The 72,089-nt window shown below is 35.8% G+C and overlaps 3 protein-coding genes across 3 annotated transcripts; 1 reads left to right on the forward strand and 2 right to left on the reverse strand.

The window, feature by feature from the left end:
* Positions 1-419: 419 nt before the first annotated feature.
* Positions 420-26,895, reverse strand: LOC134657510 (uncharacterized). Its single transcript, XM_063513085.1, has 3 exons — positions 26,170-26,895; positions 19,629-19,756; positions 420-590 (listed from the first exon to the last, which is right to left on the reverse strand). Exons 1-3 carry the CDS (start codon positions 26,627-26,629, stop codon positions 420-422), a joined length of 759 nt encoding a protein of 252 aa, XP_063369155.1. The 5' UTR covers positions 26,630-26,895.
* Positions 26,896-48,833: 21,938 nt separating this feature from the next.
* LOC134657654 (uncharacterized) lies at positions 48,834-50,755 on the forward strand. The gene has a single exon (XM_063513216.1). The coding sequence runs from the start codon at positions 49,181-49,183 to the stop codon at positions 49,940-49,942; it is 762 nt and encodes a 253-aa protein (XP_063369286.1). The 5' UTR covers positions 48,834-49,180; the 3' UTR covers positions 49,943-50,755.
* A 6,039-nt stretch (positions 50,756-56,794) lies between these two features.
* Positions 56,795-62,835, reverse strand: LOC134657572 (uncharacterized). Its single transcript, XM_063513148.1, has 4 exons — positions 62,116-62,835; positions 61,414-61,601; positions 58,095-58,379; positions 56,795-57,077 (listed from the first exon to the last, which is right to left on the reverse strand). Exons 1-4 carry the CDS (start codon positions 62,421-62,423, stop codon positions 56,875-56,877), a joined length of 984 nt encoding a protein of 327 aa, XP_063369218.1. The 5' UTR covers positions 62,424-62,835; the 3' UTR covers positions 56,795-56,874.
* Positions 62,836-72,089: the final 9,254 nt, after the last annotated feature.

Genomic DNA, 72,089 nt, shown 5'->3' on the forward strand with positions numbered 1-72,089 from the left:
AATATCACGAACTTAAAAAAGATGAACCATATGACTTGCAAAATTAAAAAAAAAAGTAAAACTCAGGTTTGCTTACAGATCGCTTTACCCACTTGAAATTAAAAATTAAAACTAAATAAAAATGAGGTGACATTAGAAATTAGACTTAGATGTGATAGTAATAACATTTTATCTTTCCTGGCAATAGGCAAGTTCTGAGACGTACGGATTAAACCACTCGAAATTCAAAAGTTAAAACTAAACAAAAATGAGGTAACATTAGAAATTAGACTTAGATGTGACAGTGATAAGATTTAATCTTTCCTGGCAATAGGCAAGTTCTGAGACGTACGGATTTATCCACTCGAAATTCAAAAATTACAACTAAACATAAATGAGGTGACATTAGAAATTAGACTTAGGTGTAATAATAATAAGGTTTAGTCTTTCTTGTAGGCCGAATAGGCGAGCTCTGAGACGTCGTTGTACGAACGACGGTCCCAGCCACCGCTGCTGCCGCCCGAAGACCAGCCGCTGTCATGGCCGCCACCGCTGTTCTTCTGTGCTATGATCTTCTTGAGAGCTATGATGCCTGAGAGGAGAAGAGCAATCTGGAAAGAAAAATACAGTGGTTAGATATTTGTTGTTTATTCAGAAACTTAGCTGAAACAGCCACCAAGCTGAAGTGGGACTGGGCGGGACACGTTTGCCGTATGCCGGAGGATTTGTGCCAAAATAACAACCAATTGAGTCCCATCAAACCCGGGGACGCGGCAAACCTCGACGGCTTTGGCGGGATGACCTCGACGCCTTTGACAGGAACTGCTGGGAGACTGGTCAAGACCGGGATACGTGGAAAGGGAGGAGGGAGGCCTTTGCCCAGCAGTGGGACACTCTAGGCTCATATAAATAAATAAAAAAATCAGAAACTTGGAAGAGGAGACATGGAGAACAGCAAACGTTATTGGTTATGTTTCGTATCATGTCAAAAATCATAAGGGTTTAATGTACATTTTTATTGGCATCATCTTTGCCATCGTATTTTCTCGGAAACATTCGTATTTGTCATGCTACTTCAGTCAACCTCAGTACTGAGACTTAAATAGCACACCTAACACGTTCGTGCGTTTCCGTGAAAATACGATGGTAAAAGATTATGCACTACATTTGAGGGTACCGCGAATAGCAACGTTCGCAAATTTTGGGCATCTTTCTCTTTTACTCCAACTAAGCTTTCAGTAGTGTTAGTGAAAGATGCCCGCAATAAATTCGGTGTTCGCGGTAGGCCTTCTAATCTGTAGTATCTGGAATGGGATTTAAAATCCACAGATTATAAATGATTTCGACTGTCTTGAAAACAAACAAAAGTCTTTAGTCTACGGTTTCAATTTCAACTTGTTTGGATTTGGAATAGGTACCTAAAGACATGTTTTTTTTAAAGATTGCAGCACCATCTGCGTCAAGCTTTGCACGTATATCTTCATTACAAACTACCGTAGGTATCTACGTAAGCTACGGTATCCGTTTACGATTATATTTTCGCACGATTTCGCACACGCTCACCAACATAAAAAACAGTTGAAAATTCAGTAGTTAGGTCACAATCTTAAAACTTGAACAAAAACAAATCACGTATCAATTCCGAAACACCGTATCAACCCAAACTCATTTAAGAAAACTATGTTGATCTTTTTACCATCTACATAAATAAATCTCTTAAGGCTTTGATGAAAACAAATGCCGCACGAGATTTACTTGAATAGACAATAAAACTTATTATATTTCACTACTGCATCACCTCGTTTATAGAATCAAACTGAACTATAAAATCCTACAAACTCATATTGCAACACTCAAATTTCACATAAAACTATGGCTTAATATTTATTTACTAATAAGTTCAGTGTGAACACTACATATTTAAAGAGACTGGGACGTGTTACAACAAACAAAAGACTGTGGCTCGAATTTAAAAGCAGTGTTGCCAACGCTGTGACGAGAATCGCCTAGTTTATTTTTTTGCAGCAGTTTTAATGAAATATTGGTTTGAAACTGCCAAAAGGATAGTTCTATGCCTTGTGTATTGTGTAATAATTAATATTTGTTTCTTAATGTTATTAATTCTAGTAAATTTCTATAAATCATTATTTAAAAATGACTGAGCCATGTTGCGGATATCATCATTGGTTTGTTTGGGATATACCTATTTTTTTTTTAATAGAATTGGAATTTGTATTTGTAGCCTGCGATGCGGATTACTTACGTAATTTAAAATGGATTATTTTTGGTATATAAAGATTTGGTAACATTTTTAACTACTCCTTCAAATACGAGTGTGTAGGGTATTAGAGATAGACAATATTTAACAAAACTATGCTAAGTGTTATGACAAAGGGGTTATTTTAAAATGATAACAATCGTATTCATTTTAAAATGCCTTAACCTAACAAGGTTAGGTTAGGGTTGTTCTAAGCCGTAACTTTGATCCAAAAATATCTTAAAATAAGTTTTTTTCCTACAGTAGCAACACATTTTGTTATAAGAACGTAAGCGAAACCAATTGAGCAAAAATCGACCATCGAAGGTCAATAGATAAACATACCAGTAAAATTAACAATTCTAAACCTTAAGTCTAAGGTATAAGGATTAATGGAACGCATTATTTGGTCATGATTTGGATTTCGTAATTATGTATACCCATGGGAGTAAGCCACTGTTTGCGACAGGAATAAAAAAGCTTATATACTCACATATTTATATAAAATGACATGCAACGCAATACGTACTATCTAACAATTTGATCCTGACCCACTGTGAAACCTTTTCGCATTTAGGTAATTTCCCGTAATAGGTACTACTAGGTTTAATACAATCAGAATTTTTATAATGTACACTGACATTAGAATGATATTTGTATCATATTATTTAGTTATCAACAAGTACAGTCGCCATCAGATATATCGGAGCGGCTAAGGCGCTCACAAATATCTGAACACGCTTCTATTGTCAGGGCGTTAGAGTGACGTATGACGTAGGTAGTCATCAAATCATTTTTTGACAATAATTTTATAGGACCTTCAAGGTCACAATAGAAATTCTCCTAATAATCCACACGAAGGCCTCGTGGGATGTGACCTCACACGACCCCATACAAGGCTGAGGTCTAGAAAGCGCGCCTGGATCACGATGCGCGGGTTAGAAGGTCACAGGGAAAGTGATACTTATCGTACCAATGAGAATACTTGTTAGGTCTTGAATCTAACAATAATTTCATAATCCCTGATTTTTTAAGAATAAAAAAAATGCGCTTAGCTGTACAAAATAGGGAACTCTATCTATTACCTAACTAAATTTTATCGAAATCTGACGAAGAAAAACAGCTATTATCAGCGCTTCTGATATTATGTATGTATGTATGTAGGTATGTATAAACTCTTTATTGTACAAAACACAGAACACAAATAGATGGCACAGGATAGACTGCAAAGGCGAACTTATCCCTTTAAGGTTTAAGGGGTTTGTTATTTAAAGATCTGTTTGAAGTCCATGTTGGGCAAGCCTGAGAGTAAAAACCCAAACTTTCTTGAGCAAAGGAGACTAGGCTCCAGTCTAACCTAGATGCCCTAACATAACCTAACCTGCTGGCAGTGGGACCTAGGTTAGTGTTGACCAACTCATCCAGTTTATTTTAAGTTCCATCGCCACACGAGTTTGCTCTAATATTTCAGTAGGCGAAGAAACAAAGCTACCTATATTCAAGTCTAATCTATATTTGTGACGTTATCTATGAAAAGGGACCTTATTGTCGATGGCGCCTACTCCATTATTAAAGATGCTACGATATAAATATAATGCCGCGCGACGCTGTGCGGCGTAAGCGCCATCGACAATAAGGTCCCTTTTCATAGATAATGCCCCATTTACTGACATCAAGGATTAAGAAGCGTGGAAGAGAAAAACCGGCCAAGTGCGAGTCGGACTCGCGCACGGAGGGTTCCGCACCATCAACAAAAAATAGAGCAAAACAAGCAAAAAAACGGTCACCCATCCAAGTACTGACCCCGCCCGACGTTGCTTAACTTCGGTCAAAAATCACGTTTGTTGTATGGGAGCCCCACTTAAATCTTTATTTTATTCTGTTTTTAGTATTTGTTGTTATAGCGGCAACAGAAATACATCATCTGTGAAAATTTCAACTGTCTAGCTATCACGGTTCGTGAGATACAGCCTGGTGACAGACGGACGGACGGACGGACGGACGGACAGCGGAGTCTTAGTAATAGGGCTCCGTTTTTACTATCTACAACTTTTCATTCATTCTTTTAAAATTACAGCTTCCAGTAGGACTATTTCGCCAGTATCAAACTATATTAGGAGCTAAATCCGACTAAAATTGTACGGTTAGTAGTTATAAGAAAGTGCTGTGTACGGTGATTTAACTATAACAAATGCCAAGCGTCAAATTCATCTTAGAAACTCATTAAATCGAAACACGTACCGCTTTACTTAGTATAGTGAAAAGTTACATAGTAGGTAGCAAGTATGTAAACGCCCTACTGTTATAATTGAAACCATTACCCATATATCCTAAAACCTTGGTAGAAAGTTAAACAGCGCCATTACTTAGACAAGTACACATAGTTAGATATAATGGCGACGACCTACAAAAGGACTGGGTCCACATTTCTACCTCGGAATGATTGTGCTAGCGACTATGGGCCCGATTCGGATTTTGTAATAGACATCTATTAGATATCTTTTAGATATCGCCAAGATACGATAACGATATGTTTAAGATCTAACCTGTCAAATTTGACATTTCCGCGATTCTGGAGATACTCTTGAACGATTTCCACAAGATATTACTTAGAGATCTAATTCACATCTAATAGATATCTAACACGATCTATCGTAAAAGTGACATTGGTTGCCCGAATTGCGCTGCAAAAGAGAACTAGTTGAAATCTAAACTATAACGTATCTAGAATGGATCTAGTATGTGTCGTCTCTTGTAAATATCTTGAAGTTCGAATACGGCAGTATGCTGTGATAGTATCTATTTCTATTTCCGAGTTTGTAGTGAGGAGAAAATGAGACATGGTATTTGTCTATTTTCATCTTGTTTTTTTTTTATAACCTGGTTAGACCTAAAAACATGGTTATGTTTCAATCCTTTTGTAAATGTAATAATAAAAAGGTAATCTGACAAACGAAGATCGTCAACCCTATCATGTTAAATTTCTTGATAGTTCAAAATTAATTAATTTTAATTTAATTTCTAACAAAAGCTGTCAAAAAGTGACATCCGCTTGTATTACAAGTTACAAGCTTTTGATTTAATGATGTGATGTGAAATCGTGATGTCATAATTTTGTGCTTCTTGAAGTACATTGAGTACCGAAGTAATTTTTGGTCGTCCAGCCCTAGTAGCACGGTCGCATTTTTATCGTTTATCACCATGCCTGTCACGTTCTAACAAGTATGTAAGTGCGAAAGTGACGGGCATAGTGATAGTCGATAAAAATGGAACCGTGCTGAGCCCGCAGTAGTTGACTACACTTAGATATTGATTCATGTTTTCAGTAATAGAAAGTAACATTTGTTTCAAATAATATAAAAAGTAAGAGTACCTATATTAATAATATAATAATGTATAAGTAGGCATTGAAAGCGTCGCGTCGACACATAGATTTTTATAACAAGTTCAAAGAGTTAGCTTACAAAGAACCTAAACCAAAACATTTTCAAAGCTCCCGGTCAAAATACGCTCAATAATCGCATTACGGCGAAAGTATAGGTCAACACCCCGATGACAGCTCTTGACCAGACATTGATAGATGCCTAAAATGTAAGAATAACAATAACTCACGTCAATCATCCGTAATTATTTGTATTATTATAACTTTCACTCGAAGTTTCTTAATTGAATAAAAGTGCGTTGTGGGTGTTAAGGGCCAAACAATACAGTTAAATGACCATTATGTAGACTATCAATGCAAAAAAATATGAATAGGTAGTTAGTTAATATGTTTTAGTATGTAAAGTCTATTTTTTAATTCGGTAGACTGAAATGACAGTTCATAGTATGAAATGACATTTTATGTTCGTACTAAGAACTGTCATTTCAGTCTACCGAATTGAAAAATAGACTTTAGTATGTTTGCTGAATTCATTCTAAGTATAATTTGCCTTTAAAACATACTTTTTACACGACTGCCCCAAAAAAAGAGTGTATTGTTTTCAGGGTTCATGTTTGTATGTGGGTATGTAAGTTTCTTTGTTACACCGTAACAGCTAAGTGCCTGAACCGATTTAGGTGTTTGAGATATCATTGGAATCCTTACGTCATCCCGAGTAACATAGGCTATGTGACGTCATCACAAAACCAATATGGCGGATTATGCATTGCAAATTGTGCAACCGAAACAAAAATAAAACTTATAAACCTATCGAGTTGGGTATTAAAATAAAGGATTTTGAAAGACGATTCTAAAACTGTACACAAAATATGGTTTAAACTATTCATTTGGTAGGACAAGATTTTACAAAATATAAGTATAACGCAAAGATAAATGAATTGTCTAAATCTATTGAATGGGATATTAAAAGAAAGGATTTTTTAAGGCGATCATATGAATATATATAAGTTATATGTTTAATTGTATCGTTGGAGAGAAAATACGAAATGTTCTACATCGCGCTAATGACATTTCTCTTTGCAGCTATATACGACAACGTCATACGTTATTTTCAATTGCGAAAGTGTCAAATACGAAAGGAACGGTTTGAACGATTGACTAGGTGAGCATTTCTCAAACAATTTGTACATTTCGATCACATCTTAGATTTCTATAAAAATTGGTATGCTGGTAAAGTACCTACATGAACATTTTTTCTGGTAACCAGATTTCCTTACACATTTGGTAACAAAAAAGGAATGTTTCATACAAAACTTTCTTGGACATTTTGGGAAATATGGTGGAAATTGTTCAGCTTCATGTAGGTACTTTACCAGCATACCAATTTTTATAGAAATCTAAGATGTGATCGAAATGTACAAATTATTTGAGAAATGCTCAGGTACTCTGAATAAACATAATATTGTGCTGTTTATTATAAGATTTAACTTGAGACTTTGAATAGAAGACACTATTATCATGACTGTAGAAGGCAGGTCTTTGATGATGATTTTAATTTCGCACGACAAATTTTGCAAATCCCGGAGCACACGTGCTACTGTTGTGAAACAATATTTTACGAGAAGCAAAGACTGGGAGCTTAAGACAGATGGGCTCTTCCTGTGACTTCCACGAATATTTTAATAACGAAAGCCGAAGGCCGAGCTCCGCGTAGGGCCGAAGGCCCGAAGCGTAAGAAAGGTGCACGCTTTTTGCAGTTTCCCCAAGTTTCTTAATTGTAAATACCGAAGGCCGAGCTCCGCGTAGGGCCGGAGTCTCGGAGCGTAAGAGAGGTACATGCCTTCTGCAGCTTCCCCAAGTATTAATTGCGAAGGCCGAAGGTTCGCGTAGGGCCGAAGGCCCGGAGCGTAAGAAAGGTGCACGTTTTTTGCAGCTTCCCCAAGAATCTTAATTGCGAAGGCCGAAGGCAGAGCTTCGCGTAGGGCCGAAGGCCCGGAGCGTAAGAAAGGTGCACGCTTTCTGCAGCTTTTCCAAGTTTCTTAATTGCGAAGGCCGAAGGCCGACCTTCGCGTAGGGCAGAAGGCCCAGAGCGTAAGAAAGATGCACGTTTTCTGTAGCTTCCCCAAGATTCTTAATTGCAAAGGCCGAAGGCCGAGCTTCGCGTAGGACCGAAGGGCCGGAACGTAAGAAAGGTGCATGTTTTCTGCAGCTTCCCTAAGTATCTTAATTGCGAAGCCCGAAAGCCAACTAATGGGAAATAATTATGTAGTTGCAGAGATATTAAGCCATATCACTTTTCAATACGTCCGGTTTTTGGGTCCGACCTATTTAGGTTTTTAAGCACGTTTTATGCTAACATATCAAATATCAACATGATGAAAGCTCCTTGAAGCAACTTAAGTGCCTTAAATCATATAAAAAATGTGGTTGGTTTGTATGGTCACTAAAATGTATAAAATAAAATAAATTAATTAAAAATTAAAAAGCACGACTGCAGTTTAAGAGCGAACTGAAAAGCTAAAAATAATTTTTAGTTGTGTTAGGTACTCAACTTAATGAATTTAAAATATAATATATAGGTAAGTGTTCTTTCAGGGTCGTAAACAGCAAACGGAAAAGTTTAGGCTCATTTAGGGTCGTGACTGTACCTGTATATTTTATATCGATGCAGTCGGGGACCTGTGAATGGGAAAAATTCAATATATCAAGGTCCCCGACTGCAATCGAAATAAAATATGCAGGTACAGTCACGATCCTAAATGAGCCTAAACTTTTCCGTTTTCTGTTTACGACCCTGAAAGAACACTTACCTATATATTATATTTTAAATTCATTAAGTTGAGTACCTAACACAACTAAAAATTATTTTTAGCTTTTCAGTTCGCTCTTAAACTGCAGTCGTGCTTTTTAATTTTTAATTAATTTATTTTATTTACCTTATAGATATATTTATACCAATGTTAAATCATTTTCAGTTATATATATATTTGTTCTGACTAAAATAAATACATTTTCTGACTAATGTTTTTGTAAAATACTTGTGTGTAACATATAGTCTGTAACTAGGATTATATGTAAGCGGTTTTATTTTTAACAGCAGTAATGTGGAATAGAAAAAAATGTTCGCACTTCGTTCGCAAAATGTTCGTGTTGCGCACTTCACAGAAAACTATTAAAATTCAGACAGGACTAGTATTTAAAAGCAAAATATTATAAACTAAGTATCTACTTTATTCTTTAATTGAACAGTTATATGAGATTGCACAGATATTTCGCTAATTGACTGTACTTTCAACTTGACCTTCGGCAGGGTCACGATTATTATTATGTCAGTCGTCAAGTTTTTATCTACAGCCGCTATGATTGCTTTAACGTTAGATTTTTTCGATGATGCTATACCTAAATCTTTGACTTTCGTTCACAATAATTTTCTATTATGAAAATTGTCCTCTGGCCATGTGGTCCTAGTCTTTTTTGACATGTCGGACGACAAGGATTTTTAGGATTCCGTACCCAAAGGGTAAAAACGGGACCCTATTACTAAGACTCCGCTGTCCGTCCGTCCGTTCGTCCGTCCGTCCGTCCGTCCGTCCGTCCGTCCGTCCGTCCGTCCGTCCGTCTGTCACCAGGCTCTGTCTGTCTCAGGCCTGTATCTCAAGAACCGTGATAGCTAGACAGTTGAAATTTTCACAGATGATGTATTTCTGTTGCCGCTATATCAACAAATAAGTACTAAAAACAGAATAAAATAAAGATTTAAGTGGGGCTCCCATACAACAAACGTGATTTTTGACCGAAGTTAAGCAACGTCGGGCGGGTCAGTACTTGGATGGGTGACCGTTTTTTTGCTTGTTTTGCTCTATTTTTTGTTGATGGTGCGGAACCCTCCGTGCGCGAGTCCGACTCGCACTTGGCCGGTTTTTATACCTACATCCATATTCGTACTTTAAAATAGGTCAAATACAAGATATTGAAACGATATGGATTGGATATGTCAGTGTCAAACAAGTGTCAATAGTGACGTTTCTTCAAACAAACACGTCACTTTTGACACTTGTTTGACACTAACATATCTTGGTGATGTCTAATAGATATCTAGTTCAAAATCGGAATCGGGCCCCTAGTCTGTTCGGAAAGAGAAGAGTCGTGGAATGTATTGGGCTCCATACATTCCACGACTCTTCTCTTTCCGTACAGAGTCTACTGTATGACTACTCGGACTGTAAGGAACTCTAAACAAAAACAGTTTAGCTCTTATACCGATTTTGCTTTTGTATCGTTAAAATAATCTAAAAATGCAAAAAAACTGTCAACTTGATTTGTGTTATCCAAACTGTAATATGTATAGATCATACAATTACAAAAGCACAATGTACATAGGTATGAATAGTAATGATAAATCAAAATAATTATTTATTCTGCAAGATCTTGAGCTGCTTATTCAACAAAGTATAGATAATAATATAACTTCACATCATTATAGGAATTTAAATATTTATGTACTCATCATTAAAATGCCAAGATAGTGTATTTAACAGGGCGTATATTATCTGTATAGTCTATTTAATTCAGTAATTATAGTGAAATATTATGTTTCACTTGGTTTCTCTTATTAGACACAATTTACTACTAGGTATCCAGCACTTTTTACTGTAGACCAGTTAATAAATTTCATCTTACCGCTACGAGTATGCTCAAGAATATCTTGCCGTATGAATTCTTATATTTTTATGTGCCTCGTAAATGAACGTAGTTTTACAAGATTAAATGGCCTAGATATATTATTAAGTATTTTGAGGAATTAAATAATTCTCTAACCTTAGAAGACATTAAGAGCTTTACTTTCAATTATGCTTGTTCTTATTAGAAATAATGCAATATTAAACAATCGGATTGAAGCACACCGTAATAAACTACTTCTAATCCCTTCCCAGAAACAAGTTATAACATACTTATATTTTATATTTTAAGGCTGTAGTATTTTTACTACCTACTACATCACCTGGCCTACTCGTACACTACATAGCCTCCTCCATCCTCCAACGCTGACACAGACAACTCATCATTCCTGATGAGAATTTACAAATAGTAAGTATATATATGATAACAAACGCTTATCATCGATATTAAACTTTCGTGAGACATATTTTAAACTGTTTATACGACAACGGTTTTCACGGCGCGGCGATCAGCGCACGAGTTGCAGTCGCCGCGAGCACTCGAGCCTGAGGAAGGACCCCCGAAGGGCCCGAAACATGTCGCCAATAGCGACTAAAAATTCAAGTGAGTGAAAACCGTTGTCGTATAAACAGTTTAAACGCTTATCAGATTTATTTAAGCCTATTTAACCTTTGTAAATTGACTCGGCACGGTTAAAATGCATTACCTCAACGTCTATCCTAGCGCGATTCATAAGGAGCAATTACTCGTAAAAGAGCCTAGTTAAAGTTTGTAGACGATATGCTAGCAATACCTATTTATAATGTACCTACTAGCGACCCGCCCGGCTTCGCACGGGTTGTAAAATTGTACATAAACCTTCCTCTTGAATCACTCTATCTATTAAAATAACTGCATTAAAATCCGTTGCGTAGTTTTAAAGATCTAAGCATACATAGGGACAGACAGCGGGAAGCGACTTTGTTTTATACTATGTAGTGATGATTCATAATAATATACATATTCTAACCAAAATACGTTCAGTTCATATCGCTTCGTTATATATTATTGTCTTAATTATCCATATCAACAATCTATATACAACTTCATACAATTATTAATTTCCTTAAGCATTCTCCCACAATCCGGTATAAATCAAAACCAGACTTATGGCACACTGATGACAATGACCTTGGCTCGATGAGTAAAAACTCTTCTCACCGACGATTACATTCTCATTATTGTCAGTTTTTGCATCGTGTAAACTGTTGCAGTGCCGAGATCATTGGGAACACGTTTCTGTAAGATCTGAGTGGACGCTCGACGCGGAGCGTTCGGCGGGGCGTGCAGCGTGGCGTCGGGCTCACAAGTGATTTGAGCAGCGTGCACTAAGGCCGCTCCTAAACGCTTGCATTTGTTTAACATGCACGCCGCGCGCCGCAGACCCCGCCCCGCTGCACGCCCAACTCGAGCGTCCACTCAGGCCTTACACATACTTTTGCAGAGGGGCTACCGCGAAAACCGAATTTCGCAAATAGCGGGCATTTTTCTCTGTCACTCTAATTTACGCCTTCATTGGAGTAAAAGAGAAAGATCCCCGAAATTTGAGAAATTCGGTTCGGTAGCACCTCAGGATTGAGCCAAGGAAGTAGCGGAGCGGTTGAAGTAATAAGTGGAGTGCAAACATCGCCCATACCTAATCTTAGCAAGACAAATGCGATTTTGATTCATCAAAATAAAGATTTAAAATACAATGGAATGACAGACCTATACAAAGGTCTCTTGGCGGCTAGAGATTATAATACCTAATTAAGTTAATATTATTATATTAGTTATTTGGTGTGGATAATGAATATGAAGAAGAAAGATTAAGTGTCAAATTAAAAAATAGCTCGGAATTTTTAATGTTTAGCTCTCTGATGTATTGGTAAAAGTAATGAGTGTGCGTTAAAAGCGCAACGCAAATTTTAAAAACAAATAAGTATGTAATTTCAGAATTGTATCTAGAAAATAACATGAAGTATCTTTCTCATAATTGCTTGTGAATGATAATGTTATATCCTATAATTGTATGCATAATGTCGGTATTATGTTGGAATAAAGTCTTGCCTCCATCATTAGCATAGACTGTTAGTTGTATACACAATTACCCGATATATCGTACGTTGCGTTTAGGTAATATCTAAAATACTTTCATATTTAAAAAGTATTTAACCTTAATACCGTTTATCGCCATCTAGATTTCCGCTACCCGCTACGCTCGTGCTCGAATGCACCATAATTCAATACTATCAATGCATCAAATGCACTCCGGATCTAGGTTATCTAGATAAACTCAAATGAAAATGGTAGCACAAGCGGTATTTAGTCGGCTTACTTCAAAATGTGTGGCAGAAAACGGTAGAATTTGATATGAAATGTAATTAGTTCGCTTTAGGATAAGTTTATGTTTTCCATATTAATTGGTAAGGTATTATATTCTGCTTCGGTGGTTGGAATAAACATTACATTACGTATATGCTAAAGTAAATTGTATATTCGATGTACATTTTTTGTTGGTCTGCAAAAATGATTTCAAAATATTTTTAGGGATGATTTTTTAGGTTTCAAGATTATAACATTTTTATGATTTTTTAGTCTGTTAACAATATCTATGGACCTAAAAGATATTTTGATCTGATTAGAAAAGTATATTATATTTTTAATTTATGCAACATTTCAATAAGATTTTACTTTCTCCCTCATTTAATTCAGTTTCCTAGAACATTTCCAAGCAGGCTGAGCCGTGTCGTGACTTTAGCGTTCCAGAATTAAACCAGAAAGCCGGCTGTACCTGTAATGAGATATTTCTAACAATCGTAGCGTCAGAATAACAGATATTTAATCCTTTATAACCAACAAATAATTATATTTTTTCTACTCGCGACTTTACTTAACCTGTCGAATCCCACGATATGACGTCACCATAAGCGTTCTGGCTCATATATGAACCGTGGGAGCTGACAGATTAATGGTTGAATTAAACTGCATATACCAAAGTGTCTTTATAGTGACTTTTACGAAACGCTTTAGTCATTTGTAATTAATTCGACCAATCACGTATCGCCAACGGATAGAAAAAGAGACATCAACGCGCTACTATTTCATGAATATGAAGTGCGTTGATATCTTTTGTACCATACTTTTATCTTCTGATTACTTAACTATTTTTTGTTTAATTGTTTAGGTTATAAAAATATTTTTGGCAATTTTTTTAAATATTTTTTTCTACTAACTGTACTGATCATTGACTTAAACCACAGTTTATGAGGTATAATACAAAACTCGCTGCAACGGCACTGTCATTGTCATCTGTGTCAAGTGCACCTAAACTTGTACTTACCTGGCAAGTACTGGCTACATTGTTGAGAAGCGAAGTATGTCGAACAGTTTATTTATAAGAAAGACAAAATGTAAACACTAACATCGAATATGAGCATTAAATCTAATTTAAGGTACTATAATCTTATGTAAGTTCATAACGGTAAGTAAAATACCGTAATAGTTATTTTCGATACAAGTGCGAAAAAGAGGAAATTCGAAACGAGAGATTTAAATCGACACGAGTTGCGAATTACCTATTCGCACGTGTATCGAACAACGTTTTACAGTACATATGGCACTTTAAAGTTTCGACATACGCACGAAAAGTCCTATTTTACGCACTAGTGCGGAAACGTAGCCCCATATGTACTGTAAAAAAGTTTTTTGGCAATACCTAAGTATATTGAACTTCATTTTGGCTTGTATATTATCAGTTATATAATGATGTAAATATATAATTGATTAGATTTTTTGTACAAAACTTCTGCACAAAAAGATAATTATGAAAACGTGATTATTTTTTATTAACATCTAGTAAAACTATTCACGGGTTTGATATCCCCGTCTTTCAATTAAATACTCGTAATCTAAGATTCTAAAAGATAGTATTTAGTAACGTAGAGAATGAAAACTGTGTCAAACGTAATAAAACCAAGAGTAATCATAAAATAATGACGGCTAATTATAAAAATAAAAGGGGAAAGGAAATTTCTATGGCTAAGATGGAAATTGCTACGATAACATGGAACCCTAATTATTTATTATCTCACACAACATACATAAATGACCATTAAATACGCTATTATTCGTTGTAAAAGTTTAAATTAGACCTTTCTTTTAAGATCGTGCCTTACTTGTATAGGGTTATAGAAAGTTATAATAACATTTAAAGTTTATGAAATTCAAAAACTATTTTTTTAATATTTGGCACGACAAGTGTCAGTCATATTTGAATACTTTAACGGTTGCTTTCAAGTTTGAGTTTGATAAATATGGGAAAGGTGATATAGGTTAGTTAATAATTTAAACAAAAGTGTCCGCGAATTATTTAGGTAAGTACTCAGATTTATTCCGTACGTACGTATTTATCATTCGGTCATTCTGAACGCGTAAAAAACAAATGAAGAACGTTTAACAAGAAGGTACATTTAAAATGGAACACAATTCCGATTCAACACTTGAAAGTTAAAACATAGATCCTCAGTTTGAAAAAAATACATGCGTCGGATTAGCTTTTGTTTTTCGTCGGTTAAAAGGGCCGATTTCACTCGTGCGCAGTTTACTATCGTGACATTAATCAAGAGATCTCATAGCAGACCTAATGATATGATTCCCACGCCAACTTTGTGAACCATACCACACAATAGGTGAAGGCTAGGAAAATGTATTAACAATGAAATTAGAGGCCAATTATGCTTTTTTCTAATGGTCTCGTTTTCTCCGTGATGAATATGTTATCAAGATATTATTGAAATTTTAGTTGCAGGTTAGTGGTACTACGTTTTTTGAAAAAACAAGAAAAATATACCATATCCACATAGCTACTATTGCTGATATAAATTAACTTATCTACTGGTAAACTTATTTCTAAAGCGTATTATACCACACAAGACTACATGAATGATAAAACAACGTGGGATTAATTGTTATTCGAAATGATTATTTATTTATTAAGTATAGGTATATTTGATTAATGATGAGGAAATTGATATTCCGATGTATGTACTTCTTTTGTGTTTTTTATTTATTTATTTGACATTTAGATTCTATTCTAGAAACATTCTAGACTAGTATTTTTTATACATTTTTTTTTATGTTTGACGATCCTTTTGTAAAATTCTTAAATTTGTGTTAAATTTGATTTGTATAATAATCCAATATTCTTATGGAATAATAACATCAATAAATTGCTCTGATAATTAGCTTAAGATAATTTATAAGTATGTTACGATTCATAAGTGCTTGTTGCTAGGCCTACATGAATAAAGTATATTTTGACTGTTCACTATTGACTACTGTATTTAATATCATAACCACTTCCTAATTAGTTTGTTGATAAATAACACTTTATTTTATGACTACTCAGGAATTCCGCAATTATGACGAGGTAAACAGTATATTTCATTAAATAAGGAGAAATCTAATAAAAATATTCAAAAATATATCCTTGGCATAAAATAAATGCATTACCGAATGCAATAGACGACTCTGAATATCCTTATATAGGTACATATCGTATCAATGAAATAAAAATACAACTAACAGCCATATTGGAACTTTAAGATACGTCAAGTATAAGATATTGAAACGATATGGATCGGTTATGTCAGTGTCAAACAAGTTTATTGTAAGTTTATATTATTATTCTCTGAATCTGTTGGACATTATGTCCACTAAAATTACAGGGGTAAATTGCGATGTTCACAAAATAGAAAGTCAAAATTTCATCGCGTCAGTGTCATCTTTGACCATGAGAACTCATGCATTGTCAATTATGTGAAAGCCGGTAATAGCAGGGTTATGGAAACATCGCCATTAACAATTGCTTAAATTACTCAAAAACGCTGACTATTGCGTCTTAATTGCTATATACCGCTCAGTTTGCAAGTTACTTGCAATTTAAATGATGTTTTATATGTAAAATAGTGGTTAAGCGTTGTTAACTTTGAATAAACTACAGAGTTACAATTTGAATAAACTAAGAAATAGTATTTATTCAAATATTACTACCATTATTTGCGATATTTGCATTGTGATAGGCAGATGCGCGTATCTACACGTAGCTCACGTAGTACACGTAAACCACGTAGTAGATGCTAAGCGAATTAATAAACAGATAAAACACCTCTCCATCCGATAAGGGATTTCCTCTTCAAGACACGTAGGTTAACAATATATATAGTTGATTATTAGAATTACTGGAGAGATTGGTGGTGACTTGTATAGTGACAGGATATAAACTATAATACAGGAACCCGGGTTTAGTGTTTACTCCCCTCCCGGCACTCTGCCTATTTCATGGCGACCGTGGACATGAATTCTGCGTGAGGATACTGCGAGTATAAAATCATCATGGACGACGACAGTGAAGAGGACTTTGAGGACGAGTCGGCGGCGTCGAGCTTACCCAGTGATTTATTGTTTTGTTAATGTGGGTAATCAACGTACCAAGATGAGTGGTCTAAAACGGAGAATGAGATTATAATGATAAACGAAGGACAATGTTATGGTGACCGCGGCCAGTATCAACATCGGTTTATTGGCTTCGGCGGGTTTGGATTGGTCGGAGGTCCGGGATGTCGTCGGCTACGCGTCGAGGTACGCATTGCTGCCGGGTGCTGGGAGTGGAGCGTCGCGTCGCGTCGAGCGAGGTGAAAATTATTAAGGGTATTTTGAGTGATTATTTTTATTTTTAATGTGTGTGGATTATTTTTCTACTTAGTTAACTTTAAGGAATTATTAGAAGCATTGCGTGTTTAAAAGTAGAAATAAGTTATTGGCAGGAGATAATGTTTTTGTGTATTTATTAGTTAAAAATAATTGTAAAAAAGAAGTTGCAGCTGTGGATTTTAAAAGTCGCGTTTAAAACGGTAGAAAGATTTACTTTTGGAGATTCAGGGTAATAGTATGGTCGGATAATTACCGATTTTTATTTAAAGACGCTTATTTCTTTGCATTCTAAAAATGATTGTAATGAATTTATTTATGCACACTCAAACTATAATCGCGGTGCGATTGGTGCGAGTCAGCAAGGTCGAGGACGGGTGTTTTCGCGAGTAGGCAGAAATCATGTAGTTTCTGTAGGTCAGACGGATAGTGTAATGTCAATGTTATTCAGCACGTGATTTAGGTAGATGACATACGTAGTAATGAATTTGTTGTTTTTCGTGTCTAACGAAGATTAGGTAATTATTTGATCTTATAATACTAGTTATCACGTACATAGATATAACTTGTTTAGAAAGGAAGTTATCAAGTTTAGTTTTCTGTACGGATTGTAAATAAATAAATAATATATGTTAAAGGATTTAGGATTACTGGTTGAGGATTCTGACGGATTATACTTAAACAAATAAACTGGACATGACACTCTGATACTACGTCTTTGGAGCTTGACCAGCCTAGAGTAGTAGATATCATGAAAAGGAAACAGGAATATACGGGATTAATAGTTTGTTGAAGTAAATAATTTAGGACACTGACGAGATTGATGGGAGATCCGAAGCGAACCGGTAAAAATGATACGGATGATATTGATTATGTGAACTCTGCAATTTGCATGAACCAAGATTCTCTATTAACGAAGGCACGCTTAAGACGTATCGTTACGAGACTTGGGTATACTGTGCAGAAGTTTAAAAAAAAATGATACTGATAATGTTGTTGTGTGAACTCTACAATTTATATGAATCAAGATTCTCCATGAACGAAGGCACGCTTAGACGTATCGTTACGAGACTTGATTATGGTATGGGAAGATCCCAAAGTAGACATTAGGATTACTTATGGCTCTTTGTGGAAAAGTTTAAATATAGTAGAGTTGTTATATATTGAAATGAGCTCAAGTAAAAAGTATGTTACAATGTTAACTAATTAATGTCTTTCGCGCGGGACATGATGAATTACCTAGGTTATGTAGGAACTATTTAGTTTTTACTTATAAACGGACTTACCGATCGGGAAATGATTTAAAGGATTATGACTGTTACTAATTAGTGGATATGCTGGTAGAACTAGAATGATTAACGGTATCCAGAAGAGGTACGAGTATTGTTGGGAAAACTGGATTATGTAAAACGATGTAAAGATTGTCAGGAGCAGAAGTTTAGCAGTAGTGATTATGGTTAATAATAACATAATTATGGTTATAATTTACGACTACTTATCACAGCTACAGCATCTTTTGAGGAGGAATTTTTAGATTAGTTGGACTTGGATAAAACACGATATAAGTATATTATAACTTTGAAATTGTTTCTTAATTTGTTTATTACTTGTGAAGTGCAATGGTGTGTTAAAAATAATTTAATTCTAAAATGAAATTGTAAATCAAGCATTGTTAATTTTAAGATAGGAGATTTAGTGTTAATTAAGGACGAATGTACCTACACGAAAATAGAAAAAATTGTATAGAGTCATTTTCAGAGGGAGGGAACCCCTTACCTTTTCAGGGGAGGTGTGATAGGCAGATGCGCGTATCTACACGTAGCTCACGTAGTACACGTAAACCACGTAGTAGATGCTAAGCGAATTAATAAACAGATAAAACACCTCTCCATCCGATAAGGGATTTCCTCTTCAAGACACGTAGGTTAACAATATATATAGTTGATTATTAGAATTACTGGAGAGATTGGTGGTGACTTGTATAGTGACAGGATATAAACTATAATACAGGAACCCGGGTTTAGTGTTTACTCCCCTCCCGGCACTCTGCCTATTTCAGCATGTATAATTTTGTAGATTCAGTCATTACAACTGTTTAATTTTTTTAAAGTATACTCAGCCAAAATAATAATATTTTTACTGCTTTTCTTCTTTCTATCTCCAATCCCTAATAACTGTGAATGGTTCATGGTTCACATGGTCGTCACACAAGTTAATCTACAGGATTCAGTTATCAACTGAATTTCAAACGATAAGTTATTATTTACTAACTTACCAAAATTTCGGGTGAAATTAGTAATCAATGACTGAAAATGCTCCAAAACTCGATTATAAATTTGCTTAAGGTGGCAACATTAAAAAAAGTGGCAGAAGACCAGTAGATTCCGTATATAAGTAAGGGACAAGTGTCAATGTTTATTTCAGTAATATAAATACGTACAAAACTTAAGAACTAAAAGCCGTTCTAGCCATGTCGGGTCCAAAGGTCCCCATCACACTAGCAGCGTTACCTCGCTGTACAGCGATGGAGACCTGTTGGACAAGCCATGACTCAGAACGGGATGGATTATAACTATCCACGCTTTGCTAAAACATTCATACCTTTGAGACTATGAGGGCCTTGCCAGCCAGTATGAAGAGTCCAGCAATAGCCAGAGGGACCATGGCAGCCATCTTCATCGCGAAACCCATCGCCATCATTCCCATCATCTTCTTCATCTTGCCTCGTCCTGAAAAATACATGATATCATGTTAGACATCGGATGCTCGTAGTTGTTACGTTGATAAGATGTTGTCTCTTTCCATCGCGCAATGTTAAAAAAGTGACGGGTATTTTATCAGATGGACAACGCGACATCCATCATGTAACGCCTGCTGGTCTACATAGCTTGGAACAGTTGGTTGAGGGCAGCGTACGTCTGAAGATCCCTAACTCCCTAGAGGAGACTTTTTTCCAGGACGTCTTGTAGTTGATCAAATAAACATATAAGCAAGTCACTGTGAGGATTTTGCGTGTGTAACATATTATGCAAGTTAAGCTACGGTCAAACAATGGATGGGTGACCGCGAGAGTGATTATCAAGGGTCTGAGTGTTTTATAAGGAACGTTTTTTTTGCAATTTCATTGTTATTATCAATAGATAGCGCTGATGACTAGTGAATATATAACTTTCAAGCTTTTTTACTAATCAAAGAGTAAATTAAGACTAGTTCCATAGTTAAATCCCTTAGTTGTTGGTCATATGACGGTTAGAAGGTATAGTTTGTCCATGTTATTTGTTTAGACTAAGAGATGACCAAGTGTTCCACAGGTTTCCTTAGAATACAAATAACACAATCTTATCATCTTTTGTTGTTACCTATTTTTATTCTATTTCCTAATTTAGTTTATCATTGATAAGACAAGGAGGAGTATATCTTAGAAACGCAAACCACCTCCTTAAGTATACGTAGATTTCGATTTCTCTATAGGATATTCATTACATCCTAATGACATGAAATGAAAGTGCAAATTAACTCAACGAGGTAATAAGAACCCCTTGGTCGGTCTTCCGGATGTTATTGACTATTCCAAAAACTCAGAGAAAAAGTATGCTTCAATGGAAAACGGCATTAATTTTACAGTAAGATATTTTTCTCAAAAATGGACGGCAAAGTCGACGTTGCTGGTTAAAAAATAGGTCGCGAAGTGCGTAGTTTATGGTCAGTCAAAAAATTAAAAAGTTAAAAACATTGCAGTCTCGATTTCGGGACTGCAATGTTGCATACAAATTCCATTATTTAACGAGTTCCAAACTTTTTAAAACTTTTTTCTACTCCCGTACCTTTATTTGTCATTTAAAAGGTCGTACACACACCTTTAAACCCCTATGTTATAGTTGTCAAGACAAGTCTTTAGTCTATTCCCTAAAAAAGTATTTGTGCATACACGCAGTATCTTTTTGGTACTTTTACGATACTTCGTGTAATCACCACTTAAAAAATATTGTATGAAATACATTGTTGCCAACCTAATTTTAATTGTCATCTCTGACAGATGAGTACTAAGTGCATTGCTGCCAATTTACAAAATATTCATTAGGTTCTATAGTAGAAACAATAAAATTGCTTCAGAAACGCGCATGTGACACCCGTAATATAGCAAGATCCATAGACTACGAACACCGCTTAGCGTTGCTTGTTAGTCTCCATAGGCTACTGTGGCCAAAATCGAGAAAAAAACTATCCAAAATTGAAATTTAACTAAGAGCCAGTACCAGGGCCTCATGAGTTACAAGAAGGTGTCGCTGACCAACCGGCCGTGGGGCGCGGGGCGCGGTTGGCCAAAATCGAGAAAAAAAACTATCCAAAATTATAATTTATAGTTGGTCAAACCAATTTCTCAGTAAATAGGAACAAAAAAAACTATTTTTATTTTATCCTTTTCTTTTGGGTGCTAGTACTAGTGTAAGACAAAGATAGTATGATTATCTCTGTCTATGTTTGAAATAAGACAGTCCTTTGACACACTATAACTAAGAGCAAGTACCAGGGCCTCATGAGTTACAAGGTGTCGCTGACCAACCGGCCGTGGGGCGCGGTGGCCGGGTTTGGTTTGTTTACCTACATATATGTCCTATATGATTCCACTTGTTAAGTATTATTTTATTTTTGATGAATGAAAAATATTTGTTAAATTTACAATTTTTTATCAAAGTAAGTGCTTGGTCGTAGAAAAAGTATTGTATGCAACGTTGTTTAACTGAGTCAAAAAATACTCGTGGCGTCTTTATTAACAATTTTCGGCTTCGCCTCAAATTGTTACTCACGCCACTCGCCTTTTTTAACCCCTCTTAAACAACGGTTGCATAAAATACTATAAATGGCCATATCAAATGAAGGCATTAGGTCCATTAAACAGCCAAACAGATAATCAACTCTTATTATTATAAGTAATGTTGGTACCGCGACTATTTAGGTGTCTCAAATACGTTGGCGTATTTTCGGCAGAAAAATACACTTCTTTTTTTTTAAAGCGGCAAGCAAATTTTTTTAATGGTTTTACTTTTTTCTGTGAAAATTAGAACGTTGCTTCTGTAAAATATTTCTATTTCTTGCACCATTTTTGAGAAAAGCACTATATATGACTCAGCTGGAAGGCTACTTGCTGGCTTCGGATTCAATTAAACGGACTCCCAAGGTCGTCCGTTTAAAACGAATCCTCAGCCTGCAAGTAGCTACTTCCGAACCTCGACAATAATGTACTATTTTCTACTCGTCGACTGCAATGCTTGAATTAAGACTTCGTATACCAAAGTGAAATCGCATACTTTTTTCACTATGGGACCCCAACTCAACTATAATATTCATTTCGATACAGTTTAGTCAACTGTAATGAAATTGACCAATCGAAAGCGCGGAGCAAGTACCAGGGCCTCATGAATTACGAGAAGGTGTCGTTGACCAACCGGCCAGGGGGCGCGGGGCGCGGGGCTGGGTCGCGTACTAGTATGAAGGTATCGCGGCTGCTCGCGCATCTTAGCTGTACTTAAGCTTTTGGTTTTTTTACCTACATATATGATTCTTCTACTAGTTTTAAGTATTTTTTTTGTTGACTCGTAGAAAAAGTATTGTATACAATAGTGATATAATCAAGCTTTTCAATCTCGTACCTTACTTAGGCAACTCAGCAAGCTTCGTTGCCTAAACACGGTACTCGATTGAAAAGCTCTCCATTATATCACGATTGTATAAAATACTATTTAGTGCTTATTTTTTCAATATAATTATGTCTAATATATGTAGGTAAAAATGTCGTAATGTCAGAACTCCTCCGAGTCAACACCAAAGCAGATGTATGATCGCACACTAAACAAAATATTGTACTCGTAAGTGTGAAAATAAGTGCTACATTATTTAATTATCGTTTCGTGTTCTACTAATATTACATAATTATAACAAATGCCAACTGTCAGACAAACAAATTATGTCGTTAAACAAATAAACAGTTTTCATTAAATTTACTAGCACTTATTACAGGTAAATTATCGTATGCTATCACACTAGGGAAACCCCAAATCGGTAAATACCGTTAGTATTTATTAGCAATTGGAAAGTTTTCCTTCCTTATTATACAATAATTAGAAGCCGGATATATTGATAAATTTACTTAATTATAGTGTTACTTATGTCTTATGTTTTTAGGTTTAAATATACGGACGATGTTACTAATAGTCGTATTCCGATTTCCTTATTTTGCTTTACCATGACAATGGCAAATAAATATAGGTACAAGTCTGCTTGGCGGTAGATTAAATTGATAGGTTATATGCAATTGTAATGATGTCACGTATGTAGTATGGGTTTCCGATCTTTCATTTATAGTTCGTTTTTTTTAGCATTAGAAAGAACTTGCAAGAAGGTAAGCGATCTTGACATGTCTTTTAATTGAAAAACGCTTTTTAAAAATCAAAAACTATTACTTATGAAAGAAGAAGAATATAAATGATCGTATTAGATTAATAATTGTTACATATTTGCCGTAACTTATTTTTAAAATGTGTTTTTCAATTAAAAGACACATCAAGGTTGTTTACCTTATTTCTAATGCTAAAAAAAACGAACTATAATAGAAATATGAATACCTATTTAATTTAATCACGGGCTGGTAAAGACATACAATTTATTAGATACCATCACACAAGTAATGACAGGTGAAAAGTGAATCTGGAATATAAAGATATCATAAAACGAACATTAAAGCACAAGAAGGGAAGATATTAAAATTTGTATTCATGAATGAAAACAATCAAATAAATTTTACTATGCACTATAGATGGCACGATTTCGTGATCTTCATTGTAAGTACTTTATGTGAATATCACAAACTTTCCCCCAGTTTCGGCTCATTGATAATTTTTAATAGACTGTTGTCTTGAAATTATTGCGTGATTGAGTGATTCTGAATTGAATTTTATGTAACCTTTTCACGGTATGTAATAAAACACTTTGCGTGGGAAAAGTGATGGAGATCGTTTTTTTGCATTGATAATGTCAGTAATGTTTTATCGACCTATCGTAGTATGAATAGTGGATTTATACACTATCATTCTATCGGTAGAGTGAAATACATGAACTCTAGCTTTAACCTTTTGGACGCCAATGACCGATATATCCGCACCGTAGGTTCAACGCCAAAGATCGATTAATCGGTCACAGACCACAGAGCAACATCGACCTACGTGCATATACATAAAGTTCAACTTCAGTTTTGACACTTCAATGATGTGGCGTCTGAGTGACAGCTTTTGTGTTTGACACGGCGTGGAAAAGGTTAACCATTACTGTTTACAAATATGTTATTCAGCCTAACAAAAGACTGTAATTAAATTAAAGTGTTTTTATTTACAGACAAGTATGACTTTTAAGAAGTTTTATTTGTCTCTGAAGTAAAAATTACAAAACCAATCAACTTTCTGACAAACTCTTTATATAAAATGCTAGAAAGTAAGTTCATTTACCTTTCATATCCTCGTTTTTGTGGTTTATTGCGATTAATAAATACATTATGTCGAAAAATTACTGCAGTTTATTGTAATAATTATTTAGTGCTTGAGCTGAAATAGAGTCCTTTTTTTCCGAGTAAGGTACTAAAATTTCCTGCTGTCAAAAGAATATTTTTTTTTTGATTCGCTGAAGTTCCCGCTGTCAAGTGTCATTTATGTATTTTATGACTGTCATTAGACACGTTAGAGCGACATAAACAGCCACAATAGCCCCAAATTGACGCTCTGACCACGCCACTTTTCCATCATGTCATTTGAGGTTTCCATTTGACATTTATTTAAGTAGGCCTATTATTTAGATGACAGTGCGTTGGAAAAGTGATTTTCTTTTGAATTTAAATAACAGTGCGATACTTGGCCACATGTAGATATTATTAGTCTTATACATATATAATATAATGACGTCAAAGTTGTGGACCTGACTGCAGTTATATGAGTGCTAAAGTTATGAAAACTTTACGCGTCATTGTGTAAACAAAGATTTTACGATTGATGTTACGTATTTAAAGTTTTGTTTTTCGAGTTCGAGACTTGAAATACTGGTACGGAAATTTTCTTAAAAATATTCTGGCTTTATGACCTTGAAGGTCGATTAGTTATTTATATTAAAGTGTTTGACAAGATAATAAGTTAGCTATATTTATGATAAGAAATTGTACTCCCATCTCCATAATACTAGTCCAACTTAAAGTCGTTGTTGTTTATTTAAGTATAGCAATAAGTTCAGGTCGTTCAACTTCTAAAGTATGTAAATATATTCAATACGATTGTAAGTAAAGATATAGAAATTTTATTGAGTTAATAGTGAATAATTATGGTAGATCTGATCATTACCTATCCATTGTTTACATGCAAAACATAGGTTATCATTAAAACGTTAACTAAATATTTGCCATATGTCAATCACGTAACATATGATAATTGAAATAATGTTATCACTCATTACAATCATTACACGATTGGATGAGTTTGGTTATCTCATGGTTTATTGATGATGATTAGGTACACACTTTTTTAACATGATATACGTATAATATTGTCTTCGGTTACCGCGGTAGTTACTCATTAAATAAAACTATTAAAACGGATTATATCGCGTATACTGAATAATGGAGTATGGGATGTAGACGATGTAGTATAAATTTAATATTTATTAGGTACGCGATATAATCCGTTTTAATAGTTTTATTTCATGAAATACGTATGTTCATTAATTATGTTGCTCACATAATATAGATTGAATTCATATGAAGCTGTTAAGTATTGATTGTTTTAGTGGGTAATGCGATAAATGCCCATATTATGATAGTTAAAATAAATATGGAGGTACCTAAATAAAAAAAGAATAAAGCAGATTTGTTAAATGCAAAAAGCGACATATATTGTATACTATACAAAAATAACAAGAATATAACAATTTTGACTGTTTACGAAAGTCAAGGACCATGAATCATAATGTCTGGTTGTGAAATGCATTGTTGTTCGATAGTTGTTGATGTTTAAGGGAAAAATATTAAGGATATTAAAGATACTCGTGTCCTTGGTTATCAAGAACGGCAGACGACCCATTTAAGTATCAAAATAATATAATTATTTACCTTCTTCGACGCCCCTATTCAGCTCCTGTCCTGTCATTTTGGGAAGGGACAGCTGAATGGTCCTTGAATTGGCGAAGGACGCAATCCTGTCCCACAGCATCTCTGAAAGAGTCTCATCCTTATCCTGAAGATTCCTCGGCAGCGTTGCTTCAATGTCCTTTTCACTTATAGGCGCTACTTCAGGCTCCGAAGCTTTGATAACCTCAATCCCATCTATAACTGGAATAGCTTCCATCCTCGCCACTCGATCGAAGAAAAGTATAGCCTTCTTTTTCAAGCAAGGAACGATCCCGTCAGTCCGTTGGCATTCTTCATATATCCTCAGCATACTTTTCAATCCCATGTCTTCTCTTGGTGCTGATCGTGCCACCGCGAGGACCACCGCAACAACAACCACTTTTGCAAACATTGTGTTAGATCCACGCGGTGCGGTTGGTAAAAAAAGACTGTTTACGAACATAATGCGCCTCGCGTATTTATAGGCTGTATGGCAAAAAGAACTGTGCCTCTAAGATCGAGGGTTAGGGTGAGTGCACGACGGTGGAACTACGAATGGGACGCTTGGAGTTTGTATGCCACTTTAGAGCGATGCCGCCGCTCACCGCCGGTGTGTTCGCACCGTTAGTCTATGCCGATGTGCGAGTGTGTAGCGAAATGGAAAATTGTTTGTAAGTGTTAGTCTGTAGAAGGGAGCACTTAGGGATGGAGGTGGCAAGTTTGATAATGACCCTTACAAAAGCGTTGAGATTCACATTTGACACGGTTATTGAGAGGCATTCAAAAAGCTTCTTTAATGTTTGAATGTTCACACGCTTACCATATATTTATTTTATAGTAAACAGGAAATTAATTCGAATAATTTATATTCAATTTCTATTTTGCTATATCTCAATAGGTAGGTACCATTTATTTTTGGTTTTTAAAATTCAGATAAAAAAATATACTTAGGTTATTTAACACAAATCTGAAAAAAATATTTTTCATTTCTTTTTAATGTCGATTTTGGATATTTTTTTTTAATTATATCCTAAGAAAATGAAATGTATTTCAAAGATCAATTATCGGTGTATTAGTAGGTGGTTTTTGAATATCCTTAGATTTTATTTTTAAAGTTATTATAACATAGTGCATATTTAAGCATAGTGATATATTGTACACTAGCGACCCGCCCCAGCTTTGCACGGGTTAACGAATTATACATGAACCTTCCTCTTAAATCAATCTATCTAGGTATTTAAAAAAACCGCATCAAAACAAAATCCGTTGCGTAATTTTAAAGATCTAAGCATACATACAGACAGACAGACAGACAGCGGGAAGCGACTTTGTTTTTTACCATTTAAATTATTTATTGACTTGTAAAATTATTGCCTTTTATCAATAAAACATCTGAATCTGAATCTGAACTTTAATATGAAAATATTTCGATAATTACTACCTATACTAAAAACCGTTTAATTGTTAAACCACTAAAATAGGTGATTACATACGATGTTTATATCAGTCACCTAACAAAACTATTTTTCAAGGTTCAATGGCCTTACATAGTTGGTATTTACCTACCGAAATTCTTTGCCATATATACCTACATACATATATTAATATATAAGAAAATTCCTAATGACATTAAATTTACAGGAAGCGATTCAAAATTAGCTACAAAACTAAAATGTTAACTTTTAGAACAAGCATATTATATTATTCTGTTGACTTTATGAAGGAGATTATTTCAAATTTTATTGTAATAACAACTATTGTACGATTATTATTTAAAGAAACGTAAACTTTGACAATTGCATCTGTGTGACCTGTAATAGAACATTACATACCGAGGGAGGTGAATTCGTGAATGCTCCAGATCGCAGGTGTTTGTGGCCCGAACCGAAGGTGAGGAGGTAAATAAATATGCGATCTGGGGCTTTACGAATTACCGCCCGTGGTCTGTCTAAAGTTTTACGTCTTGCCTTGGCCAGGAAGTGAGATTTTCTCCTCGCGAAGCGGGGACGGTGACGTAAAATATTTTTTACCAATAAACTAAACTACTATTAAAAACAAGATCAAGCCACTCACCGCTAAGATAGGTACTTAATTATTTTTTCCACCCGTAATTTAAGTATAAAATTGTACAGGTAAGTGAGAGTTAATCCACTACATTAACCTTTCAAAATGTGACCTTTGGTTTTTTGGACAATAGTGAGTGAGTGATAGTTTAGCCTCCAGCTACGATAAAGCAGAGCAAGTGCATAGAACTGTACACGCTTCGACCTGCGGCTCTAACTTCACTTTGATTGAAGAGTACTGTCGCGACGAACGCGATCCTCAACAAAATAGCAGGTAAGTGTATGCCTTGGACAGTTTTAATTGTTTACACTGGCAGCACTGACAGAATGTTTTTAAAACGGTTAACGAATCTTTGACAGTAGGAGGAAGAAGACGTTTTTTCCCAACGGGACAATGTTCGCGTGGCGGGAAGTAAGTTGCATAGAAAGAAAGAAGACCTGCGGGTTTAAATCGGTGAGTGTTAGAAATGTAGTTCACCAGTAATTGGATTAGAGAGATGAAGGGATAATTAAGAATGAAGAATGAGAATTAGAATAGAAACAGCCAAGAATAAGCCAAATGGTTGTGAGTGGACAGGGTCGGGCTATACGGGGAGTTGTGGAGGCCCGCGGCGGAGACAGAATCTCCGCCAAACAATCAGAATAGAAAGTACATTGTATTAGAATCTGAATCAGAGTATAAATCTTGAAATCACTTCATCTCTCACTCTGTAGTATTGTGTTGTGTACTTTCAGAGATATCTTGTCGTTATGTCTCGTTAGAACTCGGGCACGGTTTGATATTAAGGTAATAAATAATATTACTTTGGTTGTCAACCTTGCATATGTATAGACGTCACGACAAAATGGTGGAGATGCTGTGCGAGCATATTATTAGTAAGCGAAGCATGTTTAGTAGAACCTATACCTTTTCGTTTGGCTCGGGAGGCTCCGAGGTAGAACGGAAAGGTGTTAGAAGAGGACGGTGGAGACCTAGAAACTCATAGAACGGTGGAGACCTAGAAACTCATAGGACGGTGGAGACCTAGAAACTCACAGGACGGTGGAGACCTAGAAACTCACAGAACGGTGGAGACCTAGAAACTCACAGGACGGTGGAGACCTAGAAACTCACAGGACGGTGGAGACCTAGAAACTCACAGGATGGTGGAGACCTAGAAACTCACAGGACGGTGGAGACCTAGAAACTCACAGGACGGTGGAGACCTAGAAACTCATAGGATGGTGGAGACCTAGAAACTCATAGAAAGACTCAGAAGTTAGATGTACGTTTCACAGTTAGACATACATGAGGTACAGAGTCCATAGCCTAGGAATCCTAGTTTGGTCTCACAGGAATAGAACGTATTTTCTTTTTTTTGTCATTCAGAAGAACCCTATGCTAGGAATCCTAGCTCGGGCTCATTAATATAATATACAAAAGAAAACAATAATTTGATACTAATAAATGTGTTTTATTTAATTGTGAATTTATTTGATGTATTTACCAGCTATTTATTGTATTTTGAATTGGTACGATACGTAACATAGATGTACAAGCGTAAATGTCACAGGTGTTGGAGAGTGTGAAGTCGATATAACAAATCGATAAGAGTTGTAGGCGAAAAAACGCCTCATACTCGTTAGGTTGGCAGCAGTGTGATGGTTTGTTCTTGTTACCATAAATTTATCCTAACTAGGTCTAATCGTTTGTTATTGGCCAATTTAGAAATTAAGGTTATGTTATTGGTTATTAAGGCCGATTATCAGATGACATATGGATTTGTAAATGGAAACGCACTTGTCAACTACGGCGCTCTTTTAATCTAAGAATAACTTCAGACGGATGTTTTGTATGAAAATATTTGGTCTGAAGTTGGGTATGAATGTTCAATGTTCGCAATCGTAACAAAAGTATCGAAAAAGAAAAAACATGGCTTGGCTTTACTTGCTTGGCTAAGATTGTTATTGTTTGCAAGCGTTACTTAGATCAGTGGTTATTGCAAGTAATCCTATCGCGAAAGCGTAATTATAGTTAACCACGGAAGAAACACTGTGCTGTTGGTATATTGTGGAATTTGTGGATAATCAAAGGAAGCAAGGATATAAACGTAAGTTTTTCCTTAAGTTTCTTATAAGAATCTAGTACTGCGCCAGTTTGGCAAACGTTATGCAAATGAAACAAGAATTATAAACTAGGCGTAGGATTGTAAGGAATTGTTTACTTTCAGTACGGTCAAAATGGACGACGCCATGTTAGTTCGTCTGGAGCTCATCCATGAGCGTCTAGTCAACTTGATGAAACAAAGCGCCGCCATGGAAGCTGTCACTGAGGATGATCTAAACAAACAGATCCAAAAGGTAGAGGAGTGCAACTCCAAACTGACGGATGAAATTCATTTTTATTTGCAGAAAAGTAGTCGAACATCAAGCGAAAGTTTAAAAATGTTTACCCAGACACAGTTTCAAGCAGAAGAATGGAAAGTAGAGATGAAAAGTCTTATAAAAAGTCAGTCTTCGGTCACACAAAGCACAGCAAAACTGCCGAAACTTACACTACCAAAATTCAAAGGAGATACTCTACGGTGGGCAGAGTTTTGGGATAGATATAAAAGTAATGTCCACGACAAGGCCTTGCCGGATTCCGAAAAGATGGCATATCTTCTCGGCTGCCTTGAAGGGGAGGCTCTTCAGGCAGTGGAGGGTCTTGGTATAACTGACCGGAATTACGACATAACAGTAGGAATACTAAAAGAAAGGTTTGGGAACCAGCAGAAGGTTATTGATGCACACTATGATGCCGTCAATAATCTTCAAAGGGCAGCTCAAAATGCCACGGATTGCAGGGCAAATTTTAACACAATAGAGAGACACCTAAGAGTTCTTCAAAGTTTAGGAGAAACCATAAATGGAAATAACTTACGGTCTGCCATATTATCCAAATTCCCTGAAAAGGTGGTGTATGAGCTACACTTGTTAACGCTGACGGACAATATAGATAATATACGAAGCGGTCTTCAAAAGATCATAACCGCAATGGAGAGTGCGAAAGAAAGCCCCGTCCCAAGTACTAGCGACACAATCTCTACAGCAGCGTTACATATAACTACCCACCATAAAAAGGGAAAGCAAGATAATAAAAGGATATCCATTAAAAGGGGGTCTCTTAAACGGAAACAACTACCGGAGAATTCTGAGAAGATGACAAAAAATAAGAAACCTAAGATGGCTTGCATTTTTTGCCAAGGTGCGCACTACAATGCATCTTGCACAGTGGTTCGGGATATAAATGATAGGAAAAAGAAACTCGGCAAAAGATGTTACACTTGCTTCAAGGAAGGGCATAGAACAACGACATGCCACAATAGGAAGCCGTGCTACTTCTGCAAAGGAAGTCATAATCAAGCTCTATGTCCACAAAAGCCAGGTAGGAGTAATAATAATATAGAGTTATCTATGGCATCTATGTCTAAAAATAAAGACATCAATATTAAACATAATTATTGTTCTTACCCACAGACGGCAATAGTGGAGGTGGGGCAGAAGAACTCAAACAAGACTAAGACACGAAGACTGATGCTTGACAATGGCAGTGGTCGCAGCTATATTACCAGGAAGCTTGCAAAAGAACTTGACTTAGCAGCAGATCAGGAAGATGAATTGATGGTATTTGTCTTCGGTGCTGATAACCCCGTTAACATTTCCAGCCCATCCGCTGACATCCAAATCATAACAAGAAGAGGTATCAGAAGAGATATTCGAGTAAACATTGTGCGCCGTATAGCGAATTATCTTGGTCCTCCCATGAGTATGGATGGAATTCATGGAGTAGATGTTATAGCTGATGATGGGTCTGCTAGTGAAGAGCCACAACTTTTGATAGGTGGTGACTATTGTTATTCATTTTACAGAAAAGAAATGTTATTGCTGAAGGAGCACTTATATTTAATTAACACAGATTTTGGCTGGATAATTGCCGGCAAGGTGCTACAAGAAGAGAATAACAATACACTATCTGTCATCATGTACTGCCAGTGCCAAGAATCAGTAATACCCTATTTTGTAACACCAGACTTGCCACTCCGGGAACCGGACATCAGGTTTCTTTGGGCCTTAGAAAGTATTGGGATTGTAGACTCTCCTAAGATAACTAGAGAGGAAGAGGCAATCAAACATTTTAACGAAACAGTCAAATATGAGGATAAGAGATATCAGGTAAAGTGGCCCTGGATAACATACCCACCTGACTTACCCACTAATTATGGTCTTGCTTATGGGAGACTGTCAAGCTTAATCAGAAGATTAGAACAAGATGCCATGGAATAGTATGATAGCATTCTGAAAGAACAACTAGCCGCAGGGGTTATAGAAGTAATAGATCCTTCGGAAATTGATTCCAAGACACATCCTGTTCACTATCTTGCCCATCATATTATTCTTCCGAAGGGGAAGAAAGGGCGTGTGGTGTACGATGGCTCAGCTAAACTTAAGAATAGTAAGAGCCTCAATGAATGCATGTACAGAGGACCTTCGATGCTTGAAGACTTGACCGCTCTCCTTTTGAGATTCAGAGTCAACAAGATTGGAATAACAGCAGATGTTGAAAAGGCCTTTCTTCAAGTAGGATTGCAACAGGAGGATAGAGATGTGACCAGGTTTTTATGGCTTAAAGACTCTAAACAAGGAGTGACTGAGGAAAACCTTCTCCATCTGCGCTTCTGTCGTGTCCCATTTGGGGTAATATCTAGCCCATTTTTGTTGACGGCTACGATTCGACATCATTTGTCAAAGGGTGACCAGAACCTTATGTCAAAAATAGCAGAAAGAACCTACGTGGACAACCTAGTCACTGGAACCGACACGTTAGAGGAAGCTCGTGATCTTGTAAACAAGACTAGGGCGACGTTCACAGAATTGTCGATGAATATAAGAGAATGGACATCCAACAACAAACTATTGTTGAAGAGTATACCAAAACAGTTTCGATCAAAAGACACTGAATCAACAAAGGTATTGGGACTCACCTGGCACATGGGAAAGGATACACTGAAGCTAAGGTTGGGTGATGTGCTCTCAGACACAAAGCAAGACAAGACAACTACAACAAAACGAGGAATATTGCGAACTCTTGCTTCATTATATGATCCTTGTGGATTCGCGGCACCCTTAATTTTGCCTGCGAAGCTCCTCCTTCAAGAACTATGGAAAAGGAAAGAAAAATGGGATTCTCAATTGCCGGAGGACTTAGAGGAAGAATGGCAGAAGGCAGTAAGTGCTATAAAGACTGCTGCTGAAATAGAAATTCCTAGACATGTTGGCCTGTCACCAAATGAAGACACAGAATGTGAACTTCATTGCTTCACTGACGCATCTAAAAGAGCCTACTCAGCTGTAGTATATCTGAGGTTAGTAAATAAGAAAGAAAGGAGCACTAAAGTCATGCTCATTATGGCTAAATCCCGGGTTACCCCTATAAACCACACGGAAGACCTCAAAATACCAAAATTAGAATTACTTGGATTCGTCATCGGAAAGCGACTCTTAACTTATGTAAAGGACACACTTAGAATAGAATTGAAACGACTATGCCTTTGGTCCGACAGTGAGATAGTTTTATACTGGATGAAATCAGAAAAGTTATTGCCTCCATTCGTTTGCAGAAGAATAAACGAAATTAAACAAAACAAAGATATAGAGCCTAGATATGTCAATACAGAATTGAACCCTGCAGATCTGGCAACACGACCGGAACTTTGGCACACGAAGAAGGAACTGTGGTTCAATGGACCTCAATTTCTTTTGCTGAGTGAGGAGGGCTGGCCGAAGTTGCAAGACCACAGCCAGTCAGCTCTTTTCGCAGGGACGGACTCGAGAATGGATACCATGGAGATGGACCTATCATCTCAAGTAGAAGAATCAATCAGAGGAACCATAGAACAGGAAAATACGGAAGGAATGACAATAGATATAGAGAATATAGAAGACAATGGCCAGATGCAGGTTTCGGCTACCGCGGTTGATACAAATTGCACAATTGAGATAAAGAATTTACAAAAATTATACTTTCCACAAGAGGCAGCAGGCAAGGAAACAAGCCTATCAAGGAATTTAGGACTATTTGTGGATATGGATGGATTATTAAGATGTAAAGGTCGCCTTATGAACACAATGTGTTCATATGACACCAAATATCCGATACTGATACCTAAGAACTCAGAATTTACAGACAGACTGATCCTGGAGACTCATCAGAGATACTACCATGTGGGAGCCCCACATACACTGAGCATTATTCGCCAGAAATACTGGATCCCTCAAGGAAGAGCGAAGGTTCAGCGAATAATTAGAAAATGCCAGCAGTGTATTAAACATGGAGGTGGTCCCTACAAACTTCCGCCCACACCAGCACTGCCAGCAGAACGTGCTAATTATAGTGCCCCTTTCACATATACCGGAATCGACTATTTCGGGCCAATCTTTGTCACGGAGGACGGACACAAGAGAAAAAGGTGGATTTGTCTATATACATGCCTGGCTGTACGCGCAATTCACATGGAAGTAGTTAAGGATGTAACTGCGGAGGAATGTTTACTTGCAATGAGAAGATTCATATCTACACGAGGAAAACCAGAACTCATAGTCTCGGATAATGCATTACAGTTTAAATTAACTGCAGAATTATTGTCGAACACATACTTCGTGGACAATAAAATAAGGTGGAAGTTTATCCCTCAGCTCAGTCCATGGCATGGAGGTTTTTATGAAAGGCTGGTCGGCATTGTGAAGAATTGCATGAAGAGAACTTTAGAAAAGAGAGTTCTAAATGACTCACAGCTAAGTACAGTCGTCAAAGAAATCGAAGCCGTGGCGAATTCACGTCCACTTACTTGTGTTGGTTCTGATATAGAATATGTTTTAAGGCCGACAGACTTTCTTACCTACGGGAAATGTATAGCGATTGAGCCTTCTATACAAAATCCGTATCCAGGTGGTTCAGTCACAAAAGAAAATCTAATAGAAGGATGGAAGAAGGGTAGAGTGATACTAGAAGAATTTAAAAGGATGTTTCTGGGACAATATCTTTGCAGTCTACGTGAAAGGTACCAACATTCACACAAGGAACCCCGAGTTAAAACTAACCAAAGCCCTCATATTGGTGACATAGTCCAAATTAAGGGTGATTCTAAAAACAGAGAGAACTGGAAGGTGGGAAAGATCATTAGTTTGGAACGAGGAGCCGATGGAGAGTGCAGAGTTGCAAAGGTCAATATTGAAGGAAAGGAATTTATAAGGTCGATAGGTCACTTATATCCATTAGAGGTGGAAGAAGCTACAGTAGAAGTTCCAGGAACAGAAGAAAGAATTCAAGTAAATCCAGACGTACGGGAGACAGAGGAATCTTCACTACAGGGAATCACAGAGATATCTGAAATAGAAACCAGATATCCTGAAAGGGAATCAACAGAACAGATGCCACAAGAAATTGCAGTAGAGGACGATGTTAGAATGGAGACCAATGGTTCAGACAGAATGCTCACCCCCGTAGAATGGGTGCAGAGAAATGGCAGTGCTGAGCGTGCTAAAGTGGTGACTGAAGGTGACGAAGAGGTAGAGAGAGTAGAAACTGTGTCAAATGCCAATCAAGAAAGAAGTAGGAGAGCAGCTGCTGTCCGGGCGAGAGAAAAGATTGCCCAATGGACTAGCCAGCTGATAGCCCTGCTATAGAAACTCGCGCCGTTGGGGAGTGTCGCGACGAACGCGATCCTCAACAAAATAGCAGGTAAGTGTATGCCTTGGACAGTTTTAATTGTTTACACTGGCAGCACTGACAGAATGTTTTTAAAACGGTTAACGAATCTTTGACAGTAGGAGGAAGAAGACGTTTTTTCCCAACGGGACAATGTTCGCGTGGCGGGAAGTAAGTTGCATAGAAAGAAAGAAGACCTGCGGGTTTAAATCGGTGAGTGTTAGAAATGTAGTTCACAAGTAATTGGATTAGAGAGATGAAGGGATAATTAAGAATGAAGAATGAGAATTAGAATAGAAACAGCCAAGAATAAGCCAAATGGTTGTGAGTGGACAGGGTCGGGCTATACGGGGAGTTGTGGAGGCCCGCGGCGGAGACAGAATCTCCGCCAAACAATCAGAATAGAAAGTACATTGTATTAGAATCTGAATCAGAGTATAAATCTTGAAATCACTTCATCTCTCACTCTGTAGTATTGTGTTGTGTACTTTCAGAGATATCTTGTCGTTATGTCTGGTTAGAACTCGGGCACGGTTTGATATTAAGGTAATAAATAATATTACTTTGGTTGTCAACCTTGCATATGTATAGACGTCACGACAAGTACCTTAGTAAAAAAAAACAAATGCGAGTCGGACTCGCGCACGCAGGGTTCCGTACCATTACCCAAAAAAAGCGGCCAAGTGCGAGTCGGACTCGCCCATGAAGGGTTCCGTATTTAGGCAATTTAAGACGTTTAAAAAAAACTACTTACTAGATCTCGTTCAAACCAATTTTCGGTGGAAGTTTACATGGTAATGTACATCATATATTTTTTTTAGTTTTATCATTCTCTTTTTTTGAAGTTACAGGGGGGGGGTTAGGTTACACACATTTTACCACTTTGGAAGTGTCTCTCGCGCAAACTATTCAGTTTAGAAAAAAATGATATTAGAAACCTCAATATCATTTTTGAAGACCTATCCATAGATACACCACACGTATGGGTTTGATGAAAAAAAAATTTTTGAGTTTCAGTTCGAAGTATGGGGAACCCCAAAAATTTATTGTTTTTTTTCTATTTTTGTGTGAAAATCTTAATGCGGTTCACAGAATACATCTACTTACCAAGTTTCAACAGTATAGTTCTTATAGTTTCGGAGAAAAGTGGCTGTGACATACGGACGGACAGACAGACGGACAGACGGACAGACAGACAGACATGACGAATCTATAAGGGTTCCGTTTTTTGCCATTAACAACAATCGACAGTAACAGCGACGCGTTCAGTACCAGTAGTGCAGCTGCGGTCAAAAATGGAATGTTACCCTTAATGACTATATTGTGAGCATTTCGCTGTCCCAAATTGTTTTCTTGTAGTGGTCTAAGTGCATGCTACGTACAGTGCAAAAAAAACATTATTTTGAATAGAGCATAAATACAGTGTGCAAATCTAACAGGGGCGATAAATTAAACCATAAAGAGGTATTCATGTAGATAATCATTAATTAAGAAGTTTTTTTAAGTTACACGTAATTATAACTCCGGAATATTTTTAAGGGTAAAAACGGGACACTATTACTAAGATTCCGCTGTCCGTCTGTCTGTCTGTCTGACCGTCTGTCTGTCCGTATGTCTGTCACCAGGTTGTAACTCATGAAGCGTGATAGCGTGACAGTTTACATTTTCACAGATGATGAATTTCTGTTGCCGCTATTTTATCAAGAAATACTTAAAACAAAATAAAATAAATATTTACGTGGGGCTCCAATACAACAAACGTGATTTTTGTTATGCTATGCAGCCCATCGACATCCCATACTATGATAACTTAGGAACGTAGTTGTTACCAACGTTGAGGCATAGTAAATAATCTTATCGAATTAAAATGACTGCTGTTGCATTTTGGTAGCACATACCATACTTACTTTCAAACATAGACGTATTATACCTACTTTTCTTTAGGTTGGTATGATCGGTAAAACGTCTACCGTCATTCTAAATTGTCGTGAAAGCGGTTATGTTACGTGTTTATTTTTGTGTTTAGACTAAATAACTTTAGCTTTTATTTAAATGGGGGGCAAATCTTTAAGAAAATGTGAAGTTTGTGGGGTCAGGCGTGTAAGGAAACTTACTTCTGATATATTTTTGGCAAGATTTCCCCTTGATTCGAACAGGTCGGTAAACTGATGTTTTTGTGCGATATTTTCATTTTGAGTCGTTACCAGATACTAATTTAATTAGTTTGGAGTAGTTTTTATCGTTTACAATCCTTGATGCAAACGAAAACATTCTGTGAATAGATTCTTCTTGTAAAAAACTAGGTAACCTAAGACACGAATAGTGTGCGAACAACTTATCGATAATCCCTTTATTTCAGATATCGACTATGGGTAAAGGTAACAGGTAATGAGGATTTGGAATATTTACCTATACAAAGGCTGAATGAAACTCCAACCTCTGAATATCTACAAGTGAATGTAAATAAGCCTGACAGCTTTTTCTCTTTGTGGGAAGTTGGAGTTCACAGCCTTCACAGGCAAGACTCAGTGTTTGCAGGAGTGCTCTAAAAGTAGATTGTAGCTTTAGTTACGTTCATAAGCGTATTGTAATATGCCTACGTAAATATAACTATCTGTATCTTATCTTTATTATGTAAAATAAAATTATTTTTATATTTTGCATTTATTTTATTAATCCACCTGATTCTCAATATTTACTTTTACAGTAGTACAGTACAACAGCACGTATCGCACATTTATCGATATCGATAAACAGTAGGTACCGGAAGTGTCGAGCCCTAGCGTTGTTTTTTTTTGTGTTGGCAGTATTGACATGTATTTGGTGTGTTGGCACAATGTACGTTCTTAATTCGGTTTAAGGCTTGTTCGAGAGTGCCGACTCTTAAAACGTAGTGATTTAATACTCTTTGATGCTATGCTAACCATCGTTTAAATATTCGCCCGTATTTAATTTACACACTGTTTAACTATTTTTAATCAGTGTTTAAGTGTGTTTAATTTTATAATAAATCCACCAATTTATCATAATGAATGGGACACAAAAAAAAAAGAAAATCGTAAAAATATACAAGACCTCAAATATTTCAAATTTATGTTTTTTTTTTAACATGAAAAATGATAAAAAGAAAGTTATCATTTGATTCCTTACATTGTATTAAAAAATTGAATGTATACAGAACAGCAATTTTCTTATTTTCCATACTGACTTCAAGACGCCTTAACTTGATCGTGCTGTCAGGTCAGAGATTCTAATGTTACGGCCAAGATGGAAATAATCTTGCTACCATGTGACATATACTGCTTTGCACATTACCTATGAGGAGATTGTTATGTTTCAAAATATTATTTAATCTAAAAATAATATGCAATTTAAATATATAAAAATAGTGTCCTAGAACAGAAAAGTGTTACTGTGATCTCTCCTTGCAGCGAAGAATAAGCCCTTTTCTGAATAGGTGAGGTGAAAAAAACTTGTCATCTTCCTCTACACTTAAGATAGAAGTCCAAGTTTAGTCCTCAACGTATACAGTCATGTTAAAACTTGAGTAGGCAATTAATAATCATTTTGTTATTCAAAGTTACGTACCATGTAAATATTATATAATAAACAAAGTCTGAGCATTAATAATAGAGATGACAGTAGGGTGTCATCTAAGGGCTCATTTAGACGGTGCGAGAACTCGCATGCGAGTTTCATTACATTGCGTCATTTGATCGGTCGGCAATGTAACTAAAATCGTATACGAGTTCGGGCGCCGTCTAAATGAGCCCTAAGCCTCTGTGTCTTCTTTATTACCATTGTTACCTCATCTATGCATATTCGTGGCTGAATGTCAGAAGGTAGCGCCGCGAAGCCAAAGCAGGCTGTATAAAATTTATAGGACTACTGCATTTCCATAGCTATGCCGACCTTTCTACGATTATTTCTACGGGAAATCTAATGCAGCCTACCTACTACAGTAAGTGTAGGTAAGTAAGTAAGGTGTAGTCTTTAGTTCCACCACATTAGTTCAATGAAATGGGGGGTCGAGTTCGATTGTACCCCGTCCGCAGGAGTTACCCACCGTTACCCTACCCTGCCATACCCTGTAGTGTCACCTATAATAATAATAATAATATAGCCATTTATTCCGAACGATATAAGTTACAATTGAATATACAATTTTTTTTTTTAATTATAATATATCTCTTAGTTCGGTGTGCCGTAAGGCATAGGCCTCCTCCAACTGTCTCCATTGGGCTCTGTCTGCAGCAACCCTCATCCAGTATGGCCCCAGAGTCAGACGGATGTCGTCTTTCCATCTTGTGAATGGATGTGCTTGCTTTCTAGTACAGCCTCTGGGGTACCATAGAGTAACCTGTTTGCTCCATTTTTCTATTGGGCAGCGTAGCATGTGGCCTGTCCATGCCCACTTTAGATGGTCAATGCGAGCAAGTATGTCGGTAATCTTTGTTTTCTTTCTTATTTCTGAGTTTCTGATCTTATCTGATCCCTAACATACTACGCTCCTATACGTGACCCCTTTTTCATGTTTTTTTTAACGTCGGGGAAATGCGTTTTTATGCATATCACCTGGCCCGGGGGAACCAGGAGCGATGACAGACTAACCAGTGCCGCAGGATCACTATCAGCATTCAACTACGTACCATGGCCATTTTATCTAAAGTTGTCTCCTACACTTCTTTCTTTTGTGAATTTTTATGTTATTACGAGCTCTTTCTATCCTAATAAGAGAAAAAAAGTATCTCAAGTTTTTTTTTCCATTCCGTTACTATTTTTCATAGACTTTATACGGCGGTCACGGAATGGAAAGATCGAGAAATGTATGGAAATTTGGGACACTTTTCTTCTCCTATTAGGATCAAAAGAGCTCATGATTCTGAGTAGAAATAACATAAAAATCCCAATTTGTATGGGACAACTTTAAATAAAATGCCCTACCTACACGTATCCACTGGGTGGTGCCAAAAGAATCACTGTGCAAAAAAACTAGCAACTGTACTATCTTCCGGAAGATTTTACTCAGTGGCTAGCTTTTATGGCGCCATTATAATAACAATTATTTTATTTAAGGTTTTTAAAACTCTTAGTTTTATTCAGTAGGTATTTATAAAGATTAACATAAATTTTCGTTGAACGAATTATAAATTTGTTCATAACATTTTCAGAAACTTACAGTATTCATGCTTCAGGTATGAGCAGCGAGCGTAAAATTCACTTCAATTAATTTAGGAAGTGTTTATGTAACATTGGATTATTTCAGTGATTCGGATATTACACCACAGTTCATTTTATAGTGTAAGATCTAACTACAAAAATCTGTACATACCTATATTTTATTTATGATAAAAGGTAAACGACCACACAAGTTGCCTGATGGTAAGCGATTACCGTCGCCCATGAACAGTATTCGGCAGTTTAAAAATCGTTCCAAGTAAGTATTGAAATTATAAATCATCTATGCGCAGAATATTGTAGAACAACTCATAATGCCATACGAATAAATAAATAAATGTTATTTTGGTGTATCATTTTTTATCAAAATTCAATAAAATTTGGTGATTTTCTACAGTTCCCCTTTTTCTGTATGTATGTATGTCCTACAAAATCTTCTTTGTTACGAAAACTTATGGTATTTTTGTAACTCAACGGAAAAGGACATAATTTTTTATCCCATATTAGGATTTCGTATTTATTCGTTCCAAACTTACCACATGTTACCGAAATCTGCAAGACTACAAAATAAAAGTCGGCTCTTAGAAGATAGTACATACATACATAATAATAATAAATCAGCCTTTATACGTCCCACTGCTGGGCACAGGCCTCCTATCATGCGCGGGAGGGCTTGGGCTATAGTCCCCACGCTAGCCCGATGCGGATTGGGGACTTCACATACACCTTTGAATTTCTTCGCAGATGTATGCAGGTTTCCTCACAATGTTTTCCTTCACCGAAAAGCTAGTGGTAAATATCAAATGATATTTCGTACATAAGTTCCGAAAACTCATTGGTACGAGCCGGGATTTGAACCCGCGATCTCCGGATTGAAAGTCGGGCGTCATACGTATCCACTCGGCCACCACCGCTTACATACATGTAATTGTAGGTAGAAAAATATACAATCGTATCTCACACTATATTGCGTAGATATTATAGTCGCATCAAGTGGATCGGATCACGGAAACGTCAAACTTCATTTGTTACGTTATATTTCGCTTGTTATTCTTACGGAAACTTATGTTACTGATTGATGAATAGGTAATCGTAACAATTAAAACTTACACTTAATTAATGCATGATTCTTGCCAACTAAGTGAAGTCGAAGCGTAAATAAAAGCGTTTTCACATTGTCTTATCCGATATCGGATAAGTAAAATGTACCGTAAAATGGGGTGAGTAGGGTTCGTGAGGAGAGTTGGGTTATGAATGGGGAGAGAAGGGATGAAAGGGGGGTGAGATGGAATTTTAAGGCTACTGCTACAAAAATAATGTATTCCAATTTAAAATGGAGCTATAGTAATACTCATAATAAAAAAAACGATCCAACAATTAATCTTCCAAAATCACCTTTGTATGAAATTCCATCTCACCCCAATTAGGAGGGACTACGGGGTGAGGTGGGATTTCCTGTTTATCGTCAAAGTTATGAAATAGAACTACCCAAAATAAAATAAAAACTAAAATACAAACGTCCGAAACACTTATTATATTATTATACACCATTCAGTTTGAATATGTAAAAATAAAATGTTATCGAGGTTTGAATGTCAGTTTTGTCCCTACTCACCCCATTTTACGGTAGGAATAAAGTATGTGTTTTTCTGTAGGGTCAAAAAGGTATCAGTGGCTCGGTAGATCCAAATTTTCCATCCGAAATCCGATATAATATATACATATTTGTGGTCGTACGAGTAGTGATAGGTAATATCTAAAATGTGTGATCTGAAATATGTCTAATTTTGACATATGGCTGGGACGTTGTAGAAATATGGTTATATTAACAAAATAACTTATTAATGACGTAGGGAAATCCTGAAGCCTGATGGTCAGCAATTATCGTCGCCGATGGACACCTGCAACACCAGAGGGGTTGCAAGTACATTGCCGGCCATGGACACCTACAACACCGGAAGGGTTGCAAGTACATTGCCGGTCATTAATATATGAGTAACTATGCTCATGCTCCTTACTTTTATAAAGGGCATGTTTATTAATCACACCTCTATCTTGTTTTATTTCTCGAAGATGGCTAGACCACATTAATTTGGCAATTCCAATACGTTTTAAAGCGATTAGCGTTTATTGAGACTGACTTTACATTCCTTGAATGTTTCTATTGTTAGAATAAAGACATTACTATTTGCTTAATGTGCGTTAACATGGCATGATGATTGATATTCAATGTGGCGTTTGAAATTCTTCAGATCGCTTGTGAGAAACTATTATAACTAGACCCCGGACTTTTGTCGCAATGACATCACAATAGGGTAGACTGGGGAGTAAACGGAGCGGTGTTAATTCATACGCCTGTGTTAATTAAATTTAATAATAAGGCATCCACGGTATGAATCTATGAATTACCTATACCTAAGTCAATACAAATAAATGCCTGATTATTAAATTTAATTAACACAGCCGTATTAATTAACACCGTTCCATTTACTCCCTAAACTACCCTATTGTGGCGTCATTACGACAAAAGTCCGGGGTCTAATTATAACCTCTAACTTTCATACAACAAGTTGCATAGTCGACACAAACTAACTATGCATAGAATATGCTAAGTCAGTATGGAAATGTCATCACAACCCTGAAATGTCTATGAAAATATGACGTTTAAGCAAATCAAAATAGATTTTTTTAAAGAATTAATTTCCAGCAAGCTGGAAATCATTTTATTGCCTAAATTTGGTCCTAAATGCGTGCAATCCGAGTTCGCGCAATCCCAGGAGGGTTGCATAAATTTTGGGAGCATTGGGAGATATTTTTTTCTTCCTTGGTTTGCTAAATCACTCGATGTCTTCCTAAGTCGGGGCGTACAAATTTTTGTTCATATTCCAAAATATATTTTGAACTTTCATTGAGTAACTAAGGATTCCAAATTCAAAAACAAAACAAATGCTTCTGGGTCTCAGGAGGTTAAGAAATCATCAATTACAATGACACTACCAGCAAGGTTTAGTGGATCAGACACTGATAAAAGGCGTTTAACTTACAGTTTGGAATTAAATGGGTGTCCGGTAAATAATAACTGTAACTTTTTGTTTTGTCCGAACCGAATTTCAAGTTCTCATTCGATGCAGAATTTAACCCTCTTTAATATTGAACAAAATGAGAATAATTTTTCATCGGAGGTAGGTAACCTACCGTTTTCGAATCGAACTACAAATAAAAAAAACCGGCCAAGTGCGAGTCGGACTCGCGCGCGGAGGGTTCCGCACCATCAACAAAAAATAGAGCAAAACAAGCAAAAAAACTGTCACCCATCCAAGTACTGACCCCGCCCGACGTTGCTTAACTTCGGTCAAAAATCACGTTTGTTGTATGGGAGCCCCACTTAAATCTTTATTTTATTCTGTTTTTAGTATTTGTTGTTATAGCGGCAACAGAAATACATCATCTGTGAAAATTTCAACTGTCTAGCTATCACGGTTCGTGAGATACAGCCTGGTGACAGACGGACGGACGGACGGACGGACGGACGGACGGACGGACAGACGGATAGACGGACAGACGGACAGCGGAGTCTTAGTAATAGGGTCCCGTTTTTACCCTTTGGGTACGGAACCCTAAAAATGAAAAACAGAGAAAACACTTAAATGCACATCTGGGATTGGGCAAATGAAATGATCAAAACGATTTCAAGCTTGCTGGTAATTAATTCTTCGAAAATTTTCATTTTTATTGGCCTTTTATGGATCTAACAAGTGTAACTCGGTTTTAAATTAAAATTTAATTCGCCTATCTCACAATCTTAACCATATAAATCTACAAATTAGATAGTAAAAGTCTCAAACTATATGTTTTTGCAACTTTCACTTGTTAATGGGGCATGTTAATTATACGTAATAATTGTTTGATGTGAAGACTTAGGGTAATTACTCGTAAATATAGTAGTTTAATTGTACAAAATGTTTAAAATATGGATTAATATATAAATATGACAGTAAAATATTGTTGTCTCCGGTAGAGAATACCTTTGGCTAGGCATTACCTAAGTCCTTCGTTAGTGAATTTTTCTTTGTGCAACAAATTTTAAATAAATAAATATGTACATATTGTTGTCAGACGTACTGAGTAAAGTTAAGGGAGGAGGAGGGAGTTCCCTCTGCCAACAAACTGTCCTGCAGTTTGACAGAAGAAAAAAATGTCTAAATAAAATAGGGTTTATTTCATCAGAATAAATGTTTTTTTTAAAGATAATCAGGATCTACATACCTACTTTTGATACTTATTGCACAATCCATGGTACAAATGGCGTGAAATAAGTAATAGTTAAAGTTAAAATAATAAACGTGGGGCAACGTGTTGCAATCTTTTTAATCTCTTAATAGGTTCCTTTCCCGATAGCATCTGTAACCAATTCGCATATTTTCCTATATATTTATTGTTCAATAGATTATTTCTCTAACAGGATTTCTAACTATTCACATAATTTCCCGCTATATTTCATTTATTTACAATCACTATAAGAGTGTCATTTGACAGAGCCTAGTTAGGTACGACGACGAGCGAAACGAGGAGGTGTTAGGTGAACTGCGACCAAAACAGTGCGCGAAGCCGAGCGAGCGAAGCGAAGCGAGCGAAAAACGATTTTCGGAAAATAGTAGCACCACTCGCCTGTCAGGACGCAAAAGGTGACAGTTCCGAACAACTAACAGGCTGATACTTATCGTCCGGCGAACTGGTAATCTGTGGGCCCCTTTATAAAAATAACCGTGACGTCACACCACTCTCTAATGACGGTTGACACCATCATCATTTCGTCACGGGTTCAAAAACGACATGACTTTCTCTGGGCCCATGTGTCACAACCTTTGTTGAAATGTGACTTGTGCAAATATACGGACCTTTTGATACGGTACAATACATTGATGTTATTTTTGGGTATTTAAAATAAAAATCAATCAATATCATTTATTTGCAAGAATACTTCATTATAGTTACATAAGTGTTCCGTAAACAAATTTTTGTACGACGCTCGTGGACGGAATCTTAGTCCCTATGACGGAATTAGCCACATTGACCTTATATCGCTCTTGTATATTCAAGCAATAAGGTAGGTACTTCTTTTGGATTCAGACTGCACCAGGGTTACTCTTCCAGTTTCGCAACATTACTATTGACTCATTAGTGCCGCGATTATGACGTTCAAAACGTCACTTTTATCAAGGAAATTGACAGATACAGCGGCGATATCAACGCCGCATCAGTAAGGGGGCCTGGACACGGTGCCGCCGCCGCGCCGCCGCCGCACCTTCGCGCTATGTGTCGACGCGGAGGCGGTACCATGAGCACGAGCCCGTGCGGCGGCGGTGCGGTATCGGCGCGGAGGCGCGCGCCCTAATGTTGCAACAATAACGCATCTGCCGTTAACATCCAAATGTCACCTTAACGTTGGTGCAGTTTAAACCCAAACGGAAGGCAACTCGGCATAAAAGTAAAGGTGTCGTAGTAGTGACATTCATTACCAAAATGACTCGAAAAGTTGATGATTATTGTCACATCAACACGGATGTTCACGGGCCATGTAAAATCGTAACGCGCATGCGTATGGTAATTTCACCGAAATTGGTCTACGTACTATCGCCCACACTGTTTGTTTACTGTCCATCGGTAGACTTTATTAATAGAGGCATAAGGTATAAGGTCCACCGATGGATAGTGAAAAGTGTTGCTTTTTGTACCTACGTATTCCTTGCCACTTTTTTAGGGTTCCGTATCCAAAGGGTAAAAACGGGACCCTATTACTAAGACTCCGCTGTCCGTCCGTCCGTCCGTCTGTCACCAGGCTGATGTATCTCACGAACCGTGACAGCTAGACAGTTGAAATTTTCACAGATGATGTATTTCTGTTGCCGCTATAACAACAAATACTAAAAACAGAATAAAATAAAGATTTAAGTGGGGCTCCCATACAACAAACGTGATTTTTGACCGAAGTTAAGCAACGTCGGGCGGGGTCAGTACTTGGATGGGTGACCGTTTTCTTGCTTGTTTTGCTCTATTTTTTGTTGATGGTGCGGAACCCTCCATGCGCGAGTCCGACTCGCACTTGGCATGTTCTTTTTTTTCGTATAATTAGTTACAAATACGCTCTGTAATAATATTAAAACTGTAGATTCCATTACATAATTAAATAAAAAGCAATTACGTATTATTTTGTATCTAAAGTCTGTCCCATATTGTAAGATATCGATCTCAAGATGTGGAGCGCAGTATTAGTGTCCAATTACCAATAATAAGCGCAGATTATGCGTCCCGTATGAGCGACTGGCAATGGTCGGGTAGTCGGGCGATATACGAAGTGCCTGGGTATATTAAAAAGCGGCCAAGTACGAGTCGGACTCGCCCATGAAGGGTTCCGTATTTAGGGGATTTATGACGTATTAAAAAAAACTACTTACTAGATCTCGTTCAAACCAATTTTCGGTGGAAATTTGCATGGTAAATGTACATCATATTTTTTTTTTGTTTTATCATTCTCTTATTTTAGAAGTTACAGCGGGGGGACACACATTTTACCACTTTGGGAGTGTCTCTCGCGCAAACTATTCAGTTTAGAAAAAAATGATATTAGAAACCTCAATATCATATTTGAAGACCTATCCATAGATACCCCACACGTATGGGTTTGATGAAAAACATTTTTTTTTTGAGTTTCAGTTCTAAGTATGGGGAACCCCCAAAATGTATTGGTTTTTTTTTTCTATTTTTGTGTGAAAATCTTAATGCGGTTCACAGAATACATCTACTTACCAAGTTCAACAGTATAGTTCTTAAAGTTTCGGAAAAAAGTGGCTGTGACATACGGACGGACAGACAGACAGACAGACATGACGAATCCATAGGGGTTCCGTTTTTTGTCATTTGGCTACGGAACCCTAAAAAAAAGTTAATCCATTGCTTATAAATTTACAATGGTTTTTAAATTGTGTATTGCTTGACATTTGTATAATTATAATCAATTGTTACTTTCCTACTTGACGATCATAATATAAATTCGTATAGATTAGTATAAAATAATTTATATTGTAATTTCATATTATGAAATAAATAAATCTAAATCTAAAATTTATAATTATTTACTTGCAGTGGACATCACTACATCATAGTACAAAACAAAGTCGCTTCCCGCTGTCTGCCTGTCCCTATGTATGCTTAGATCTTTAAAACTACGGAACGGATTTCGATGCGGGTATTTTTAATAGATAGAGTGTTTCAAGAGGAAGGTTTATGTATAATTTGTTAACCCCTGCGAAGCCGGGCCGTTGTGTAGTTTTAAAGATCTAAGCATACATAGGGACAGACAGACAGCGGGAAGCGACTTTGTTTTATACTATGTAGTGATAATGTAAATATGCGGTAACTAAACGATGTTACACTCATAAGTCACTACTAAATCTGTCGTTCCTAATACGACAGCTATTTGTAAGTACCTATCGTTTTACATAATCGATTTTATTTTAAGAGATTATTCAACTCGCCCGGACTTATTTACTACTCGCTTATATACACACTAGATTACAGTTACGCTCTCTTAAAATCCATATTTGTAAAATCCATAACCACACTATCTCTAATTAAATTATTTTGTTTTTGCAACACATTTTACTAAAACGCTTTACTTCTATAAATGAGTGCAATCACGCAAGACTTTCAGAAAAAAAACCGGATAATTTGCACAAAGACCGATAACGCAGCATTGAACTTGACATTGACCACACGACGCAGACTTAGTGCGAGAGCCTACCTCGCTGACCGCCAATACATGGTCACCACACCCAGACATGCACACACATCACATGCACATGCACGCCTCAGTGCACGTCCACACGATGCAACGATTGCACGCTCTAAAAGATTTATAGATAAATGCAGTTCCCGGTGAAAATAGATAAATGCCAGTGCTCATGTGTTTTCTGTGCATTTCAATAGACGCAAGCGCACACGCTGGACATCGGTCCAGAGCTGAGATAGGGCACCGGTTTCAATCAAAATGGAGTGCCGCGGGACTATAGTCCTGTTTTTGAGTGTTATTGCCGTGGCCTCGGCTGATTTCGGAGCGGGGATGAAGCTGCTCGGAAGGATGTATGACACCTGTGAGAAATCCCAGGAGATCGTCAAGTGCTTCAAAATCCAAGCGGCCAAGTTAGTGGACCGTGCGGCGAGGATGGACTCCCTTCCGATCATCGACGGCATCAGCCTCGTCAGCAGGCCGGAAGCCCAAAGGGCTTTCCCCTCATCTCTCCCCGAAGGCGACTTGAACTCTCTCGAGTCGGATCAAGTGGATAAGTATCTCCAATTAGCTACTTCTAAGTTGATACAGACACACCGAGTGATCATCTCGCCGACCAACGTCGGTGCCGACATGGGACGCTCAATGAACGAGGCTAGGAGCAAACTTAAGAAGATGATCGGACCTATCATCGCTGGCGTCGCAATTAAGGGAGGATTCTTGGCCATCGCATTCCAAGCCATCGCTTTGATTGCCGGCAAGGCTCTGCTTATTGGTAAGATTGCGCTGCTGCTGTCGGCGATCATCGGCTTGAAGAAACTGGTTTCAGGAGGAGAGGCACACGAGAAAACCACGTACGAGATCGTGAAACATCCGCAGGTCAGCCACAGTCAGACTTATTCGTCGTCTCATTATGGTAATGACTTTGACACCACCGGCCCCGGCGGCCACTACAGGAGGAGCGTGGAAGACGAAGCCGCCGCCCAAGACAGGGCTTACAGAGCTTATGCCAAGAAACAGTAAGAAAGAAGGCTCGCGACTCTTTAAGCAAAATTATGACAACGACTCGGCCCTCCGTTTAACCAAAACAGAAATAAGTTTTGGCCTTTTGCGGTAGCAATAGGAAGCAAAGATTTATTAACATTACGTTAATTTTATTTATTGATCATTTTTATGACGACACTGGGACCGTAACATTTAAGGTTATTTATTTGCTAATTAATTCAGATGTTACGTACATCTCATGCTTAATCCAAATATTTAATGGCATTGATAATAATAAACATATTAACATTATTATGTAAATAAGTAATAATATGTGAATATTAATTGATGTATATGTATTTATCTATTGCGATGCAATAAAGTACTTTGTAACCAAATGCACCAAATATAATAGGTAATTATTAACGTTTTGAATATTTCGATTGACTATTATTAATTTATTGTATACTATTAATAGATGTAACGTAGGCTAGTCGACGGGTATTGTGCATTTCTGTTCTCACGTTCAAGTGTCCAATTTTGTAAAAAATAGATTAAGATTAGATAGTTACTTATTTATAAAGGTGCTGTTTAAGATAGGTAGATAGAATAATACATTTTTCCATTTATTTATTTAATCTATATCTATTTATATATTGTCGTGCATAAACGGCAAGGTGGTTACGCGAGTACCTTTTAACATTGAATATTTATATACAAAATAATAATGTATACTTATAATAACGCTATAAATAATGTTAATTAATAATTATTATAGCATAATAATAAGTATTTGATGATGAAAAATATTCTAAGCAAAAGAACAACAAGATTGAAAAAAGACTATTAAATTATACTTAAACCGTGTCTTTGTTTTATTCCGACATTTTTATCTTAACACGGTCAGTCAATAACAATTATATGAAAATATAATATTGATTTGACATAGATAAGTGGTTTTATTTTTTATGCCAATTACTTTTATACCCAATCTTTGTCCCGAAAAAATGTCGCAATCCGGTAAAACAATACCATTCTATCGGAACAGAACATTTTTTACGGATGTTTCTTAAAAAGGCTTGGATTATGCTTTCTTATAATTAATAAATAACAGAAGCCTACACTAAAAAAAGCTCATTGAGTAAGTAATAAAAAAATGGACTTTTTAAGTAATAAATAAATTTTAATAAATATCCTAAATTCGAATATGTTACAAACCGTACTGTTGTTGGCCGATGTAATATATACGCCAGTCCCAATTTCTGTATAAGTAGTAACAAAATATCTCGTCGGTCTGATTCGAACTTAGATAGAACTTTAAGATTCGTCAAAAATTGGCTAAAGATACGATATTGATCGCATAATTATGTCAGTGTCAAAAGTGACGTTTCTTCAAACTAAAACATAAATTTAGACACTGTCATATCCAATCCATATCGTATCTAGACCAAATGTTTGACGTATCTTAAAGTTCGAATCAGGTTGTGTAACGCTAAAATGTATTTCAATGTAAAACAGCGCTATATTCTAAAGTGAGTAAAGAAAAATATGTCAATTACCATAGGTATCAAGTAACTAGAAATGTTTCAATGTATTGGCATTTAGAAATCATAGTGAAAAGATGCTTCACGGTCGCCTTGCCATCGTAATTAATGTGAGGTAGTGTGACCATGCCGCGTGTTCCTATGTGATGCGCGAAACATAGTCGCTTTCTAAGAAAACCAATACTTGGTGACCTCAAGCTTTGTACCTTATACGGAGGCCTAGCCAAAATATCAATCATTGATAGAAAACTACAAAGACTGACAAGTACAAGTGGAATACACACGCGAATGATAAGTAAACTATATCATTTTGATGTCAAACGTAGCATCTGTAAATGGCGATACATTTTTGTTTTCGTTAGGTATTTGTTTGTGTACGATTTTCATCTTGGCTAGGCCCCCTGGTCTACAAAGACGACAACTACAAGCGAAATATACACGCGAATGGTAACTAAATGATTATCATTTTGATGTCAAAGTATACATTCGAATTGGCTCCCAAGCCTGTTAAAAATTACACAAGTACCACTATTCTTGTGAGAATTGGCCTGATTCGGACTTTAAGATGACGTCATAAATTTGCTAAAGATACGACATGAATCGGATTGTGTCAGTGTCAAGAGTGACGTTCCTTCAAACAAAAACGTCACTTTTAACACAGACATATCCGATCCATATCGTATCTTTAGCAAATTTTTGACGAATCTTAAAGTTCGTATCAGGGCCTATATTAACTTTCTATCAAATTGCAAAAACAAATTGACATGTCGTTTACATATTCCATTGTCATGTTCTATTTTTAAATATGTACCTATTCACATACTTAATTACATAAAGCGATTGATTCCGTCAACGCACTAACAAGTCATTATCTATATTACGGACATTTCGTACACGCTAAGCAATAAGTGCCGCATTCTTCATAGACATATACCGATTGCTATACATATACATACTAATTAATATCAATACTATGTTGTCATTCTAAGCTAGTCATTATAAAAAAAGTTCTGGTGGCCAAGTGGTTTAGGCGTCTGACTTTTAAATTGTAATTGTATCTTATCTTGGTGCATACATTTAAGTAGGTACAAATTAAGTAGTTACCTTTTTGTAAATCATTAAAAAATCCCGTAAAACTACCCAAGTATAGTCCCAAAACTCCCAACTATGGTTAAAAATTAAGTCTAATGCCTTCATTGGGGTGAATATCAGTTGAAAGTCTCACTTCTGAGATAAAATAAATGTTCATAAAAAGGAGAAAAAACTCAGGCAACAACAAAAATGAGATTGGTATTGATATTAATTAGGTGTTGACTGTTGAACTTGTGGACTGTAATAGTAAAGTTATAGTGTTGGACTATACATAGTTCGGTGGTTTTACGATACATAATATTTTGGATAATCCTAATGTAGCCCGATTGCAAAATTTTACAAATCCGAAATATTGCGTCGCCACTCGGTTTTTATAGGTGAAAAGTGTATTTCATATTGTTTCTTTTAGCCCTTTATCTGATTTTTGAGAAAATAGATGCTTTTCAAATAATTATAGGTACTAACTGGATTTTAAAGTATTTGTTTTATCTCGATAGGAACTAAAAATGTTCCTCCTATATTCCTACATTACTTTAATAACACCACAAATATTTTTATTAATTCTAGTTTGTATATTGTCAGTAACGTTTAAAAGTTATTCATTCTACACGAGTAATAGACGTGTTTACATAAATACAGTATGCCTTTCCAAAGATTGCCATCTTTATTACTAAGCTTGTAATTGGGAAACTAACTCATAATTTACAACACATTAAAACTTTATAACGCCTTGTAAATTATGTTAATGATAAGATTCTTGTCACGGAGGCAAAATATACTTGGTCAACCAGATCTTGACAGTAGAAAAAGGCGGCACATTTGAAAAATGTAAGCGCGAAGGTATATCGTCCCATAGAAAATTTGAATTTCGCGCCTTTTTTTACTGACAAGATTTGGTTGACCAGCTATAGTTGAGGAGGCATAAAAAATTAAAACAGGTTTTTGGATGATATAAGTTTTTTTTTTGTTAGGTACTCGTTGCCATGGTTACGGTCGTTTGGGTCACTCTTAAAATCCTTGTTTTAAGGTATTTAAAATAACCAACCTTACTCTTTTATGAGGGGTATAAGCCCTTTTTTATAATGGGTCATCTACTTAGCCTAGGGACATATTAGTAGAACGTAGAGATAAAAATTCTTCTAATAAACTATGCTACAATTGCTGCCTGTACGGATATGATGGTCGTTCTTGTCTACGTGACAGCGTGATAAAACGGTGTCCGTCACTTTCTTTCCCACGGTGTTAAACAGTGACAGTTATTTTATCACGTGGATAAAGATGGATAAAGCTATCCATAATAGGCTGGCTGACTGACGGGGCAATATAAAAAAAAGTTGATCCGCCCATTTACTATACGAACTATTTGAATAGGAGTTTTGATAATTCATCCTTGTGGTATAAGTATCTATTAAATTATATTCACAAAGGATGGTAATTCAGCTCTCTCCTACATGTAATTAAATAATTATAAGTACAATATATCAACCTCAGCAAAAAAAAGAATAATAGCTTATTTGGGGTTTAATATTTTCTCTATTTTATTTATCCTTGTTATGGGTCATACATATTTTATTGTATACCTAGGTACTTAACTCATTCATGTCTTTCCTGAAGACATCATAAAATAAAGAAGAGGGATAAACTTTTTCAGTAAGTACTTGATTTTTTTCAGTATCGGAGCGGCCAAGGTTCTCAAAAATAACTGAACATCCGCTTCAGCGTCTTCTTGTTAATAGAAACTTTATTCAGATATTTGTGAATACCTTGCTGGCTCCGATATGATGGCGACTCTACCTTTGTATTTTAAACTATTTAAATCCATTATGATTATTATTTACCTACTTATTGTAACAATTGGTGATCGCTTTTTAGCGATAAGACCGCCTGTTGTTTACCCTCTTCTTTTCTGTATTCTTTGTATTGTTTTCTGTAATGAGGTGTGCAATAAAGATTATTTGTATTGTATTGTATTGTATTGTAAAACATAGTAAGAGAAACATTAAAAAAATATTGACCCATCTAAAGTTTTCTGTTTGCTATCTTGCGATAAGCACGCTACGCTATTTCATGGCTGAAATAAATACGCATTTTTTTACAATGTACGCCTAACTCAAATTTTTTATCACAGTGAAAAGTTAGAAAATAGTCAATCATGCTTCTTTGTGCCGTTTGATCACTTAATACATCTACTATTAAACGGCTTTATTAAACTGTTTATGCCCTCAAGCTAAAACAATCATAAGCTATTATGAAATTCATATGCAGATACGCCTTTTCGGTTTTGAGCTGCAAATATCCCGCTATCCCGGTCCCGATGCGTGATCAAACTCAAATACATAGAAATCAGAGCAAATCCACCGCTACCTAACAGACCAAACTATTTAATTACAAGAAAACTTTACAACAAAACAACCTATGCAACATACCATACCATAGAAGTTACGATGTTATAGTTTCCGAACCGTAAGGTAATACAGAAATATGAAGCATCTAAGAGTTGTGATGTTTTAAATTTTAACGGAAAAGCAATTACGCTAAAGAAAGCTTTAGAATCTTCTAATTGACACGCAAAATCGTATCGACACAAATCACGATGATTTAGCACGCGATACAGAGCACGTATGTATTTGATGAAAAAATCATGAAAGCCGAGCGAAATATGCCGGAGATGTGGTGGTGGGTGTTTATAAATTTAATGTTGAGATTGAGCACCGTAGACATTTCGCAGAGGCGATATGATTATACTGTGTATATTGGTTGTTTGCGGGACTTACGGCTATAAGATTGAGTATTGGACAGATTAAATAGGAAAACTTATGTCCACAAAAATTTCAATATTTTGACTGAAATTTAACATTTTCAAAGTAATTTGATCTCGATTAGTAATTCAGTTCGTTTTTCTGCAACTAATCGAATTAAGGTCTGACTAATCGAATAAGTCTATAAATATGTCTTATTTCGATCGTGTACAAAATAAAATATAATTATGGGTTTTTCAATTATTATATTCATTAATTATAAAATAAACTACAAGTACCTTTAAATAAATAAAAATAAAAGATCAAAATATATGTAAATTTTATTAAAAACAGATACAAAATACATTTTCTGGGAATATATTTACATTCATGTATGTAATGTAAATATATTCCCGAATGTACGATGTAAAATCGTACAATAAATAGTAGGTATACAATACAATTCAATGTTCTTATTATTCATTTGACACCATGTATTCATCATAGAAATTACAAAAATACCTTTTTACTAAACAACTTACAAATTACTAAATTAAAATGCAACTCTACAGAAAAATCACACAGCAATATTAACCGTGAACGCTAGCACAGTTGAAAATAGAGACTTAGGTTATCCGAAATATATCGTGAAAGTGACCAAAAACACGTAAGTTAAACCATAAATGTTTATGTTAATATGACTCACGACAGTTTAAATCCTAAAGAATATTTAGTACCAGAGTGAAAAATACCAAATGTCACTTAAAGAAATTCGCTTTCACCCCATTTCATCGGAAATACATCCTCATAACGACTCGAGCGCATTTCCAACTATTTAGAGCGTGTAATCGCCGCACAATACAGGATGCTCTAACCGGGACATGTGAACTCGTTACGAGAAATTGAATCATCGATAGATAGCATTGGAATTTTTATTAATCACTTATGTAAATCAGGGGACGATAAAAAGTAAAACAATGACAATGAGGAACATGATAATTATAACAATGTAATTGTTACAATGAATGGTAGTAGGGAAAATAGAGCGAGAAATAAACATGATGAATGACTAGAAGAGTAATTAAGTGGTTATAATTAGAGCATTGAATAAATTAGTTAGTGGGAGACGAGACATTGTTAAGGAAGGAAACTGGAAATGGAAATAACTAATACTTAGGATGAAAAAAAGAGCATAAAGTAAAAATGGAAATGAGAAAGTTAAAAACAATTATATATACTTATTACAAATGCAATAGAAAAAGTAAAGTTAGTAAAGTTTAAATATTCGTAACAGTCGTAACATAAATATTAATATACAGGTTTAAATAAATGATAATAATTAAACATAATGCCAAAAAAGCACAATGTTTAACATACAATGTATATAAAAAGTAACTAACTGACGGAATAATAAGTATCATAACAAAATACAATTTATACAAGTTCAAAAAAACTTTCTTTTACAAAAAGTGAGCAGGTAAATAGTAAATGCATATTATTGGGCATTTTAATGTGAAATACAACAATAATCATGTAACATTCTTGGTACTACACCCCCAGAAATCAAATTTAATGAAAACTAGTTTACTTTATGTCGCTATCCCACATTGATAGGTGTCCAAGCGAAATTTCTTGCGTTTCTAACCTTGGTTGCTTCTCTATTAGGGTCTCCATCTTTTTTCGTGATAAATAGTCTTTCTAGTCTATCTTTTAGTTCATCGGGAGTTATAGGAGAAGCGGTCGACTGTTCTTCAGACTTGAAATAGTATTCCGAATGGTGAGGATGTCTATGGTAGTATCCTGAAAAGGTTAATGGTTCTTAAAGAGAAAATAACGAAATGTATCCTAGTCGTATAGTTACATAAAAGGAATGGCTGGTTTTGACTTAGAAATTAGTCAAGAAACAAAATCCATAGAATACTAAATTTTGGGGGTCAGTAAAACTAATCCAAAGGAGTAAAAAAGACAGGATTTAATTGGCTATTTACATTGGATTTTGTTAGATATCCTCCCAGAATTTTTCCCATGTTATTTTAGTATCTACTAAACTGTAAAAAAAATATCAAAAGTTATTTAGGTCGGGATTCGAACCCAAAAAATGAAAGGACTAAGGTGAAGGGGGCAATTTAGGCGGCGGGGTAATTTAAACTAATCGAAATATCTTCCATATTCTACATTATTAACTAGAGTGACAGTATATATGTCCAGATAGCGAAAAAGATGTGTTGTGTGTGACTCTAGGTAATAATGTAAAACATGGAAGATATTTCGATTAGTTTAAATTACTCGGCAGTCTAAATGGCCCCGCTGCACATTATAGGAATATTAACAATAGGAACTCACATTGCTCACTTCGTACGCAGTGATTTTAGTTTTAAGTCAAAGGAGCCGTCGATGGCTTTAGAATAGAGCATCGGCATGAGGTCAATGAACCTGCGATCGAAAGTTCTTTATGATTCCGGCTTCCAGAATTCCAGGGATATTAACTGGTTTGTTTGTTTACTAAGGGAATAACTATAAATTTTGTATGGACGTTTTAATACGGACGTAAAAATATTATTCCCTAAATTAAAACTTTGAGTTCTCTCCACTCTGATTTTTCCAACGAAAAATATTGGTTTGTTTTATGGAGCATGTTGTTTTCATTGCACACAAATCTACATAAAAACAACTTTCAGAAACAACAAGAGCAATGCTGCAAACATTTTTATACTCGTCATGAACAATAACGCAAAGGAATGCGAGTTAGAAAATCCAAAATAAAGGCGTGCAGTAAATTGTTTATAAACTGATATTTCCATAAATTGAACAACTCACCTCCTCCTGAACCTCCTGATCCATGGTGTCCATGAAGATACCCAGGACTGTCATAAGAAGTATATGACGATAAAGGCGAACTTGAGAAATCTCCATATCCAGACCCATGGCCCCAACCTGATCCTCCGCTAAACACTGTAACCGCTAACAGTGCTATCTTGGCCAAGAAGAACGCTTTTTTGCTGGCGATCAAAAGTAGACCAAGTAATAATGGTAGTAGGGTCGATAATTGGAACTTGAAGCCGAGGAGAAATGGCACAAGCAAATTCCTAGCCAGCAATCGTCCTGGAATAGGAAATATAAATATTAAGTATGCGGTTTTCCATGCGCTAATTGGAATAAACAAATCGAGTTAATTATGATACTGATATTAATATCAGGTGAAAATGTATTTCACTTTATTAGACCAAGCCTAAAAGTTCACCTAACTGTCATAATATTATTATTACTATACATACAAGAATAAGCTGCCAATTTTTTTCTATGGGACAGGTCGTCCAAATTTGACAAACCCTCCATACAAAGACCAAAAATTGTGCACATCAAAAAAATGTTCTTCTATTTTTGTTGTATTTCTATTCAAAATGTCCTTTACGCTAATTGAACCCAAAGGTATCGAATTACGATAGGTACCTAGCGATTATGCCCTTAAACGGATCTCCAGTTTTTTTTTCACCTCGTAGATAATTGAGCGTTATCGTTTCCTCCTTTTTTTTTTAAATATTCTACACGCTTTAAAGGCATTATCTATTCAATACAGAACTCACTAGAACACTGTACCGCTTTGTTGCGGCATTTTAATCTGCTTTTAACTAAGACGCAAGTAGAATCCAGCTCAAGAGTACTGTTACGCTTATTAATATGCGCCTACGCAATGTTTGTTGACCTAATTATGACAATTTTATAGTTCTTCATGGTGTACATAACTAACATCAGAACATCACACACAGTTTATTATGACATTATGATATTATTATTGCCTATTTAATTTTATTGTTTTGCTGATCTAAACTTGTAGATCCTTTATTACTAATAAAATGGTCAAAATTCAACTGTACCTATTTAATAATTTTCCGACACAAAACTTAATTCAAAAAATCATTTTTATGGTAACTTAAAAGTGTATCTTTGGATAAAGATTTTATCGAGCTTATAAAAATAATCTAAACTTCATCGGTTTTAAAGCACGGATTGTTTTTAAAGTCTTCTGATATTTTTCTTGTGTAAGTAATAATTATTGATCCAAGATTTACAAATACAACCTAAGTTTGGCCTTGTAAAAGTTCCAGTCATTTTCGGTAGATGGCACCTTACACGCAAGTTCAATGTTAACGCTACCTTGAAACGAAAGTAGCTGCTTAAATACTTTCAAGGTTTTCAGGTAGATGGCGCTACGAGTCCTATCATGAATAATAACTTCCTGCAAATTGTTATTGATTATCAGAAATAAAAAAGTTTTATTATTCAACAGATTTTGATAAATTGATCATAATATTGAATTTGTTTACTATACGTTGCATTCTTCAGTCTCCTGTAAAATGACAGTTATTAACATTTCGTTGGGTGAGATGAGAATACGTTTGTGCCATACGCCACTTACATTGGTTTACAGGAGAGCGAAAAAAAGCAAAAAAAAAAGCAAAAAAAAAATCTCGAATAGTTTTACATTTAGGAAATATTAAACTTGTTTATAATTTAGGCTCATATGTTTACTATTTATAGAACCATACAAATATTGTGAATATAGTGGTAATCATAAAAGCATTTTTATTATTGCCATATCCGTTTTTGATGAGTAAATGTACGTTTTCTCAAACATGCAATGAAATGTCGTCGCTCCGGGCGTTATATCAGGCTTCGAAGTATCACGTTTAGGGCGGAGCAACTCCAAAGAACTGTAAAGGAATTTCATACGAAATTGAAGGCCTAGGCCGGGAAGTAATTTTTTTTTAATTCTAATGTAAGCATGGGGTCTGTGTCCATGAACAGACTAAACAGCCGAATTATATTTATTTGTTTGGTGAATGAATGGTTATCGGACCAAAATATCCGTGTTAACGCCTGTTATACACGAACGTACTGATATTAAGAATACGAATCTGTATGATTCAATGTGTTGATGAATAAATTTAAAATTTTGTCTATACGTAAGTCACCAGAGACCATAGACAATATTTAAAATCCTCTGCATTTATTTTATTTATAGAAATTGAGATTCTTATTATCAGATTGTGTATAATGGCCCTAATAAGGTCTATTCGAACACTACACACGCGAAATACGGACGACTTCCGTAAAAAAAAACAATTATGGCGGGATTGGAAGGAAAATTTAAAAACTTTTGTTGTGAAGTTGGATTTTTATTATAAAGATTATAAATTTGTTTTTTTGAGTGGTGTATTTTTTTATTTCATTGCATGTTTGAGAAAAGCACTATACATGCCTAGCCGTGAAACGGTCTTGCCGGCTTCGTGTCACTATCCGGCCTCCCTACGGTCGGCCGGCTATACCTACTCACCCGGCAAGCCCTTCTTTCCCGGCGTCTGCAGTAATGTACTATTAATACAATGTATGATATGACAGAAAAGTGTTGGATATGTCACAACATTTTTGAAAAATGATATTTTTCAAAAAACGATTAGTGTCAATAATAGCATATATTTTGTTATTTTAGAAATCATTAAAAAACTATTTTGCTCTTTTAATTTTTTAATTTAAAATGGATATGACACAAACGTATTCTCAGCCGGCGATTTAGCCTGTTGAGCTAAAATATGTTTAAGCATATTTTGCCAGCGTTTGTCTCTAAAACTGGCAATACACTGGATTTTTTGTGAATATTGGTAATCCATAATACTCGTATTATGGGACACCTCTGGAGTTGAAATCGAAACAGTAGCGTAATACATATTATTATTAATACCTATGCATAGAACATAATATGTACTTATAGTATACGTGGTCGTATGGAATGTAATGATAAAATGAACATCCTATTATGGACATACTCGTATTTTAATGCATAAGTACTGTAAAACCACCCCACTCTAGTCCATTACTACAACTATTTATGGTCAAAAAGTTTTACAATATGTAATTTGGCTGCGGAAACCTGTCCGTAATTAAGTCTGAACAACAATACTGTTCTTAGTTTTATCATGTTTCCTCCCATTTATGAAAATGTTTTGCCACAGAACTGTCATTTAAACAAATTAATCAGGCCTAAACGAAGCTATTCGAACAAGTTTTGGACCATATTTAGCAGGTTTTGGACTATGGGTGGTTTCATGTATTTCATACTCCATATATTTCAACTTACCTGTAGACATTTCACCATGCTGATGATGATGATATGCCCGATCCTTTACCCTTGGGTCCATCACAAATTCAAGTATTCCATTAGCCAACGTGGGTCCGATCTTCATCACGAGACCGGGGTAAAGACCACTAAGGTCCCAGTGCAGAGATCTCTTTGAAATTAAGTTGCTTGCATCTTCCATCATAGAACTATAATGAAATGTAAGATTGTGTTAAGTACCTAATGAATCATTAGGTAATTAATAAGATTGTTACATGTAACATTTAAATGTTTTACTCTTGATATGAATAGGTTAGGTTAAGTATTATTGATATACTCGACCATAGCAGGGCTCATGTTTGAGACATCTTATTTGTTTTTAAAACATTGTATAACCAAGTGTAAAAGGATGGGTGCATACAACTTACCTTCTTAAAAATATGTCCCATAGTTCTTAAAATTTGCTGACTTATGAGCTATGGGACATACCTGTTTTTGAGTATGATGAGTGCACCATTATTTTTGCACTTGACTGTACGATGATATTATGATGGAAAATTAAGAATTGAAATATAGCGGCTAGATATTATGCTACGTGTGTAGGTACCTACGTATGTAGTTAAAATTAGGATAACATTTTGACAGTTTGGTTTTAATAAACATCGCGGGTTGCCAGGAGACTATATTAAAAATGGCTTAGATTATTTATATTAAATTAAGTACCGGAAATCCATTGGATCTTTGTCAAGAAAGCCCCCAAAATGCCTTGGCGTTTTTTCATCTCTGACGAACGATATCCCATTAGCCAAGCTAAACGATTCCACTTCATCATATTTGTCCAAGTTTTTAAGCACCTCTTTGCCAAAGCAAACCCCAACTTCCGTGTTCCGTTGAACACTGACACAGTCATTGAATTCCGCATTTTCAACATTATTTTCTTTCAACTCTTCACCTTCTTGTAACTGAATGGGTATAACTTCGACTAAAGTAAGAACTAAGAAAATAAACGTAAAAGGCAGCGACGAAGACATTTTTCAAAACATTTCAAAATTTGCACGGATTTTTGCAAACACCACCGACAAGAATGGGTCGAATGTTACGTATAACGAAATTGTAACAAACTCCAGTATTCTTATAGACTTTCCTTGTTATGTCTCGGTGAACTTTGCCATTGTTGGGCCTCGTCACGGGGTCTTCCCACGTCCGAACAACAATAGGGTGAAAATTTGAGTGCGATTTGGAACATATCTGTGAGGGCGATCTACCATATGTTTTGCATGTTACATCACGTTGTGTAATTGACGTAATTTTTTTTAGGAACGTGGAAATAGAAGCAAATTTGAGGGCAATGAAAGCCATTGTTTCTTTATTTGCATGACAATTGGTATTATTAAGTCACATAATATTAGACATAGCAATGTTATGAAACACCCCTTTAGGTGCATTGTATATAACTATTTATATTCTTGTATTTAGTAAGTAAAGAAATCATAAAAAAACAGTTAACTATGAAGATTATCCAAGTCTATTACAGTAGTTTAATAGACCTTTCACTTATTTCTTAAAAGGAAAACATTTCATTTCTTAATAACAAGCTAAATAACCCATAAAATGCCTACAATCAGCATTAAAAGGTAACTTCTAGAGCCTCTGACCTCTTCATTGTCTCACAACCTGCTATACAAGTATTTAACGTTACACCTTAACTTAAGTCCACACAAATTATAATATCGTTCCTAAACTTAGCAGCATAGCGTTCATAATCCTATGTATCAGTTTCGGTGTTAAAGTCTGTTTCAAATTTAAATGCTCCAAGGAGTGAAAGTATATTTTTTTCTTATACGTCCGGCTTGCTTTAGTAAAAGTTTTGTTTGACTGACGTAATAGTTCCTCGATTTAACAATGACATTCAAGTTGTAAGTACCTGTTTTCACATTACGTTTTCAAAACGTAAGCTGTAAGGTATACTTAATTATAAACGCTAATGACTAGTTTAAGAAATAGACTAGACGGAGCATTGACGGATTTGTAAACTATAAGTACTAATAATAATATATAATATTTTATAGGTAATTCCTATAGAAGATTTGAAGTTTTTTTTGCCACAATTGAGGCAAATAAACAGTCATCCTAATATGTAGTAAGCAGACAACGTAACCTATAAACCCATTGATCTCTAGATGTGTCACGTGCGTGTTGCCGTTAATAATGACGCCTAAGGTTATTGAGGACATGTACCTCTTAATATTTTGACATTGTTATTTACCGCAGTGAATAGGTAAATAGGAAAGAAGAAATGATGTTAAAATCTAATAAGACGAAAACAAATAAGTAACCTACTTTGATCTTCATGATTAACGACTTCATAACGTTTCATTCTGTTAATCTATATTTGGTCTACCGCTACCTGTATAAATATGCCTCTATATTTTTTCTTGTAAACATGATACTAGTAATATTAATAAGTTTCGAAAAATTCACGAATCCATCGACAGGTAATAGCTTTCGCCATTGTTGCTTCATAGTCGTCGACTTTCTGCATCTCGCGTGCTTTATGTAATACCTCCCCCCACAATACTCTACAGGTCTTTAGGTAAAACAACATGTCAAAAACAAAAAAATACAATACAACGAACCTTCCAGATAAACACCAAAAGGCTCAAATTCGAGAAAAGCAAACGAGATCGCTGTTAATGCTAACTTTGTCGGTCAAGACCACATCGTAAGTTCGTTAACTGCAAATTTATCATTTTAACGTCTCAAAATGGTTTGCATCTTACCGGCTTGGATATAAGCTTTATATCTCTCTGTTTTTATCTTTTACAACGATAAATTATTGCTTGTCGGGCATTACTCTTCTACAAATTTAATTTTGCCGTTAACTCCTGATAAAAACGGCATTACTGAAAGGTGATACGAACTATATTCGTGAGCGTTCAGAATTTAACAACGGCAAACTTAGTTTTGCAACAGTGTACAGTACTTTAAAGGAAAAGCAACGGATGTAAACCGGACACAGGGCGGCACCGTACAGGCGCAGCGTGTGAAGAGAAATCTCTTTATTTAATTTTTCGCTTTATAGGATGTGTGGGTGGTTGACACAAATACTTCCTGATGATGTAAATTGTAACGTAATAAGATTTTAGGCACACTTTCGATAAAAATGTTGGTCACGACCAGGATGAGATGGACTAGATGTGAGAACTGATTAAACATTTACTTTGAAGAAAGTTTTGCGAGTACTTACTTAATTTGTGTCGCAATTGACATTGAAATATCAAAAGCTATTGCTAATTTGGATTGTCACGGCTACTTGTGAGTTCAAAGTAATCATTTTAAAGAGAAACTAAAAAAAAAGTGTACGGCCTTTATAATTTACTTTCCTTGTATATTTATGGAACACATAAAACACAGTTTTAAAACATTCAAGAAGATTAAACGCTTGAAAAATAACATTTTGAATTTCCTGATTTCCAATAATCTACTACATTAATCATATAACAAAAAGAAAACTATAATATATTTACCTTATTTTACTGATGCAGTTGTGATAGGTACATTAGCTAAAATGCATTTCCTTAAAGAATCCAAGCGTGAAACCAATGTTCTCAATGTGCTTAACGAGTCTTATCTAAACGAGAAAGTGTAATTAACTTAAAATTGTTTAGGATGTGTTTATGGCTGATAGTTATCAGCGATACTAATTGTTCTTCAATTGTTTTCTCGAATTCCAAATGGTCACGTATCTTACTCCTAGCATAGAGTTTTAAGACTTTTAAGTCATAATAATGTATTGATTTTCATATTATCATTAGTCCTAAAACTGAAACCGTTAACTTTTCAGGATTTTCGTAAGGTTATCCTGTAGATAAGTTAGGTTAGGTTTGTATAATATATGTCGGAATCGTGGGCGTATCATACTATCAGGAGCACATCAGGACCTTCAATCATGGATGGCGAGCCCTCGTCAATGAAATACGTTATTCAGCTCACAGTCTTTACTGGATAAGACTGATTACAAATCATAGCACACGTTACACTTCTTATTCAAAGCAAACCAGTGGATTAGACCCAGGAACCGCCACAGACGTCATCTTCTCCCGTTCTTTCTCATCATGTTCTCCTCTGAAGATTGATTGACCGCATCACTTCAATTGTTCTGGCTTTCATTTGTTTTTGACAGCGCACTCTATGACGCCTTGGCGGAACTGCGCCGAACGCCACTCAGGTGTACACCCTAGTTTGCTCTATTTGTTAAAGATTGCGTGATGAAACTCCTCTTCAAGGCCATAGATGGAACAATTCAGCCATTCTCCGACATATATATATATTTATAAACTACCATGCAAATCATAATACCTATGTCAATACATTTCTTATAGCTATATACACACACTACATAGTCGCATTTTTGCAAATTGGAATGTCAGTTAATATAAAAGTAGTAACATCCTCCATCCAACATCCTCGCATCCTTGTAGCGACATTAAAAGTAATAATCTTAGTACCGTAAAACGGGGTGAGTAGGTTTCGCGGGGAGAGGTGGGTTATGAATGGGGAGAGAAGGTTTGAGAGGGGGGTGAGAAGGGATTTTAAGGCTACTGCTACAAAAATTGAGCTATAGTAATAAGCATAATAAAAAAAATCGATCCAACAATCTTTCAAAATCACCTTTATATGTAAACCCCTCTCACCCCAAATACGAGGCACTACGGGGTGAGGTGGGTTTTCCTCTTTATCGTCAAAGTTATGAAATGGAACTACCCAAAATAAAATAAAAACTAAAATACAAACGTCCGGAACACTTATTATATGTATACACCATTCAGTTTTCATATGTAAAAATAAAATGTTATCGAGGTTTGAATTTCAGTTTTGCGCCTACTCACCCCATTTTACGGTAATCTGTGAATGGGATGAATTTTACGGTAATACATTTAAAATCTGTGACATTTCTGATATTTGTCACCACATCGATCTCTTCACGTTTTTCACCAGTCAATTCGCAATTTTTCCTATATTAATCATCTTTAAATGACAGTCCACTTCTACGTTGACTTCCTCAACATCTCCGGATGTTTCACTAATAATTTATAACTAATGGAGTTTAGGTTGTTAAATAACTAGCAGGTGTATTGGGACTGGTTTTAACCAGATGTCTCGGTTGCATCAGTCTTCATTGTATAACTACTAATACGACAGAGATTTAGACGTCGATAGCCAGGGTCGGAATTTTTGATACCGATGATGTAAAATTTAAATAATCAATAATTACGTCATGCATTTTTTTTTATAGACTCTCGAATACCTTCGTGGACGTAGTAAGATACTTTTCAATGTTGAAAGTGGTTTTTATAAAAGGGTAATGAGCCCGTAATCTTATACCTTTAAACGAGGAATTGTCGTAAATTTATTTATATATTGAGGATCTTGGAAACATCTCTAACGATCTCGATGAAATTGGCTATATGCGGGTTTTCGGGGGCCTAAAAAAATCGATCTAGCTATATATAGCTATATATAGCTATAGCGTCTTATCTCTGGGAAAACGCGCAATTTTGAGTTTTTATATGTTTTAGTAAAGCTCGGTCTCCCAGATAGAACATCAATTTTCGACTGAATATAGCTTAGCATCTTAGGTTATAGTAGGTGTCGTGACTTGTTGATTGTTATGATTATAGAGTTATTTGCAATTATGCAAAGTGATACCAATACATTTTAGGTAAGTGCCCGGATTGTACCACAATATTTTCAACGAAACAATTAAGTTGCTAATAATTGATTAGTGATTGATTGGTGATTGTAGCAACCGTGAAAGTTATGAAGTTAAAAATACTTTTCTAAGTGAAAATAAGAATAATCAGCTATGGAAAATCGAAGCCGAGCTGGTTACTATGTGCGTCAAGTCTATAGTGCAGACCCGTAAGTGTATATGGTGCACATAATTATATATTATTGATTCATTAATTTATGTAGACTGCATACATTTTATTTAATGTAATAATTTGTCTCCAATATAAAAATAATTAACATATTTTATACAGAATTTATAATAACAATAGGTATGTAAAATAAAAACAATAAGAAGAAAACATTAAAGAAAGCAGACAGAAAATAATTTACTTTGATTGAGACATCTTATTGGACGATTGAAACTGTAGGAGGCAAATGTAGAAAAATACTTATAATCTAACCAATACGATAAAATATGAACAATATAACTATACAAGATAATAAAAAGAATAAATGGCAAAGTAAACAAACATAATATAACTGATTAAGTTACAATAACCTATAGGTAAAAAAAATGGCCAAGTTTGCCGTCAACGGACAAAAGGAAAAATGGTGGCAATAGATGAAAATGATGAAATAACTTCTTATTTACCATTAGTTGCCTAATAGCGTTAATTTTCTTTTGTCCTTGTTTCGATTAATAAATAAATAAATTAATAACTTCAATAAACTTTAAGCGTTAGTGCAATTCTAGATCTGTGTGTACTAGACAATACACCTCTTGTTATGTCGAAAGAAGAAAACGATGACATAAATAAAGTGGAAGCATTAACAGAAGAAAAAATGAAAGCAGACAGAAACGAATAATGAATGAATGACAACCACACTATAGATACAGCCCCGTCGCGACTGGCCTGTGCGTTTTTTCGTCTCATCTAACTTGGTAATACATAATGTGCATCACAGCTGCTAGCGTGATCGTCCCACATTCAGACAACGGCATTTGATACGCGCATTGTGTTAACGTGGCAGGGCTACAGATGCAGTGCATAATTGTTTTCCATCGTGTTTTCTCGGAAACGTTCGTATTTATCCCTTACCCCTTGAAAAGTACTGAGGTTGACTAAAGTAGCAGTCATGCTAACCACAGTACTTTTTGCGCCAAGACTAACTGAAATAGCAAGACACGTTCGTACGTTTCCGTGAGAATACGATGGAAAATAGTTATATACTACATCTGTATCTAGAGCACATCTATACCTAGTTAGTTTGCATCATCTTTGGACTCCTGGCCGTAACAATGTATGGCCAATCCATATTTCACGTATTCCTTGGTGGGCTTTAAGATTAGACCATTCTCATTACGTTTGTTATGATTTACTATAAGACACCGTCTAACTTCTCATATCAGTCTTTAAAGTTATTAAACACATTTTTATATTACTTCGCAGTCTTATGCAGATTTCTTTACGATGTTCTCTTTCACTGAATGGTGAATGCTACACATCAAGCATCTAATATGTAGTAGAAACTAAGTATTTAAAGCTAACCAATGAAAGTCCCTATGCCTATGTAAATTTATAATCAATCACTTCATCACGTCTGGTACTGCTACTCTAACGTAATCAGTTTCAGTGCAACATGCTTCTGCATCCACCCAGACATTGTACCAACTCTTATGTGTGTGTAGTGTGTACGCATGGGTAAATGATTGTCACTTTTTTGCCGTTTTAAGAACGTACTTATTATAATAATACATTCATCAATCAGCTTGTTGCACTAATGTTACTGCTATATATTCAATCTGATAATTGTCTGTTGGAATTAAAACTGTTTAGCTGATCTTTAAATATTCAAATTAAGCATTAGTAGAGGTATTTAAAGAATAGGGTCTAGGTCTAGGTACTATTAATCTACTAGTCAAATCAGTTTATTTTTACGAACTGTCAAAACGATTTTGCTACCATGGAAAATCTATGAAACACTAGCATGCGACGTCACAATCAAATTACCTACTCTTTGTAGTTTGATAGTATCAAATTGATACGGGTTTTAAAATAGAAATTGTGTCTGAAAATAACTGCGTGTTTTTGTGCGTTTCTCATGCATGGTGTAAAATAATTTATTTTAAATACAGTCAAATACCCTATTAGTACAGGTATTATGGTCCATTCGACTAAACATAAGTAAGGACACACTTTTGTCAGTAAAATTGGTGTTAAATCTCGATGGTGTTTTTGGCTATTTGATAGACCTGTATCCTGTATTATTATAAAATTAATGTTAATATGGGGAATAACCGGAATATTTTTTTTTATTTGGTTGGGAAGACCTTCATCGGTCAAGACACTCTCGTTTTCGTATACGTATATACTTCGCTTAGACACAGAAAGGAAGAGTTTCGCTCATTTTACTCTACTGACCTTCTGTAAGTATGTGGAATATGTGTACCTACAAAAGACAAGCAAGTAATAATTTTTTGTCTGATTGTGCATATCAATTTACAGATATTAACGTAGTACATTATGTTTGATTATTATGATTAGTGAGTGTCACAATCAACCACAACAGTTAGAGCTAGAAGCGACGAAAGAACTTTTAGACAGTCGTACCTGATAGACGGTCTTTTCCACGTTGACTTTACTCGAAACACCAAGCTCGCTGAAGCTGTGGGCCGATTTTTTTATTTTGACCGCTCGATTTCGTGTATTACTTTCAATAATATCTCCACTACTAGGCATTTTAATTCTACTAATAGAATTGAAAACGAGTGGTCAATACTACTAGATTCCCAATTTTTATCGCTCGTATTTCAAGGATTACGCCGTTTTCCATCGATTTTCGAGTGACGAAATCGATCGTTCGAAATTCAATAATCGCCCCCACTTTTTTAAGCAATCAATTTCTATTTGATTTTGACTGGGCGCTTGTTGTCTCGGCTTGTGTTCCGGTCAGGGTTGGCTTTAAAATCGAGTTATACGACCAAGATTTAGGATCGGTCGACATCGAGAATTGTGGTCAAGGGATTCACTCGCAATAATTATTTTCCACAGACAAGAAGTTATTAGTCAACCAAGATGAGCGAGTATTGTGAAATGTCCTGTTCGGGCTCCAAGTTCCTTTATCGAGCCTTCGCAAAAAGCTAGAATGATGTTGATGGCTTTATATCTTTAGGAGGATAAACCGGTCTTTCACAATAAGGAAAACTTGGCTACATGTTGCATTGATAGCCGGGTCGATTTCGATAAAACTGAACTTCAGAAAAATCAATCTTCCCAGGTTTCAATCTGGCCAAAATCAAAACTCCCGTATTTTATCATAAATCCAGTTACTGTATAAAGTAGTTTTCGTTTCCATTATTTGCCAGCTCAGTAGGTATTGATTTTAAACAGACGACCTTAGCCTTAGCTACAGAAGTCAGCAAATACATTGACTTTAAACAAACGGTGCAAGAATATGAAACTATCAAAATTAACATTATTGAATATAAGCAATTTATAGGTTCCTTATGTTCGGTATTACGTTAACATTTCCCTGGAAATATAACGTTCGCCGTTCGATGCTAAATATAGTAAGTGTCCATTAGTTCTGGCAGTGTGAAATAATAATGCAAATAAACGTTATACTTGGATTGTGACTGCAACAGCATTACTGCGACAGTATTGCAACTTGACATTACTGTCGACTGCATTATTGTTGCCAATGTCAAAAATCCGGGCAGCAACATTGATTTTGACATTTGCGGCAGTAAATCAGTCGGCAGTAGTGTCGCGCTGCCATATCTACTACTGCAGTTATGCTGGTGCAGTCTGAATCTGAACGTCACCTTAAAGGTAACATTTGGATTGTGAATACATTACTGTTGGCGCGTTACTGCTGACGCGGGCGATGTCGTTATTGTCTTTGATGAATTGCTGTAGTAATTAAAACATAATATAATGACCCTTCTGGCGTTACCTACAGCAATGCAGTCGTCTACATTACTTCAACAGTATTTCAACGCGACATTACTGCCGACTGCATTGCTTCCACAAATGTCAAATCGATGTTACTGCCTGGATTCTAGAGCAATGCAGTGCAGCAGTAATGTCGCGCTGAAGTACTACTGCAGTAATTCTAGTGTAGTCTGAATTCAAACGGTACCTTAACGCTGCTGCGGTCGCAATCTGAATGAAACCTTACAACTCATTTCCTTTATAATGTTAAAATTGATTTATATTATTTCACTTTACATAACGTTCAATATTTTCCGCCTTTTTTTGTCTTTAAAATAATGCAAGGCCTAAGACACTTATTTGTTTCAAATACAGATAAAAATGTAGCTGTTTCTTGCTATCGTTGTTTGAATAAAATGTAAGCTTTAGCTTTTGATAGCAATTTAATGTTTGTATACCTACAATATTTTTGTCGCTATATCCACTCACATGATTCCAGCAACTAGAGTTTCAAGATTGCGCACCTCTAAAATGATCGTCGCAACTCGAGTTGCAAAAGGAGTGTATGCGGTTTTTTATTTATTATCTGTGAAGGGCTGCACAGATACGGTATAAACAATTTTTAAAACACAGACTACCAACGTGACAATATTTAAAAAATGTTTCAACCATATAGACACAACCACAGTATTTCTTATCTATACTTACTTTGCAAGTTGTTCAGGAAGTGCGATGTGTAAAAAGTTGCTGCGTGTTTTAAAATGCCTCAAGTATTCAAATTTAGATATTTCTATTAGTAATGTATATTAAACTACTCCGCGTTTATTGGTCTATTAGTTTAAAACTATATTTTAGACCTACTTAATATTGATGACCAAATAATATCACTTCAAAACAATAGTTCTGTAGATTCTTGACGTGTTTCTTATTTGAATGCCCTACATTTCTAAGATTACTAAATATATCTTGAGCAACCAATAGACATTAAATAGTTCGATTATTAAGTTACATTAATAAACCATAGAATGT

The sequence above is a fragment of the Cydia amplana genome, chromosome 20 (assembly GCF_948474715.1).
Source record: "Cydia amplana chromosome 20, ilCydAmpl1.1, whole genome shotgun sequence".
Lineage (NCBI taxonomy): Eukaryota > Metazoa > Arthropoda > Insecta > Lepidoptera > Tortricidae > Cydia > Cydia amplana.

Coding starts and splice junctions, on each gene's coding strand:
- LOC134657654 (XM_063513216.1), top strand. CDS start 49,181: ATGGAGTGCCGCGGGACTATAGTCCTGTTTTTGAGTGTTATTGCCGTG.
- LOC134657572 (XM_063513148.1), bottom strand. CDS start 62,423: ATGTCTTCGTCGCTGCCTTTTACGTTTATTTTCTTAGTTCTTACTTTA. Junction 61,602..62,115: donor AAAGATCCAATGGATTTCCG/GTACTTAATTTA, acceptor ATTTCATTATAG/TTCTATGATGGAAGATGCAA. Junction 58,380..61,413: donor GCATGGTGAAATGTCTACAG/GTAAGTTGAAAT, acceptor TTCCTATTCCAG/GACGATTGCTGGCTAGGAAT.
- LOC134657510 (XM_063513085.1), bottom strand. CDS start 26,629: ATGTTCGTAAACAGTCTTTTTTTACCAACCGCACCGCGTGGATCTAAC. Junction 19,757..26,169: donor GAATAGGGGCGTCGAAGAAG/GTAAATAATTAT, acceptor TGTATTTTTCAG/GACGAGGCAAGATGAAGAAG. Junction 591..19,628: donor AGGCCCTCATAGTCTCAAAG/GTATGAATGTTT, acceptor TTTTCTTTCCAG/ATTGCTCTTCTCCTCTCAGG.